This window comes from Gymnoscopelus microlampas (genome assembly GCF_963454915.1).
Source record: "Gymnoscopelus microlampas genome assembly, chromosome: 20".
In the NCBI taxonomy this organism is placed as follows: domain Eukaryota; kingdom Metazoa; phylum Chordata; class Actinopteri; order Myctophiformes; family Myctophidae; genus Gymnoscopelus; species Gymnoscopelus microlampas.
In genome coordinates this window covers 439482-510579 of record NC_139957.1, presented here as the reverse complement: position 1 = coordinate 510579, position 71098 = coordinate 439482, and the positions used below count along the sequence as shown (strand labels likewise).

General features: G+C 42.4%; 2 protein-coding genes across 2 annotated transcripts; one reads left to right on the top strand and one right to left on the bottom strand.

Moving 5' to 3' along the window:
• Window positions 1-31345: 31345 nt before the first annotated feature.
• LOC311036474 (uncharacterized protein) lies at window positions 31346-50181 on the bottom strand. The gene is made up of 2 exons (XM_084045190.1): window positions 49960-50181; window positions 31346-33327 (listed from the first exon to the last, which is right to left on the bottom strand). The coding sequence occupies exons 1-2, from the start codon at window positions 50111-50113 to the stop codon at window positions 32615-32617; spliced, it is 867 nt and encodes a 288-aa protein (XP_083901316.1). The 5' UTR covers window positions 50114-50181; the 3' UTR covers window positions 31346-32614.
• A 3121-nt stretch (window positions 50182-53302) lies between these two features.
• Window positions 53303-68161, top strand: LOC311036665 (uncharacterized protein). The gene is made up of 14 exons (XM_084045506.1): window positions 53303-53366; window positions 54766-54827; window positions 55131-55201; window positions 55729-55867; window positions 56467-56528; window positions 56832-56902; window positions 57430-57568; window positions 58168-58229; window positions 58533-58603; window positions 58873-58962; window positions 62084-63161; window positions 63871-64023; window positions 65610-65711; window positions 66749-68161. Exons 11-14 carry the CDS (start codon window positions 62097-62099, stop codon window positions 67043-67045), a joined length of 1617 nt encoding a protein of 538 aa, XP_083901632.1. The 5' UTR covers window positions 53303-53366; window positions 54766-54827; window positions 55131-55201; window positions 55729-55867; window positions 56467-56528; window positions 56832-56902; window positions 57430-57568; window positions 58168-58229; window positions 58533-58603; window positions 58873-58962; window positions 62084-62096; the 3' UTR covers window positions 67046-68161.
• The last annotated feature ends 2937 nt before the right edge of the window (window positions 68162-71098 follow it).

Genomic DNA, 71098 nt, shown 5'->3' with positions numbered 1-71098 from the left:
CTCTACTACTTCAGCTTTGATTCCTGAAAAAAACTGCTCCACCACCAAATAGGCCACACCCACTTCATCAACTACTTTAATTGGACACAGGTTTGTTTAATTTATTAAAAAAAGGAGCAGTGTGATGTCCAAAAAGTGTGTTATATAACTTTTAATATGTTGTTGGCTATGAATGAAAATCCGCCTATAGAGAAAAATAACAACATGTCAAAAAATATAAAAAGCTGCTCCTATGGAAAGTCTATCATATTTTTATTTACTTATATTGGCCCAAAAAACAATTTAGTATAGGTAAGGTTTTGCCAACTTAGTGGTAGTGATATCTCGTCTGGCCCAAGGACTACCTGTTAATTCAGACATGTGCACTTTTTAAACAATACCATGAATTGCTTTTGAGAGTAGTTGTTTTTTATGTATGACATACTTTCTTGTGAAAATAGCTGATCTACAATCTCACACCTTTTTAGATAGCAACGCGTTGTGAGCTTGTAGATCGACTATTTTCACACAAAAAAAAACTTTATTGGTAAATGTTTTGTGAATCAGTGATCTACAGTAGTTAGCGAAACAGAGGCTTGGTCCATAACAGACGGAAAAACCTATAGATATCAACAGACACCATCAGGGAGGCCATATCTCTAGCTCAATGAGAAGAGAGGCAGCCTGTGAATCCATAGGTCGCTGGTTTGATCCCTGTCCCCAACAATGCATTGAGGTGATCATTATTTGGAATTCTTACTTCGTTACAAACATACTCCTGGTAGCCTGTCTGTCTGCCTCTCTCTCACTCTGTCACTGTCTGTCTGCCAATCTGCCACTCTGTCACTGTCTGCCAGTCTGCCACTGTCTGTCTGTCTGTCTGCCAGTCTGTCACAGTCTGCCACTCTGTCACTGTCTGTTTGTCTGTCTGTCTCACTGTCTGTCTGTCTGTCTGTCTGTCTGTCTGTCTGTCTGTCTGTCTGTCTGTCTGTCTGCCTCTCTCTCACTCTGTCTGTCTGTCTGTCTGTCTGCTTCTCTCTCTGTCTGTCTGTCTGTCTGTCTGTCTGTCTGTCTGTCTGTCTGTCTGTCTGTCTGTCTGTCTCTCTCTCACTCTGTCACTGTCTGTCTGTCTGTCTGTCTGTCTGTCTGTCTGTCTGCCAGTCTGCCACTCTGTCACTGTCTGTCTGTCTGCCAGTCTGCCACTCTGTCACAGTCTGTCTGTCTGCCAGTCTGCCACTCTGTCACTGTCTGTCTGTCTGCCAGTCTGCCAGTCTGCCACAGTCTGTCTGTCTGCCAGTTTGCCACTCTGTCACAGTCTGCCAGTCTGCCAGTCTGCCACTCTGTCACTGTCTGTCTGTCTGTCTGTCTGTCTGTCTGTCTGTCTGTCTGCCAGTCTGCCACTCTGTCACAGTCTGTCTGTCTGCCAGTCTGTCACAGTCTGCCAGTCTGCCAGTCTGCCACTCTGTCACAGTCTGCCAGTCTGCCACTCTGTCACAGTCTGCCAGTCTGCCACAGTCTGCCAGTCTGCCACTCTGTCACAGTCTGCCAGTCTGCCACTCTGTCACAGTCTGCCAGTCTGCCAGTCTGTCACAGTCTGACAGTCTGCCACTCTGTCACAGTCTGCCAGTCTGCCAGTCTGCCACTCTGTCACAGTCTGCCACTCTGTCACAGTCTGCCAGTCTGCCAGTCTGTCACAGTCTGCCAGTATGCCACTCTGTCACTGTCTGTCTGTCTGTCTGTCTGCCAGTCTGCCAGTCTGCCACTCTGTCACAGTCTGCCAGTCTGCCAGTCTGCCACTCTGCCAATCTGCCAGTCTGTCACAGTCTGCCAGTCTGTCACAGTCTGTCCGCCAGTCTGTCAGTGTCTGTCTGCCACTCTGTCACTGTCTGTCTGTCACTCTGTCACTGTCCAGTCTGCCACTCTGCCAGTCTGCCAGTCTGCCACTCTGCCAGTTTTCTCGAAACCGCTCATTGCTGCTTGCAGCTATATTTATTATTATTATTATTCTTACAGGGAATAAAGACAAAACAAGAGCATGTTATTATTATTTTTTTTTTTGGCGTGTGAGAGCGCGTGACCCGCTCACCCGCAGCCCGCATAATTGCCTCCGAAATTCTGACTCGACCCACCCGCGCCGCGGGTTGACCGGCGGGGCCCGCAGGTATATATGCATATATACTGTATACACATAATTATGGACTGAGTTATATGCAGTGTGTAGCGCGTGCACAGAGTTTGCTAGCCCTTTTTTTGTTCATTAAATTTTGTATAATTATTTCATGCATGTCTTTGAATGTTTGAAAAAAATAACTATCTATCATGCATGAAATAATTATACAAAATATAATGAACAAACAATGTGCTAGCAAACTCTGCTTTACCATCTTAAAAAAAGATGGAATGCTCGCTGGTTGGTTGCAAAAAACAAATCAGGTGTCTCCAAATTTTTCATCTCCAGCTCCATCTTTTCCCCACCTAATTAGAATCGAGCATTTCCATTAAATGGAAATGAGGAGGCGTGACACAGCAGTCAAATGAGAGTAGCTTTCCCATCTAATGGGGGAATTAGGAAATGCTGAAACGTGATTGCACATTAGATAACCAGACTATCCCTCTCCCGGCACCGCTACTGCCGCCACATGGAGTCTGCAGACAATTTGGTGTTCTGTGGCAGGTGTATGACTAAATATATGAATGAATATACTTTCTCCAATCATTAAATAAATGAACGACAACAGTTTGAATATACGTACGTTGGCCCTCATTTATCAATGGAGCGTAAAAACCAAGGGCCCAGCTTCCTGCTTTGAAATTGACTCGAATCAAGGAAGTTTTTGAAAGGAAAGGACAGAGTCCGTCCGTTCTCTAGATATATGACGTGACACTCACGGGTGGCAAAATCGCACCGGAAGTTCGATGAATAACATTGCAGTGGATGGAGCCGGCTGGAGCAGCTCATGAACAAACATTATTTGTGAATGATTGAGACCATTGTGAAATAATCGCTTCAGGAAAATAAAAGAAAACATATCACACATTTCTTCCTGCTGTCTTGTTTTTCCATTTACACTCTACATCATTTTATGTAGGTATCCAAAGAGCAGAGAGAGAGTAATCTCTCATAGAACAAACAGCAGAGGTCGCTGTTTTTCATTTTCAGTTGGGTCTGGCTACGCGAGACTACAGAGAGAGTAAAATTCTCACTGGGCAGCTCCCAACTCCCAGGTGTTCATAGATTGATTGACAGGCATTGATTGACAGATGTCTGCCAATCAATCAGTCAACACCTAATCACAGCTAATACATTTTCAGTAGGAGTTTATGTAATTTCAGTAGGAGAGTAGGAGTTTCACAAGCAACAAAGTAAGTTGTCCTATTGGTAATTGTGTTATGGAAATGTTTGTAAATACATATGAAATTAATTTAAAGGACTGACCTGCAGTGGCAACTATAAGCACATTTACTAAGGTCAATTCATTTAAATGAACAATTAGCTGTGATTAGGTGTTGACTGATTGATTGGCAGACAGCTGTCAATCAATGCCTGTCAATCAATCTATGAACACCTGGGAGTTGGGAGCTGCCCAGTGAGAATTTTACTCTCTCTGTAGTCTCGCGTAGCCAGACCCAACTGAAAATGAAAAACAGCGACCTCTGCTGTTTGTTCTATGAGAGATTACTCTCTCTCTGCCCTTTGGATACCTACATAAAATGATGTAGAGTGTAAATGGAAAAACAAGACAGCAGGAAGAAATGTGTGATATGTTTTCTTTTATTTTCCTGAAGCGATTATTTCACAATGGTCTCAATCATTCACAAATAATGTTTGTTCATGAGCTGCTCCAGCCGGCTCCATCCACTGCAATGTTATTCATCGAACTTCCGGTGCGATTTTGCCACCCGTGAGTGTCACGTCATATATCTAGAGAACGGACGGACTCTGTCCTTTCCTTTCAAAAACTTCCTTGACTCGAATAAGGAAGAGAGTTCACGTGACAGTTCATATGAATGGCCTGTAGTTTCGCTGTTTTACCCCTGCTGGTGTCAGAAAGAATTTATTCAATGCAAGTGGATGAATTTTGACAAACTTTACACTTTTCTTACCTTAATAAACATTGTCATAAATACTATATGCTTCCAGTCACTAGTTTAAAGTCTCATTTCAATCATCATGATAGGTTTTGGTAAATTATAGTCCCATATATTTTAAAATTGGAAAAACAAAACCTTTTCCTGAGTGCCTTTGAACAGGGAAGCTGGTAGGGGTGTGCCGTCATTTATTTTGTTCCCCCTTTTGTCCCTGTTTTTCTTAGTTAGGGAGTTATGGAGTACTTTCTGTTTTGGTGTAGATTAGGCTGTTTTCTTTTCAGGTAGAGTTATCTGGCTTTGGCCACCCTGACATTTGCGCTTTCCCTGTTTGTTTATCCCTTGTGAATTTAAGTTGATCCTATTAATAAATTGTACCCTTTTTGTTGACCCTGGTTTGGTTTGAAATATGTTACTCCTTTATAACCTCTAGACCTTATAAGGTCGTAACAACGATAAAATAGGCTATGCTCTAGGAGGGGAGGGATGATTTGATTGACAAGCTACACAACCAATAGCATTCATTCCCCGCCATACTGGTCTGGTTGCATTCTGCAGGATAGTTCAAGTTCAAGTATTTATTTGCCATTTCAAAACAAGTTTGATAGGAAATTGTCTTGGTAATTCCTCTCGCATACAAGACAGCACAAAAAAAAAAAAAACAGAACCAAACAACCATACAAACAAAACAACAGAACAGCAGGAACAATGTAAGCTGCAGCTTTGGCACGTGTATACAGTACAGACAGTAGAAAGTGCTTAGTGCAATTCAAGTATGTAGCATTTTAAAGTGCATATTTAAAGTGCATACCGTCTAGTTTGTAGTGCAAGAGCGTCGTTAAGGTGCCTGATTGCTTGGAGGTATGTGCTGTCTCTAAAACGGGAGGTTCTACTCCCAATGCTGCCATATCTCCTACCTGATGGGAGGAGATTGATAAGGTGATGGGCTGGATGGGAATGGTCGGCTATGATTTTTTTAGCCCTCTTCATCAGTCTAGTGGGATAGAGTGATGACAGCGATGGAAGACTCGAACCGATTATTCTAGCTGCCTGACGTGTAACCCTCTCCAAACGTGTCCTGTCCTGTGCGGTTGTGTTACCTTACCAGACAAGTATAGAAAAGGTAAGCACGCTCTCAATGACAGACCTATAGAAGTGTATCATGGCTGTTTTACTGACCTTGAACTTACTAAGCTGCCGCAAGAAGTAGAGACGCTGGTGGGATTTGCTGACCTTGAGGCTGGTGTTGAGTTCCCATGATAGGGATTCGTGGATGGTGGTTCCGAGGAACCGGAACGAGGAGACCCTCTCAACCTCTACTCCATTTATGGAGAGAGGAGGAAGGGAGGGTTTGTTCTTCCTCCTAAAGTCAACAACCATCTCTTTGGTTTTTGAGATGTTAAGTATGAGATTGTGGTTCTCACACCACCTCACCAGGTCATCTATCTCATTACGATTACCAGATCAGAATCAGAATCAGAATCAGGTTTATTGTCACATCACAGGTTTACAAGGTAAAAAAGTGGGTGAAATTCGTTTTTGTACAACACTCCCATCGCAACGTTAAATTCCGTAGAAAGAAGAGTGGGGAGAGAGAAAAAGAAGAGGGGTAGGGGGTTAAGTGGGAAGGAGATCAACAGAGAACAAGAAGGCCAAAAACAAGTTATCTACATATTTACAAAGTACCTGAGATAAGAGACAAACTAAGGTGCCTGAGCATAGCAGCAATGTATGTATACTGTGCATGATATACTTATAGACGCTAAGGTGCTTAGAGAGAAAAAAGAGCGCAATAATAAAAAATCAAAAAAAGTTTGTGCGTTATACATGGGGATTAAGGTGCAGAGGGTCAGTGCGTGTTCACCTAAGGGTGGACTGACCCTGGTATAATCCGCAAGTAGCTCCATGAAGGAGAGCAACAAAAAGTAATCTTTAGCATTTTGACTAAAGCTTTTGCCACAAAGAGTACAATTAAGCCCTTTCTCCTGTGTGTATCAACATGTGTTTCTTAAGATTAGCATTTTGACTAAAGCTTTTGTCACAAACTGTACGTACACCTGAAGGGTCTTTTTTCCTGGTATGATTCCTCATAAGTCCAAGTCATTTTTCCTGGTATAATAATCCACAGGTGTGTTCAGGAAGAGCCAGAAAAAGTCTGCAACAAGCTGGGCAGTACCGCCTGTTGTCAGGCTGCTGAAAAAAAGGGCTCATGCTCCATTCAGCATTCTGACAGCAGCCGGGTTAAAACTATTCCAGAACCTGGTGGTGGAACTCTTGATACTGTGGTAGGTCCCCTTGCCCGGTCGTGGTCGTTGTAGGGTTCTGAACAGTCTGTGACTTGGGTGGTACTTGTCCTTGATGATGCGCTTGGCTTTGACCACGCACCGCTTCTTGTACAGATCCTGAAGCGCTGGGAGCTCGCTTCACATTATTCGCTCTGCCGATCGCACTACTCGCTGTAGGTTGGTCTTCTCTCGGGCAGTGCAGTTCCCGTACCAGGCCGTGATGCAGCCTGTTAGGACGCCTTCAACCGAACTGTTGTAGTACAGCTTGAGGATGCGCTGTCCTACTCCAAGCTTATTCAGGCGGCGGAGCCAGTACAGTCTCTGCTGAGCCTTTTTCTTCACGTGTGTGGTGTGCGTCTCCCATTTAAGGTCCTCCTCGATGTGTACTCCGAGGAACTTGAACTCGCTGACCCTTTCCACTGCAGCACCGTCGATGAGGATGGGCGCATGGTCTCTCCGCGGCCTCCTGAAGTCCACGATCAGTTCTTTGGTCTTGTCGACGTTGAGAGCGAGGTGGTTCTCCCGGCACCAGAGCGCCAGTGAGTTGCTCTCATCTCTGTAGTCAGACTCGTCGTTGTTTACGATTCGGCCTATCACTGTCGTGTCGTCCACGTACTTTATGATGGTGTTGGAGACATGTGTGGCTATGCAGTCATACGTGTAAAGGGAGTAGAGGAGAGGGCTCAGCACGCATCCCTGGGGTGCTCCGGTGTTGAGGGTCAGGGGGTCAGATGTGATGCTGCCCATTCTCACCACCTGATGTCGGTTGGACAGGAAGTCCTGTATCCAGTCGCACATGCTTGGGTGTAGCCCTAGGTCTCTGAGCTTTTTGTCAAGTATTGCTGGGACAATGGTGTTGAATGCTGAGCTGTAGTCCACGAACAGCATACGTACATATTTGTCCTTCAGCAGCTTGTTGTCCATGTGCGAGAGGACGGTGTGGAGAGCCATGGCAATAGCGTCGTCGGTGGATCTGTTTTTGCGGTATGCATACTGCCACGGATCCAGCGAGGCAGGTAGCGTGGAGCTGATGTATTCCCTCACCAGTTTCTCGAAGCACTTGCTGACGATCGGGGTGAGAGCGACAGGTCTCCAGTCATTCAGGCATGTCACTCTGGCCTTTTTGGGAATGGGCACAATGGTTGACATTTTGAACCCTGCAGGGACCACAGCCTGGGAGAGGGAGAGGTTAAAGATGTCAGCGAAGACACCCGCCAGCTGGTCTGCACATGCCTTAAGGACCCGGCCTGGGATTCCATCAGGTCCGGCTGTCTTGTGGATGTTGACCCGTGCAAAGGCTGTACGCACTTCTCTCTCCGAGATGATTAGAGGGTTCTCCTCTGCTGGTGTTGCTGATGCCCCTGCTTGGCTGCCGCGGTTGGAGCTGATTGGGGAGGGAGGCAGGCGGGTTCACCTCGCTTCTGGTTCTTGTTTTGCAGTCTGTCAAGGTGTGTACCGCCTGCCACGTGCTCCTGATGTTGCCATTGCTGAGTTGGTCTTGTATCTTTTCAGTGTAGGCCTTTTTCGCTTTCCTGATGGCGCTGTTTAGGGCCGCGCGCGTCGTGTTACGCGTTTCCACGTCGCCAGATTTGAAACCAGCATCCCGTGTGTGCATGTGTACACGTACTTCGCTGTTCATCCATGGTTTCTGATTGGGATAGCTCCGAACTGTCTTTTTAGGGACTATGTCGTCTATGCACTTAATGATAAAGCCAGTGACTGAGTCTGAGAGTTCGTTGATGTTATTCCCAGCGGCGTTCTTAAACATCCCCCAGTCAGTCTGGTAGAAACAGGATTGTAGCATAGCGTCTGTGTCCTCGGACCAGATTCGGATTTCCTTCTCAGCGACCGGCTCCCTTTTTAGCCTCTGTTTGTAGGCAGGTAGCAGCTGGATGGCGTGGTGGTCAGAGCTTCCTAGCGGTGGTCCACACAGAGAGCTAACGTTCGCTAGCAGGATTGAAGGCAGTGCAGGTTTATATCCACGTTTTGTTGTTTTAACGAGGACGCCTGCTCTCCGTCCGCGACGGCCGGGTCGCCGTTTTCGTTTGCGTCGCTTCTGCGTTGTTGTTCCAACAAAGGGATCCCCTCCCCCCACCCAGCCGGGTGGAGGTTTTTCGGTAAAAAAGTCCGAAATTCTATGTGCAATCGCTTTTCTGATGTCCATAAGTGCTTGTCTATCATAACTCCTTAGGCACCCGACGGTGTAGGAGATAAAGAAAAGGCTAAAAAATACTAAAAAGAGGGAAAAACGTTGCGGTGTTACGGAGCTCGTACATCACTCGTACATCACTCGTACATCAGATTCATCACTGTTTGTAATTAGGCCTACCACAGAGGTGTCATCTGCAAATTTAAACAACAGGACTGAATTAGTGTGTGATTGACAGAAATAGTGTAGACAGAATATAGAAAAGGAGATAGAACACAGCCCTGGGGGGCACCTGTGTTCAAGACCTTGAATTGTGAGATTCATTTGCCGACTTTGACAGCTTGTTTTCTGTCACTTAAAAAGTCATAAATCCATTTGCAAATGGATTGTTTAAAGGAGACACACCATGAATTTCACTTTTTTGTATTTTTTTTTGTATTTTTTGGGCTCCCCAGTGTCTCTTGTACCCCAAAAAATATTTTTTTTTAACATTCAGTCATTCATTCTCATTTCAGAGATTTTCAGAATGGGCGTGTCTGAACAGGCCATCTCAGAATGGCAAGTTAGCTTACCTCACGAAACTTTCTGCCCATGTATTTTTACAGAAAGAATTGCTCAGTACCGCAGTACAGCACCCCTCTGCCCAACAGGACGTTTTGGTATTGCAGTTGAAAGTGCTTTATAAGCCTGAGAGAATTGACTTGGGATGAGTATATCTGAGTGTTGAATTAGGCTCAAACCTTTTGAAAATGGTTTGAGGGACATACACCATATGATATTAAATATCAAATATTTTTTTTAAATTCATGGTGTGTCTCCTTTAACACCCAGTTCCTGTAGGGTTTGGATCAACTTAACAGGAACGATGGTGTTAAACGCAGAACTGTAGTCGACAAATAAAATACGTGCATATACAGGCACAACCCTGGTCCAGATGTTGAAGGATAGAGTGCAAACACAAGGACACTGCATCGTCAACACTTCTATTTGCCCTATAGGCAAACTGATGGGAATCCAGTGAGATGCTGGACATCTGCACACCAGCCGCTCAAAGACCTTTATAATGACCGATGTTAAGGCAACAGGCCTATAATCATTAAGACAGGTGATGTTGTTAGTCTTCTTTGGGACTGGGATGATCACTGCTGACTTAAAACAAGCAGGCACGATAGAGAGTAGCAAGGACTGATTAAAAATGGAAGTGAGGACTGGTGCCAGCTGGTCGGCACAGTGTTTGAGGGTGGCAGGCGACACGCCGTCACGCCGTCAGGCCCTGCTGCCTTTCTGGTGTTTTGCTGGCGGAGCAGAACTCTCTGATATGACAAGATATAAATCTTACGGCTGAATCCGAGAGTCAATTAAATACTGTTACGTCTCGCTCCTCCTCGCCTCCACATCCTGGTGCTGTGGTCTCTCTGTACCCGGCAGCACCACCTGAGGGCTCCATAGCACACCACAGCATACCTCAGCACACCTGTGTCCCGTTCCCAATCTCCTCACCTGGTCGTCATCTGCAATCAGCTCCAGAGGCTACAAAAGCCTGGCTTGCATGCAGCTCGGCGCCAGATCTTCACCAGTCTATGGTTGGTAAAGTATAGCCAGTCAGACTTAGATTCCAGTGTGTTAGAGCTATAGCCAGTTTAACTTTACGCAGTTACTGTGCACTTTCCCTCCTCGTGAATCTATTACTGACCCTGCTTCTCCTCTCTTCTCCAGTGTCCGGGATTCTCTGCTGAGTCGTGCCAACCTACGGAGCCCACACCCCTCTTCCCCCCACCTTGCTCTTTAACCTCCTGTTAATAAACTCGCCCGGGTGGGCTTTAACCCTTTATTGCCTCCTCCTTGCTGTGCGTTTGGGTCACACACACACACGGGTCATAACAGTAAGATCTGGCCATCTGGACCCAGCCAGCATGGAAGGAGAACCATCGCCTCTCAATCCGCTTCAGGCCCAGGGGCAGATTTTAGCGCAGCACTCCCGCCTGCTACAGGAAGCATCTGCTGTCGTTTCTAATGTGCAACAGGAGCTCCGGGGGGTTTCAACTCAGCAGCAGTCCCAGGCCACTCAGCAGCAAGCCCAGATTAACCAACTCACTACTTTGGTCCAGGATCTCTCTGACCAGGTCGCCACGCTCTGCGCTCGACTCACTCCACCTCCGGGCCCTCCGGCCCCCGCTCCTGCCCAGCCTGTCCCAGCGCCTGATGCGGTCCCTGGGCAGGTCATGTCACCCAGCCGGGAACCACACCTTGCTGCCCCAGCCCCCTATGACGGTACCTTCTCCCTCTGCCGGGAGTTTCTCATGCAGTGTGAGTACGTGTTTGATCTCCAGCCCAGCATGTACTCCACCTCCCCTGCCCGCATAGCTTACATAACTAACCTGACCACCGGAAGGGCGCGCCGGTGGATTTTGGCTAGCCGTGAGGGGTCTGCAGCCTATATGCAGATCTACAAGGATTTTGTGATGGAGTTCAAGAATGTGTTCGACCACGACGTCCAGGGGCAGGACGCAGACACAGCTCTCTCCACTCTCCAGCAGGGCTCTTTCTCTGTAGCAGATTATGCCGCTGAGTTCCGCATCCTCGCCGCCCGTTGTGATTGGAACGAGCCTGCGCTTCACAGCGCGTTCCTCCATGGCTTGGGTGAGGCTACGAACGACGCCTTAGCTGAGAGGGTGAGACCCTCCACTCTGAACCAGCTCATCTCACTCTCCGTTTCCATTGATGAGCGCCGCCGCGAACGCAAGCGTGAGAAGACGTCCCAGCATCATGTTGCTGCCAAGCCATCTTCCTCCACCCTGTCCAGTCTCACTCGGCCTGTGCCAGTTCCTTCTGCCTTCCCTGGTTCCTCAGGAGAGGACTCCATGCAACTGGGCCGAATCCGTGTGACTCCCAGGGGCCGCTTATCTCCAGCTGAGCGCGAGCACCGCAGACTACATAGACTCTGTAGGTATTGCGCCAGCCCAGCGCACAGTGTTCACTCCTGTCCAATTTTGCTCTCCAGAGTGTCCTCTTCTCGGGCACCAGGGGGAGTAGTTTTGCCCACTCTGGGTTTTCGGGTGAGTCGTCTCGTCACTTCCCAGCCCCTCACCAGTGTTACCAGATTCCCTGTCACTCTCGCCTGGCAGGGGCAGACACTCACCATTGCAGCTCTTATCGACTCTGGGGCCGATGAGAGCTTTGTTGACCTCCAGTACGCCCAGAGGGTGGGACTCCCAGTCTATGCTCTAAAGAGGCCTCTCTCTGCCTTCGCTCTGAATGGTCACACCATGGGTCCCATCACACACCGGACCCAGTCCCTCACCCTCACTGTCTCGGGAGATCACGTGGAGAACATCCGCCCCTACGTCATTCACTCCCCGGACGCCCCGTTCATCCTGGGCAGACCCTGGTTGGAGCTTCACACCCCCCACGTCTGCTGGAGTTCGGGGCGCATTCTCAGCTGGAGCACCGCCTGCCAGGTCTGTTGCCTTCAGTCTGCCCCGACCTCCGCCCAAGCTGAATCTCCTCCTGCCCGGGTTGCTCCTCGGCCGAGGGGTCGTCAGCGGCGGGCTCGCCCCGACCCTGCCCGCCATTCGCCCGGGTGTGAACCTTGGAGGGGGGGTCCTGTTACGTCTCGCTCCTCCTCGCCTCCACATCCTGGTGCTGTGGTCTCTCTGTACCCGGCAGCACCACAGGCTCCATAGCACACCACAGCATACCTCAGCACACCTGTGTCCCGTTCCCAATCTCCTCACCTGGTCGTCATCTGCAATCACCTCCAGAGGCTACAAAAGCCTGGCTTGCATGCAGTTCGGCGCCAGATCTTCACCAGTCTATGGTTGGTAAAGTATAGCCAGTCAGACTTAGATTCCAGTGTGTTAGAGCTATAGCCAGTTTAACTTTACACAGTTACTGTGCACTTTCCCTCCTCGTGAATCTATTACTGACCCTGCTTCTCCTCTCTTCTCCAGTGTCCGGGATTCTCTGCCGAGTCGTGCCAACCTACGGAGCCCACACCCCTCTTCCCCCCACCTTGTTCTTTAACCTCCTGTTAATAAACTCGCCCGGGTGGGCTTTAACCCTTTATTGCCTCCTCCTTGCTGTGCGTTTGGGTCACACACACACACGGGTCATAACAAATACAAGCCCTTAAATATTCTCGTTCACGCACCCAGGCCAGTGTTGCCAGATAATGACAGATTGCGATAGAAATAAGCAGCCAGGTCTATGAAAAGTAAAACAATACCAAAACAAGCGACTAATAGGCCACATGACCAACATATGTATCTATATACATATATGTATATTGAAAATAGCCGATCAACAAGCTCACAATGCATCTTCATAGAAAGAATTCATAGAAAAACAAGCCCAAAGTCGCTTATAATAAGCAGACATGGCAACACTTGATTGAATATTTTATTTAGAAAGACATGGAAACAGTAAATTGAAGTACAATTCACAATACAAGGTCCTCTAAACTGGATCGATCATAAAAGCTCTTGGCTTATTTGAAATGAGATCCCTGTGCACTCAAATCATGATGACATTTAAGAAGACACACAAATACACACTACTATGCAGAACGCAATACAGTCAGCTTAAAAAAACAAGAAATATGTACAATAGACAGTTTTAGGAGGAGGGGATGGGGTGGGGGGTAGGTTAAGACTTTGACTTGAGACGACATACGTCCCTGATGACCACACGGCGGATGTCTTAAAAGAAGAACTCGAAGAATGCTGTAAAGCGTGGGGGATCACGAAGGAGAAAGTCTCATGTGTTACCACGGATAATGGCTCCAACATTGTTAGTGCCATGAAGAAATTGGGATGGCCATGGCTTAATTGTTTTGGCCATAATCTCAATGTGGCCATGAATAACGCTATCAAGATAGCCATGTAGACCACATATATGTGGTCAGCGCGACAAAGTCCGCTGCCTCCAGCTCTTTATTTATTTCAGCCCTGACTAAATCGGGTATAGTGGTTTTGGTAAAATATTTCCTCGCAGGTAGATCATCCTGCTTGTCAAATGTGGCCAGTAGCTCCTTAAATGACTCCTTCTCAACAGTATGGAAAGACCTCATGTCCTTGGCGATATTGATTTTATCCATCTCGGGCTCTCCTTTTTGTATTTAATACTTTTGGCAAAGGCTCCAAGGATATGCGCCTGGTGAAGCGGAGGTGTTGTTGTTGCAGTTGCACTCGCGGTTGATGGGACCGTTTCTTTCGGTGTAAGTTTTGCATACTTTGCGTTTCTGCAGATGTTCATGCAAATTGGTGGTGTTTGCATCTTTACTCTGCACAAGCTTCTTGCAAAGGCGGCAAATGGCCCTTGTTGTGTCTTTCGGCTTGCCTGCTGCATCTGGCTCGAATCCGAAACAAGCTCTTCGACTTCCATATTTACATCCAGTGAAAATGGCGACGTTCTCTCCCACCTTGCTTCAGTCACAGTGCGCTTCACCGTGGGGGCGGGGCCATTAGCTGCGCATGTGTGTGTGTGTGTGTGTGTGTGTGTGTGTGTGTGTGTGTGTGTGTGTGTGTGTGCGCTGCATAACCATTAACCACACATTCATTTCTCGCGAATATATTGGCGATATTTTAGCCGACGATGGTCGGTGGGGAAATTTCATCATATTGCCCAACCTTAGCACGCACGCACTTACCTCCTTGCAAACCCAACTGTGTCTTTTGTGTATTCCGTAACAGTACAATCTTTGTCAAGTAGGCTAGTAGTAGCCTACATGATTGACAGATTATGACATCTCATCGCCATCAATGGAATACGTTTGTATATTCAATTATTTAACCCATACCGAGTGAGCAGAGTTACACTAAGATAAAGCAGTCTCGGGTCGGGCTGCAGTCCCGTGCTGCCACATTAATGAGAGATAGCCTGGAGACTGGAGAGGCAAAGGTTTGGAGTGTCGGGTTTATATCCTCAACCCAGGTTCCATAGGACACGCTGGAAGACCTCACTGTCCATGAAAAGATTACAGCGACTCTCGCATTAGCGCTCGTACAACGTGTCACGATGCGACGCGTTGTGAGCTTGTAGATCTGCTATTTTCAAACAGCCAATGCAGCCAGATCTGCAATCTTATCTGAATGACTGTTAAAGCAGTTTGTTTAAATTAGTTTATAAAATGTTATATTTTCACAGGGATTATTAATTAGTGTAGATATATATTTTAGAGTGGATACATATGTTCACCGTTGTTGGTACTTTGATGTAACCATTTTTCAAGCCTTTACAAATTATGAAAGTGCAGAATGTAAGGTTTACATTTTTTATATATATCCAAAGAATATATACATGTTTACAAATTACTACAAATAATGTCATTATGTGTTCGATTATTCAAAAATGTATATATGAGAAGGTTCTTAATCCGTCAAACTTTGTTCATTTGAAGACCAAAAGGAAACTGACCAATTTTGCTAATTTGCGTGATTTCAAAAGTCTCTACATCAGGAATATTTTACTGGACCTGATACATATCTGTAAAGAATTAGCTTTGGAACTGGAGCACTATCAAATTTAAGCTCTGCTGGTTGGCTGAAATTGGCAAAACACCTGCTTATTAAAAAGAGCTGGAGATATGGCTAGACCCCTGTTACTGAACAAACACACTATGGCAATGATTACTGAATTATAAGTATATAATATAGCTGCAAGCAGCGATAATACGGGGCCAGTGAATAGAGAGAGATAGAGACATGGAAACGGAATAGATTGAAGAGAGAGAGAGTGACATGGAAACAATAGATTGATGAGAGAGAGAGATGGAAACATAATGGTTTGGTTGGACATCTCAACCTACTGCCATTAACAGGATTCGAACTCTCAACCTTCAGACCAATAGGCTGCAACACTACCTATAGTGCTATAACTTTGTCCAGGCTGATATTGTCTGTTGAAGATAATAAACTCTTGCCTTCTTTCATGAACCAAGCCCCTGTTTCACTAACACTAAGATCACTCGTTCACAAACCATTTACCAATGAAGAAATTGTACATCTCCTCCCCAAAACTAGTGAAAGTAGCCGATCTACATGCTCACAAACCATGAAAAGTTGTGAGATTGTAGATCGGCTATTTTCAGAATGAAGTATGTCATACGTTGAAAAAACGTACTCTCAAATAAGCATTTCAGGTTATCTTTACCATTTGCACATGTATTCATTAATACAGTCATGTTGTTTGCAATTCAACTTAAATTAAGTCTGCATCAAGTGAGGCTTGAACTGGCGACCTTGAGATTGTGAGGCATTCATTTAAGGGAGACGCCATTGGCCCAACAGACAAGTAACTGTGAAAAAGGAGATCACACAGATGATACAGTTTCACGCAAATAGCTGGAAAATCCTGGGTTTAAGTGTTTTTCAAACTGCTCAAAATTGCGGACAATCTAAGGGCGGAGCTTACTGGTCAAAGCGATAGATGTGTTCCTCATGAGTCAAGGCACATGTGTAAGCAAGTTTCACGACTTTCGGCCAAACGAGGCATGACTTATGCCTGTTTAAAGTCTGCCTTTTCAAAAAATTGCTATAGCACCCCCTTTTGGCCAATTGGAGTGAGATTGGTTTCAGTGATATTTGGAATGACCCTGTACATTTCTGCCAAGTTTCAAAGAAATGTGAGTCTGCATGTATGTTTTAGGCACAGATGAATAATTTTCATAAAACTGTAATAGTTAAAATCTATCTCCTCCTGGGATTTTTGAGCAATCTGCACGAAACATTTTACACATGAACTTTGGACCACTGCCTACACAAATTTCCAACAGATTTTCCATAAGTGAAAAAATGCAGAAGTTAGGAGCCAATGACTGTTTTTCATATAATTCAAAATGGTGGGCGATCTAAAGGTCAGAGGTCAAAAGTCAGACCACGAAAGTTGTCGGGCATGAAGAGACGCATGTGTGTATCGAAGTTCCATGGTTGTAGGTCAAACAGGGCATGAGTTGTACCTGTTCAAAGTTGGCACTTTCAATTGAGTGCTATAGCGCCACCCTTTGACGAATGAGTGTGAGAATTATTTCTTGGTAGTTTTTCATGAGCATCTACCATATGGCCGAGTTTCGTAAAAAGCGTATGCACGGTTAAGCCAGAACTGGCAAAAACAAGTATTTTTCAAACTGCTCAAAATTGCGGAAAATCTAAGGGCGGAGCTTAATGGTCAAATCGATACGTGTGTTCCTCATGAGTCAAGGCACATGTGTAAGCAAGTTTCATGACTTTCGGCCAAACGAGGCATGACTTATGCCTGTTTAAAGTCTGCCTTTTCAAAAAATTGCTATAGCGCCCCCTTTTGGCCAATTGGAGTAAGATTGGTTTCAGTGATATTTGGAATGACCCTGTACATTTCTGCAAAGTTTCAAAGAAATGTGAGTCTGCATGTATGTTTTAGGCACAGATGAATAATTTTCTTTAAACTGTAATAGTTAAAATCTATCTCCTCCTGGGATTTTTGAGCAATCTGCACGAAACGTTTAGCACTTGAACCTTGGACCACTGCCTACAAAAATTTCCAACGGATTTTCCATAAGTGGAAAAAATGCAGAAGTTAGGAGCCAATGACTGTTTTTCATATAATTCAAAATGGTGGGAGATCTAAAGGTCAGAGGTCAAAAGTCAGAGGGTGAAAGTTGTTCAGCATGAGGAGACGCATATGTGTATCCAAGTTTCATGGCTGTAGGTCAAACAGGGCATGAGTTGTACCTGGTCAAAGTTGGCATTTTCAATTGAGTGCTATAGCGCCACCTTTGGACGAAAGATTGTGAGAATTATTTTTTGATCGTTTTTCATGACCATCTACCATATGGCCGAGTTTCGTAAAAAGCGAGAGCGCGGTTCAGCCAGAACTGCGAAAAGTGGCAGAAGTGACAGAATACTGTGAATATTACGGGGCCAGAGCAGAGCTCTGGCCCCGTAAAATTAAGTCTGCATCAAGTGAGGCTTGAATTGGCAACCCTGAGATTGTGAGGCCTTCATTTAAGGGAGACGCCATTGGCCCAACAGATAAGTAACTGTGAAAAAGGAGATCACACAGATGATACAGTTTCACGCAAATAGCTGAAAAATCCTGGGTTTAAGTGTTTTTCAAACTGCTCAAAATTGCGGACAATCTAAGGGCGGAGCTTACTGGTCAAAGCGATAGATGTGTTCCTCATGAGTCAAGGCACATGTGTAAGCAAGTTTCACGACTTTCGGCCAAACGAGGCATGACTTATGCCTGTTTAAAGTCTGCCTTTTCAAAAAATTGCTATAGCGCCCCCTTTTGGCCAATTGGAGTGAGATTGGTTTCAGTGATATTTGGAATGACCCTGTACATTTCTGCCAAGTTTCAAAGAAATGTGAGTCTGCATGTATGTTTTAGGCACAGATGAATAATTTTCATAAAACTGTAATAGTTAAAATCTATCTCCTCCTGGGATTTTTGAGCAATCTGCACGAAACATTTTACACATGAACTTTGGACCACTGCCTACAAAAATTTCCAACGGATTTTCCATAAGTGAAAAAATGCAGAAGTTAGGAGCCAATGACTGTTTTTCATGTAATTCAAAATGGTGGGCGATCTAAAGGTCAGAGGTCAAAAGTCAGACCACGAAAGTTGTCGGGCATGAAGAGACGCATGTGCGTATCGAAGTTTCATGGTTGTAGGTCAAACAGGGCATGAGTTGTACCTGTTCAAAGTTGGCACTTTCAATTGAGTGCTATAGCGCCACCCTTTGACGAATGAGTGTGAGAATTATTTCTTGGTAGTTTTTCATGAGCATCTACCATATGGCCGAGTTTCGTAAAAAGCGTATGCACGGTTAAGCCAGAACTGGCAAAAACAAGTATTTTTCAAACTGCTCAAAATTGCGGAAAATCTAAGGGCGGAGCTTAATGGTCAAATCGATACGTGTGTTCCTCATGAGTCAAGGCACATGTGTAAGCAAGTTTCACGACTTTCGGCCAAACGAGGCATGACTTATGCCTGTTTAAAGTCTGCCTTTTCAAAAAATTGCTATAGCGCCCCCTTTTGGCCAATTGGAGTAAGATTGGTTTCAGTGATATTTGGAATGACCCTGTACATTTCTGCAAAGTTTCAAAGAAATGTGAGTCTGCATGTATGTTTTAGGCACAGATGAATAATTTTCTTTAAACTGTAATAGTTAAAATCTATCTCCTCCTGGGATTTTTGAGCAATCTGCACGAAACGTTTAGCACTTGAACCTTGGACCACTGCCTACAAAAATTTCCAACGGATTTTCCATAAGTGAAAAAATGCAGAAGTTAGGAGCCAATGACTGTTTTTCATATAAATCAAAATGGTGGGAGATCTAAAGGTCAGAGGTCAAAAGTCAGAGTGTGAAAGTTGTTCAGCATGAGGAGACGCATGTGTATCCAAGTTTCATGGCTGTAGGTCAAACAGGGCATGAGTTGTACCTGGTCAAAGTTGGCATTTTCAATTGAGTGCTATAGCGCCACCTTTGGACGAAAGATTGTGAGAATTATTTTTTGATCGTTTTTCATGACCATCTACCATATGGCCGAGTTTCGTAAAAAGCGACAGCGCGGTTCAGCCAGAACTGCGAAAAGTGGCAGAAGTGACAGAATACTGCCAATAACAATACGGTTACAGAGCAGAGCTCTGTCCCCGTAATAACTTTACCGTTTCACTAAAATATAAACCATGGGTTGACCTCAGACTGAATGAGCTAAGCCATAGAGAAATGGTGGAACTTTAAATTTAGGGAAACACTTAACAGAATAATGGCCAGTTATGAAACATTTATAATGAAGAGCCGCCACAGTGATGGCTAAATGTCAAAAAGAGTATGGTCAAACAACCATCTAACTGTGCGCACAAAACTCCAGGTCTACAAGCCTGTGTCGTCAGCACCCTGATGTATGGCAGCGAGGCCTGGACCACCTACACCAGACATGAGAAACAGCTAAAGAAGCTTCCACCTGCGTTGCCTACGCCGCATCCTGGAAATCTCTTGGCAGGATAAAGTTCCCAACACAGAAGTTCTGGAACATGCTCACTCAACCAGCATGATCACCATGCTGAGCCAGTGCCGCCTTAGGTGGCTTGGCCATGTCCACAGGATGGACCCCAGTCGGCTCTCCAGAGTTGTCCTGTATGGTGAGCTGTCAACAGGCTCCAGACCTCTTGGCCGCCCACGTTTGCGCTTCAAGGACGTCTGTAAACGTGACATGAAGCAGGCAGGCATTGACCACAACAACTGAAGCTGCAAAAGACTGTGGCGTTTGGAGGCGGAGACTGTTGCTTCAGGAACTCACCGTGCCGAGGAGAGGCACATCTCCTTGCTGCAGGCGAAGAGGCAGAAGAGGAAACTGCTTGAAGCAGCCCCCACTCCAGTACCAGACCTTTCCCCATTGGTCTGCGCCAACTGCAATAGAGACTGTCACTCCAGAGTGGGGCTGTACAGCCGCAGTCGCTGCCGCAAGAAAAAATGATGTGCTACAACAAAAGTTGTTGTGTACAACTCAACCCCCAGTATATATGTTAAGCAGCTTTGCAATACCAATACAAATTTGCTACAGAAATTTGTTGAGCCATATGCCTTTTAATGTTGGAGATGAGAGTGATGGCCACATTTTGTGGGGCAGTCCTGGAAACTGAACGTTTGTCCAAGGTACAAATGTAATATATGTGCTGAATGCTTAGTATGTGTAGGGTTAATACTAGTGCAGGAACAAACCCTCAAAAAGAGCCTTAGTTTTGGGGATACACCTACCCGGGGGAGAACAACATGTGACATTGTTTTGTTTTATCTTTAAGATGTCCCCTTCATAGAGGGCACGGTGGCGCATAGAGGCTGCCGTCCGTTTACCTCGTACGGTCCTTTTTGGGCCAATCGCAGCGCTCCCCCGTGTCCACATGTTGCCAATAAAAATCCACCCGATCCACTTGTTGCCAGTGAAATCTCTTCACCCCCGTCGATTTGTTTCCAATCAAAACGCTCCCGTCACCCGTCCATTTGCTGCCAATAAAATAGCTACCCTCCTGTCCATTTCTCCCCCCACCCCTCTTCCTCCCCCGTTCAAAACAAACCGTCGCGGCACCAGTGTTGCCATGTCGGCTTATTATAAGCGACTTTCGGCTTGCTTGTAAAGTGCAGCTGCTTATTTGGGCTTGTTTCCTAATGTTGTTGAAACCAGTGGTTCAAAAACATTTTCAAGTCAAAGACCCCCAAATTAATGTATTTGTCTGCGGACCCCCATCTGAAAACATTCTGTATTGCCAGGGACCCCCATACAAGATTTATGTTGTTAAAATGTTTTAAAAATAATCCACATTTTTAAAAAAAAATGTTGTTGAGAATAGCAGACCTACAAGCTCACAACGCGTAGTGAGCTTGTAGATCGGCTATTTTAGTTAACTTTAAAAGGCAAAGGGCTCGCTTCTTTTGGCCTTTTCATAGACCTGGTTGCTTGTTTCTCTCGCGAAACCTGGCAACGCTGACCGGCACTTTCTGATCCGGTCTGGGTCTAAAGCGGATACGGAAACGGTACGGTAGGCGGGCTTTAGACAGGATCAGAGCACAGTGCAGCAAATATAAACCACGCAGTGTAAAACACCGCGGTGATCTGAGAATGAACCACCTTTATCTGGATGCGGCTTTCCGACGTGAAAAACAAACAATTGCCACTTATTTGAGATCTTTGATGAATGGACACTTGCTGACACGGATATTGCCATCCTCTGATGATGTTTTGTTGCACAAAAGTAGTGAAAATAGCAGATCTACAAGCCAACAACGCGTGACATGCTGTCAGCTTGTAGATTTGCTATTTTCACTATTGTAGCAGATCTACAAGCCCACAACATTTTCACTGTTTTTAAATGGGCTTAGTAATAAAAAAGAAACGGTTTTGGACATCCACTCAACTTCCACCCAACAGTATGTATATATTTGTTGTCACAATGTTGTGTAAATTTATAGATTAAAAGTATATTTACTTTTCATGCCGTTGAATACCTTTTTTTATTTAGTGAATTTTATACTTTTACCTCAAGGATCCAGATTACTTCAATGTGTAACATAACATGCATTCCTCTATTTCCCTGCTCCACTACATTACTGTTCAATTAGTTATTTGCTGTAAATTATCCTCTGGAACAGTGTTCTGAGACTTCAGATAAATCTTGTTTGATCCCCATTGGAGGGGAGATAAGTTCAGCTGTCATAATATTCAAGATGTTTATTTATTACATCTCATACATTACATTACAGTAATATAAAATATAAATAATTTATCATAATGGCAGCAGCATTAGTTAGAATGAAATACAAGGTAGGCCTACATTTAAGTAAATTTGTTCCAAACCAAGATGAAATAATAGATTAGATCAATCTAGATATCTAGATATATCTAGATATAGCTAATAAGAGGTGGATCTCTGAATAAGTGAAAATAATTATGTACAGTCTAACAATAAATATAAAATGTACAGGGAATATATACATGTGTATATATACTGTAGTGAGTACGTCACCAGTGCAGTGAATATATGAATAGATCTACAATATAATAAGTCATGAATGAAGTACAGACTAGTCTCTGAAGGGTTATGCTTAACAGGCATCTGTCAAAGTTTGCCAATATAGGCCTACATATTGTAATAATACAATTGTACAAATAGGTGATGGTGAGAAAGGCGATTTCTTGGTCTATTTAGATGGTTAAAACAATAAGGATTTTCTTTTTTTTAAATCATTGCAGTTTTTTTTTTCACGGCGTAGGTGGGGATCGAACCCACGACCAGCCCCGACCTTTGGATCCACACCAAGCATACCTAAAATTGACAAAGTCCCAATTTTCATTAATCTATCATGTACACTCATAAAGAACTTGGATGAATCACTGGGAAGAAGCACAAAAAGACGGGCCTGTTGCATTTTTCATCTTTTCCATGTTTGTTTTCTTTTTCTTTCTCTCTTTCTTCTCTTTTTTCTCCTTCCCCCTTCTCCCCCTCTCCCCTTCCATTTTTTTCCTTCTTCCCCCCCTTGGTAGGCGTATGTTCCCCAGCCCTGGCGCAGTCGGTAGCGCTGTCGCCTCACAGCTAGAAGGTCCTGGGTTCAATTCCCGCCGGGGACGCTGTGGGCACTGGGGGCGTGTCTCCTCCTCCGCGTCATCAGCGCCCATACCCCAGGTGGGGTTGGCGAAAGGGCCCACTCTGTGTGGAGTTTGCATGTTCTCCCCGTGTCTCTCAGGGTAGTTAATACCCTCACAAAAACATGTAGTAATCCTGGTCACTAAACTCCTCCCCCATGACAGCCGGGGCGCCTGATGGAGGGGAAGGGAACTGGTTGGAATAACGTGTTCCTTCCACGCGCTACGTCCAACCAGGGAAACTCCCTCCTGTCAGGTGACAAGAAGGTCAGTTGGCTCTCATGCATTGAAGGAGGCATGAGCTCAGCCCTGGCCTCCCTAGGCTGGTGAGGGAAGTGTAGTGCCCAGGATCACTTAGAAAATTGGCAACGGGTGAAAAATAAGGGTTACAAAATCGTGGGATAAAAATTATAAAAAAAAGATGTCCCCTTCATGAAATGTATTGAAAGAAGTTTTACTTTTATTGCAAAAGTCCTGAAATGTATCCATGAATTGACTCATCCCAATAAACCCGCCTTCCCCGAAAGAGGGAGATCCAAGTCAAAAGTCTTTGTCATGTTCTACCTGCTGGTTGTTTTTACGTCAAACTTGCAAATATGGTCTTAAAAAAATTGTGCATTTATATAGCGTTTTTTTCCAAAGCGCTTTACCTATATTGTGCATTACATTCACCCATTCTCACACACATTCATACACCGATGGCGGAGGACACCATGCAAGGCACCAACCTGCTCATCGGGAGCAATTATCCTTATCAGCATCTTGCTCAAGGACACTTCGACGCTAACTCTGGGGGAGCCCCCCAGCCTGGGATCGACCTGGGAACCTTGCGGTTTCCAGTTCATTCTACCCAGCCACTCTACCCCTGAGCCACCCCGATACAGGTCTACAGGTAGTGTCCCAAAAACAATCAGAATGCCAATATTTGGTTCTATTGTGAATCAGCAGCCTTTTATATAAGGCCTTATTATAGGCGGAAGTAGCCAAAAGTTGACTTTTCTGAGCATTATTCACTTTAATTTTGGTCCTACTCTACAGGGGTAGAACTATATGTGACATTGTTTAAAATGTCCTCTTCATGAAATGGATGTTCATAAGTTTTACTTTTACTGCAAAAGTCATGAAATACATCTATGAAGTGAAGAGGTGTTCATAAACATGTTTATAAACATGAACATGTTCTTTGTAAACATATTTATAAACGTGGATGTGTTGATTATAAGTATGACCATGTTGGATATGATGTTTATACAACATGAACATGTTTATAACATGTTCGTTAACATGTTATAAACATGAACATGTCGTTTGTAAACACGTTTATAAACGCAGATAATAAACATGGACATGAGCGATGTTTATAAACATGATCATGTTGTTTATAAACATGGTTATAAACATGGACATTTGACTTCTGTTGAATTTCGTGCCTACTACCAGTAAAACAAGGAACATGGACTTATTGTCTTACATGTGGCATATCGCTTCAATATTGTGCATCAGTTGAAGCCAACATGCTTTACCTTTGACTGTCTGCGGAAATTAAATGAAAGTGATAGTAGTGGAGTCACAAATGGAGGTTCCGTGACCATCCTTTGGCAAGGATGGTTTGACGATTGATTTGACCTCTATGGACCCTTTAAAAAAGATTTAGCCCCCAGGTCCCTCCCAAAAATCCCGGCATTTTTTACTAGACAGCCAAATTCAAAATGGCGCCCGGCGCCATCTCTAAAAAATAACTTTTGATCTGGATGACCTAGAATCATGTATGAAGGCACTTTTCCATACAAGTCAACCACGAGGATTCCAAATCTGACACAATTTTAATTGTAAGACCTTGTTTTGACTCCGAAATTCAAGATGGCCGACATCCAGTAGAGTAAAAACTTATACCCAGGGGGCAAAGGGGGGTATGCTGCATTTGCCCTGCCATAAAAGGTTGGCCACCAGAAATAATATCTATGACCCAGTAGGATCACAACCTATATGGACAACAAGGTCACCTTGCTGCTGGAAATCCAATATGGCCACCTCAATATTATCAGAAAATAGCTTTGGCAATAACTTTTGAACCAGATGGGCTAGAAATAAAAACTTGGTGTCTATTTCATGGTTTCAGAGCATGAGAAACTCAATGGAATACTTATCTTTATGATTGGGTGTGTCTGGACCTTTCATTTGCATATTTCCAAGATGGACGCCACGCGAAAATGAGTTTTACTATGACTTTTACAGTGACAGCTGACTGTTATGGCAAAAAGTCTGCTTTTTAAGCAATATGAACACATTTGGTAAGTTTGAGCTTTAATTTATATGTTGTCAATATGGCTGCAGTCATAAATAATGTATGGTATTACATTTTCCCTCAGATTGATTTATAGATCTATAGTTGTGGGGATGATTGCAGAGAAAAATCGGAGAAAAAGCCCACAATGTATCTTGTATCACAATGTATCTTGTAACTCTGCTTCTAAAGCCAATGATACTATGGTACAATGCTATTCACTGTCACTGTTGTCATGTGTTGCACTGATCCTGCTGCATCATGTCTCTAGTCCCTGGCAACGGCATCCTAAGTAGCATGGAATTGCCTTCTTTGCACGGGAACAGTTTTTCTGGCAGCCTTTGATACAGCTGCATGATATTGCCTTGTTCATTGACACAGGCCAGGCTGGCTCGGTAGATGCAAGGGGGACTGCATTGCTAGCACTGAGAGACCATCCATACTCTGTGAAAGAAGGAATATCCGGCTTGGCGATATGTGCACATTTATCTATTATGGTTGCTAGAACAGCTCTTCTCAGGTGCAGGTCAAAGGCATTCTCTGTCGGGGGCAGCAGCTTTAAGAGGGTTGATCTATTATTGAGGAACTTGTACACTCTAAGCTTACTCAGGTCAAAATCCTCCTGGTGGTCCGCTTTGGATGTATATACAGCAATTGTGAGGTCTCGTGCCTGATTGATGGACGTCATCTGAGAGGGAATCATAAGAGTTTTCACCAAACTCCTCAAGTGCAGAGATCCAGACGCATTATGGCCTTGAACCATGCCTTCTTCCCAGTGAAGAAGGGATAGCTGGTGGTACAGTATCTCTGCCACTTAAACTATGGATAAAGGGCAGGGCACGACACTGTGCAAGCCCCAGTGCTGATACTATTTGATGGATAGGAAGGTATGAATTTTGCTCTGTTCTCACCCACAGCTCTGGGAGGCATCTGAGATGGGTTGCTGCATAGTAAAGGCACATGATGATGATGTCTGTGTCATTGGCATGGATGACAACTCTGTCAACTTTGTCATTCTGGACACTGTACAGGGTGTGGAGTATTATTCTTGTATCAGCCTCCTGTTGTGTGGATTCTAGTGCAGGGACATCTTCAATAGACCCCTCCTTGATCACCACACTCCTTGTCTCTTCTTTAAACCCCCCACCCAGGTAAAGATGTGTTGGACCAAGGGCCGACTTAAGTTTTTCATTTTCACACCATTCGTCACAGAGGAAACTCAATAGGTTTGCCTTGTTAGCTGACACAGCAAAAAACTCCTGAGGATCTGGAGCTGTGTAATTCATACTGACTTCATATTCTTTGGTAGGTTTTGGTCAAGCATATCTGTGTTCAGCTGTCTTAAGACTAGGTCCACTGTACCGGTCAAAACAGAAGTGAATGATCTCTGTGCCAGCAGGCACATCATTCAACAGCAGACGTTGGTATCGTTCAGCGATTGTTCCAAATGCTTCACCTTTCAGGAACGACCAATGGCGCATGGCATACATGGCATCAATAACTACTGCTGTTTTTATGTCTTCTGTAGGCAGGTCAGGGATGCATGCAACTTTGGTCTCCTCTTTCAGGACCATAACAAGGCTTGCCTTGGTACCTGTTCTCATCCTGCCATCTTCCTGGAAGAGGGAAGGGGGGAAGTCACTGCACTCGTGGTTGCCTATAAAGTCAACAAGGTTGAGTTCTCCACCACTGGCTATGATTTGTGTTGGAGGGCAGGAGGGCAGTAATTTCATTGCTCTTGCCAGGTGCTGAGGTTTTCCCCTTAGATTTTTTAGATTTTGTGTTTTGAGTGTAGAAAGTGTTAAGCTTCATTATGCTTGTCTTCTTCTGTTCACTGGACAGTGACTCACACAGTGTCTTCAGACCCAGTTCTTTCACACTCATCAAGTCGTCCTTGACTGTGGAATCAGCACACTGTCCTGTAGATATGTTGATCATGGATGATGTGCTCACTGTAAATGGGTTAGTCTCCACTGCTGCCTTGACTACCATCTCTGCATCCCGGATTACACGACTCTGACCAGACTCATGGTGTGGGTCTGCCATATTGACAACATATAAATTAAAGCTCAAACTGACCAAATGTGTTCATATTACTTAAAAAGCAGACTTTTTGCCATAACAGTCAGCTGTCACTGTAAAAGTCATAGTAAAACTCATTTTCGTGTAGCGTCCATCTTGGAAATATGCAAATGAAAGGTCCAGACACACCCAATCATAAAGATAAGTATTCCATTGAGTTTCTCATGCTCTGAAACCATGAAATAGACACCACGTTTTTATTTCTAGCCCATCTAGTTCAAAAGTTATTGCCAAAGCTATTTTCTGACAATATTGAGGCAGCCATATTGGATTTCCAGCAGCAAGGTGACCTTGTTGTCCATATAGGTTGTGATCCTACTGGGTCATAGATATTATTTCTGGTGGCCAACCTTTTATGGCAGGGCAAATGCAGCATACCCCCCTTTGCCCCCTGGGTATAAGTTTTTACTCTACTGGATGTCGGCCATCTTGAATTTCGGAGTCAAAACAAGGTCTTACAATTAAAATTGTGTCAGATTTGGAATCCTCATGGTTGACTTGTATGGAAAAGTGCCTTCATACATGATTCTAGGTCATCCAGATCAAAAGTTATTTTTTAGAGATGGCGCCGGGCGCCATTTTGAATTTGGCTGTCTAGCAAAAAATGCCGGGATTTTTGGGAGGGACCTGGGGGCTAAATCTTTTTTAAAGGGTCCATAGAGGTCAAATCAATCGTCAAACCATCCTTGCCAAAGGATGGTCACGGAACCTCCATTTGTGACTCCACTATAGAGTGCCCCAGATTAGCATTAGTTTCCCAACAGCTACCAATAATAGAACAGGATCAATAGTGGGATCGATAAGGAATCGGAATCCATAGCCGGATCTACAAAGGAATCACATGTTTTACAAATTAACCATCCCCATTTCTAATCTCTTGATTTACATGATTTTGACACTTTCAGACAGATACTAGTAATATTCAACCTGATCTTTCTGAGGTGCAGGTAGCAGGTATACAATACATGGCTCTTAATTACAGATTCTCTCAAGCTTATGGCAAATAGTTGTTTGTTGTTTTGTTTGTTTGTTTGTTTGTTGGTTGTTCATTGATTTGATGTAACAGGTTCATGAAAGGTGCTTTGAAAATTCAAGCTTTTATTATTATTATTAATGGCTCTGGACATGTGACCATTTACACCACCCATATGAAAACATTTGTATGAAATCAACACAACCTATAATTAAAATATTTAATCAGTGAAAAAAACACTGATAAAAAACTCTGTGCACAGTTGTGTTTATTTATAGAATTTCTGAAGTCAAAGATTGCATTGGTTATCAGAGCTGCGCCTGACTCACAAACTGTTTTCATTATGTGGTCTTTGTCGGTCTCCTGTGGACAAGGTGAATATGGCAAGTGAGATGTGTCACTATTAAAAAGCATTGTTCCATAGTAGATCGACTAGAATCATCATTTGTTCCTTCAACTGTTCATCTCTTTGAGAAATGTGTGTGTGTGTGTGTGTGTGTGTGTGTGTGTGTGTGTGTGTGTGTGTGTGTGTGTGTGTGTGTGTGTGTGTGTGTGTGTGTGTGTGTGTGTGTGTGTGTGTGTGTGTGTGTGTGTGTGTGTAACACAATTATTAATAAACAGTAGTAATACATCATTAGTTATAGCATTATTGTAGACTTTTACCTTACAAGTTGTTGTATTTCCATGGGTCTCTAAGTATGTATTTTATTTCCATGTGGAATCACCAGGAAAGTAACTATTTAACCATTCTAACGCCAATGCTCCCTATTGTGGGGGAATATCTGTCAGATATACACGCTGAGCGTGTAGATTTCTGGCAAAGAGAATTAGTGTAGAAGAAAACAAGAGCAGACCAAGTACAGAGCCAACTCAGGACCATTTCACTATAGTATAGAGGGTTCAAGTGGTTAATCAGGCTTACCAACACTTCTATGGGACTTCAGACACTGAGGGGACACATTTGAAGTGGGGGGACAAAAGTTGTCTATTATTTTCAAACATTTAAGTACTTTTACTTTTGGTATTTTAAGTACATTTTGATACCAATACTTTTGTACTTTTACTCAAGTACATTTTTTATTCCAGACTTTTACTTGTAAGGGCACGCTCCCACTGCACTTTTATTTTACCTCTGGAGCGGAATCTGCCAATGCTTTGTCAATGCAAATGCGTGGATTCCTGGTCTTGCGGATTTTTTCCAAGAATCCACGCATTTGCATTGACAAAGCATTGGCAGATTCTGCCCCAGAGGTAAAATAAAAGTGCGGTGGGAGCGCGCCCTTACAGAGTATTTCTATATTGCAGTATTGATACTTTTGGTAAGTAAAATATCTGAGCACTTTTTAGCAGTGCCAACCGCTCTAAGCTTGACTTTGTCGTCCGTATGTCCGTCTGTCCGTTTGAGCACGGGCTTTAAACAGCTATAACTCCAGTTCGCAGCATACCAGCAAGTCCAAATGTGGTATGTGGACTTAGACCACCAATAGGGACGAGCATTGACTGCTGAAGCCCCACCCCGCCCTATTATAGCGCCACCAGGAGGCCACTGGCTTTAAACGGCTATAACTCCAGTTTGCAGCATGCCACCAAGTCCAAATTTGGTATGTGGACTTACACCACCAATAGGGACGAGCATTAATTGCTGAAGCCCCGCCCCGCCCTATTATAGCGCCACCAGGAGACCGCCCCAAAGGCACCGCTTCCTTCACACAGGGTGTGATTTTTTCACCACTGTGTTGGACAACTGAAATCACATTATGTGCAATTTCAAAACAAGGTGAATTATTCTGTGCACCACTGCCAACTCAGACAGCACAGGGTTATATAAAAAAGGAAGACAAAAAGGTGTATATTTTCTTTAACCACTTGAGCCCTATATACGTCGGACTCGGCATATAAGTGGAAATAGACGCATTTTGAGCTCATAAAGCAGCTATTTTCACAATAAAAAAAAACACATTTTGAAAAATAATTGGCAGAAAATAGGGATCCCACGGTTAATGTGGTTAACATTATAGTTTAATTAAATAGTTAAATAGTGATATTATCAAAAATATATTAAAGGAAATGCAAGTCTAACCAGCAGCAGGGATGAAACATATCCCCATCGAACATAACAATGAATGACCAGTAGGGGGATAGCAAAAGCAGAGGCACTCAAGTACTGTACTTAAGTACAATTTTTAGGTATTTTTTACTTTACTGGAGTATTTCCAATTTTCAGTACTTTTACTTCTACTCCATCTCAGACAAAACATACATTAACCACTTAAGCTATATACATTTTGGCAATTTTCAAAAGATGTGTATACATTTAAAAACTTGTGAAATGGGCATTCGGCATAATGAGTACTTTTACTTTTGTACTTTAAGTATATTTTGATACCAATACCTTTGTACTTCTACTCAAGTAGATTTTGAATTCTGGACTTATACTTGTAACAGAGTATTTCTACATTGCAGTATTGATACTTTTACTTAAGGAAAGGCAGTACTTTTCCCACCACTTGTCAACGTGCGAGGACATCACTGGCCTTGTCAGGGCAAGTAACTTGAAGTAGTCTTGCCGGCCGCACACATAATACTATTGAATGCTGCAGGATATCGTCACAGGAAACGTTCTATGTCCAAAACCGTAACTTCCTGTGTTCTAATGTAGTTATTATTTAGTCACAAGCTCTTGTTAATATTTTCATTGGTTCAATATTTATATGGAGAAAAAAAAACACACTTAACCACTTCAACTTTAAAACATTTTCTAAAACAGCAGAAATAGCAAATCTACAAGCTGACGTGTCGCACCACGATGCATTGTGAGCTTGCATATCTGCTATTTTTACTACTTTTGCATGACAATTTTGTAAGAAGTAGGGCATTAATTTATCAAACAAACTGATATGGAGATACAAGGTTTCTGCCCGACAGCAACGATGCGTTCAGAGCAGACCCTCACTCATCCAAACTTAACACTTGAACACTTTACGAGTCAACTGAAGTTGGCTCGTAAAGTGTTCAAGCAAATGCACTCTGAAAACTTTACGGATTCCTGTGTAAAGGGCAGTTCACATAAGCACTGTAAATATAACTATACGTATAAAGATATGGTTTTAAAAATCATTCAGACTCAAGTGGATGGAGAGTCCACACCACAACTTTAACACAATGGTGAACGATATATAGCACTGGTTCTCAAAGTGTGGTCCCTTCATTCAGATACGCTGACAACTCCATTATCAACGCTAAGGTGTTGAAAATGATCATTGATCATTATTATTATATAACATGTATGGATCCGATTTTATTTATAGATACTTATCGGATCGGCTTTAGTACTTATACATATGAAAATATATCAGTTGGTCACTTAAAATGCTTTGTCTACACAAGTGTTTATTTTGTTTATTCATAATGTAGGTGAAAGCAACATAACACAAAAAACATATACTAGGGCTGCAACTACCAGTTATCTCCTTTAGGATTATTCTATGGTGCGTTGCGAGCTTATTAAAAAGGGGGAAAAAAACGTATTACATTAATTTGTTCGATTAACTGTTGCACCCTTAGCATACTTCACAATTCATTCATTTTCTTTCCAAAATAGTGAAAACAGCAGATCTACAAGCTCACGGAGCTTGTAGTTGGGTATTTTATCTATGAATGTGCCTTAGAAACAAAACGTTTGAAAAGCACTAGGTTAGGACATAGTCTTCATTTCATAGAGAAGGAGCACATGTGTATCAAGGGTTGGCAGGGCAATTATGTTGTTATGCTGGGGTGAACATTCAGCAGTAATAGCATATCTACAACCTCACAATGTGTTGCAATTTGCTGTCTGAGGAGATTTGGTATAGAGTGGGGGAAAAGATGCAGACCAAATATAGAGAGCCCTGGGGGACCCAGGGAAACTAAGTATTAGTTTATTAAAGGACCACTTCACCTATTTTCAACCTATCTTCATATACTGTAATTGGTACTCACTAATGCTCATTATAAGATGACACCATTTCTGTCTACTCACTCAAGTGTCTCAGATGAGGGCTGTGGACAGTTCAGACTACCAAATACATCATTAGTGGGCAGGTTTGATAATATAATATACAAATATTTCCAAGTTGTTTTATTTATTAATGCAATAACAATGGTTTCTATTTCAGCAGGCTAACTTTCCAGGAAGACAAAGGCTGTGTTTTCTATTCGCTTGGAAGCCCCATCAAAGACGTCATTGGTGGGCAGGTTTCTGAACTGTCCATAGCCCACCAATGAGGTAGAGTAGATATCGTGCCATCTTATAATGAACATGAGCGGGGACCGATTATATAAATATAAGGTTGAAAATGGGTGCTTTAAGTATATAGGGTTTAAGTGGTCAACAGTGATAGGAACAGCAGTCCACAGAATTGGTAAAAATTAAAAAGAAAATTCGTTTTTTGTTTGAACATCAGGGGCTGTTTGGTATTCCTGTAAAACAGAGCTTGAATACGTTTGGCTTCAAAAGGCGTGGAGTCAGGAATCGAGTCATTTTATAACCCCCCTTTCTGAATATCTAAGAACACATCATTTTGTTGACAAAGGGCATGAGGGTGAATATAATGACATAATGTTATTTAATTTATTTCCAATCTCTTTTTTGGCCCAAACTATAAAACTAAAGGGTTTCTATCCTCTATGTATTCTCATGTGTATCTTCAGATATTCATTTCGATTAAAAATCTTGCCACAAACCGAACACCCAAAGGGTTTCTCCCCTGTATGTATTCTCATGTGCATCTTCAGACTTCCATTCTGATTAAAGCTTTTGCCACAAACTGCACACGTAAAGGGCTTCTCTCCCGTGTGTATCATAATGTGCCTCTTCAGGTGTCCCTTTTGATTAAACTTTTTGCCACAAACCGTACAACTAAAAGGTTTTTCCCCTGTGTGACTCATGGATGGCGTTTGGGTTGATGACGTCAGGTCGTGGAACAGTGCGCTGCTGAAAGACAGTCCTTGTCCTTCCACATAGTGTGTCTGTGGTGATATCAGTGTGTTTACCCTGGTCTCCTCCCACTCATCACTGTCTTCAGTGCCAGATTCAGAACAGTGTGAAGAGAGGAGCTGGACATCACTGTTTGGTTGTGATGTTCCACAGTCCTCTCCATCAGCTAATGTTTTCATGTGTTCAGTTGAGGTGCTGGCTACAGGCTCTGTCTCTCTGTTTTCATCGCCATCTTCACTTTTCACCGCTAGTAATGTCAACCCCTCCTCTGGTCTTCGAAGTAGCTCCTCATGTTCCTCTTTAACGTGTTGAGGTTCTGGTTCCTCCTGGACCAGACTGGAGCTCCTCTTCTGCTGTTCAATAGAATCCTCCTCTTCACACGCAGGGAGGAAGTCTAGCAGAATGCAGATTGAGAGAAACAGTGGTCAATTTGATGCTTGATATTCACATACATTTTATCATGCCATTCTACATTTTACGCCGCGGCTCTGAAAGAGGCTAAGCCATCTGTAAGACGGTCTGTGTGTCTGTCTGCCCAGAGCTATTCTTGCAAGGTGCAGGACCATTCAACACCAAACTTATACTGAAGATAGGTTCTTGGTTTACCTATGATCTTGGATTATTATTGTGTTGTCCTTGCTTACTGTAAACAGGCGCGGACTGGCCATTTGGCATACCGGGCAAATGCCCGGTGAGCAGTTTTTTATTTTTTATACTATATTTTCGCTCCCGTTTTAGGATTATTACGGTCATTTCCGGGTCGCACGGCCCAATTATTAGTTACGTTAATGTTTGGGTTGGGATGTTTTCCAGCAGGGGCCTCAGTGCGGCTGCAGAGTTCATGTGCAGGGTTGGGCTGAAACAGTGATCCCCCCCCCCCCCACCCCGTTGACAAAACGGCCCGGGGGGTGGTGGGCCGGTTCGGACCAAAATGCCAGGGCTGAATTTTGGTCCCAGTCCGGCCCTGACTGTAAATCACAGTGGATGTCTGCTAAATGCCTAAATTTTAAATTGTAACTGTTGTGTACGTTGTCATCAGGCTAATGTAGAATCACACAAATGTTTGATGACATTGTGACATGTCAGGGATGTTGCTACAGTAGGTTTCCAATGTAATGAGTCCCGAGACTCATGGGTAGTCTTTTATGCATCCCAGGGGAATGGTCATTTTTGACAAATTGCAGTGTTTAGAGCAGTACTGTGCAGCAATCACCCAGTGGTTTTATTTTGCCGACATCTGCTGGTACCTCCATGTCATTACAGTGTAAGGTTGGGCGATATGATGAAATTTCCCCACCGCCCATCGTCAGCTAAAATATCGCCGATTGCCGATATATTCGCCAGAAACGAATGGGTTAATGGTTATGCAGCGCGCGCGCACACGCACCCTCCCCCCCACACACACACACACGCAGCGAACGGCGCCGCCCCCACGGTGTTGAAGCGCACGCCGCACATGTGACTGAAGCCAGGTGGGAGAGGACATCGCCATTTTCACTGGATGTAAACATGATGGAAGTCGAAGAGGTCGTTCTTGTTGCCAAGAAAAAGACGAAATCCCCTATATGGGAACATTTCGGATTCGAGCCAGATGAAGCAGGCAAGCCCAAAGACACAACGAGGGCCATTTGCCGCCTTTGCAAGAAGCTTGTGCCGAGTAAAGATGCAAACACCACCAATTTGCATGAACATCTGCAGAAACGCCATCCCGCGGAGTATGCAAAACTTCCACCGAAAGAAACGGCCCCATCAACCGCAAGTGCAACAACAACACCCCCGCTTCACCAGCCCCAAATCCTTGGAGCCTTTTCCAAAAGTATTAAATACAAAAAGGAGAGCCCGAGATGGATAAAATGCACAAATGCTGTATCGAGATATATCGCCAAGGACATGAGGTCTTTCCATACTGTTGAGAAGGAGTCATTTAAGGAGCTACTGGCCACATTTGACAAACAGTATGAGCTACCTGCGAGGAAATATTTTACCAAAACTGCTATACCCGATTTATATAACAGAGTCAGGGCTGAAATAAATAAAGAGCTGGAGGCAGCGGACTTTGTCGCGCTGACCACAGATATGTGGTCAGCTCTCAACATGGTCCCTTACATGGGACTCACAGCCCACTACATCACGCCAAGTTGGGGATTGGAGGCCAAATGTCTTGAGACAACATACGTCCCCGATGACCACACGGCGGATGTCTTAAAAGAAGAACTAGAAGAATGCTGTAAAGCGTGGGGGATCACGAAGGAGAAAGTCTCATGTGTTACCACGGATAATGGCTCCAACATTGTTAGTGCCATGAACAAATTGGGATGGCCATGGCTTAATTGTTTTGGCCATAATCTCAATGTGGCCGTGAATAACGCCATCAAGAAGGAGAAGAAAGGCACAGACCATGCCTTTCAGACGTGCAGAGCTGTGAATGGTGCTTTTGCTCACAGCTGGCACAGGCGACGGGAACTTCGTGCAGCCCAAGAGGACCTCAAGCTGCCAGACCATTCTATGATAGCGGTAAGTAAAGCCCATGACATAGAGTTAAGAAATTGCCAAAGCGGAACAATACAATCAAAACAATGTTTGTACAATTAAATGCTAATAAAGAAAGCTGTTGCAACTTAGACTCTCTTTCTCTCCCCCTCCCCTCTCTCTCCCGAGTCTCCCCCTCCCCTCACCCAGTAGCCCCCCCCCCCCTCTCTCTCACACACACAAACAAAACATGCATATTTGTCACACGTATCTTTATAACGTTACTTACGATAGCCTATTATTTATTAAGCTGTGTTATAAAATTTAAATATTAGCCCAATTAACACATTTATTGTATGTGTTTGTTCGTTTGTTTTAAGGAGTGTGCAACTCGCTGGGGAACAAAACAAAAAATGGTGGAGAGAGTCATCGAACAAGAAGATGCCATAAAAAGGGTATTTGCTGCTGATAAGGGCAGACGCACTCCTCTCCCATCTTTAAATTGGCAAGATATGAGTGTCCTTAGGGCAGTGAATGCAGGCTTAAAACCAGTGGCAGATTTCACAGACATTTTGTCTGCGGAAAATTATGTGACGGTGTCCTCTCTGATACCAATGCTCCAACATCTCACTGACAAAGCTCTTAAAATAGGAGACGACGATCTCCCAATGACAAAGAGCATCAAACAGGAGGTTTTATCACAGCTGGAGAACAAATACGATAATGCCAAAACCATACTACTTCTGCGCACAGCCACTTTGCTCGATCCGCGGTACAAGGGAGACCATTTAATACCCGCTCATTTGGATCTAATCAAAACTCATCTCCAGAACGAGATGGTGGCGTTCTGGTCCAAAAAAAATGAGCCTGTTGCCCCAGCGGTGCGTGTTCGAGTGGAAGAAGATGATGAGGGGGGGGCGGAGGAGAGGGAGACTGTACGTCAACAGCCAATGAAGAAGGCCAAATCACTGGGTGGCCTCTTGGGGAGAGCAAGGCCCGTGGTGAGCCGTACCCCGCAGCAGAGGGCTGAGACAGAAATTGACACCTATCTCGGTGAAGAAGCAATTGATGGTGACGATGACCCACTACAATGGTGGAAACTGCACGGCGAAAAGCGCTTTCCTTTAATGGCCTACATGGCACGCAAATACCTCTGTATCCCAGCAACAAGCACACCCTCAGAAAGAGTTTTTAGCACCGCTGGAAATGTTGTCACCAACCTGCGCACATTGCTTAAGCCACACAAGGTCAATATGCTTGTTTTCCTGGCTAAGAATCTTTAAGCATGCAGCAAACCCACTGTTTGGTTTATATTTTGCTGCAATTTATTCAGATTTTTTCTTTTTCATTTGCACTGCATATTCATAAGGCTACATTGTCCTTGTTTATCTGTAAGCCTTAACTGTAGGACCAAGGCTTAACCTACAAATAAACCATACGTTGGTTTATATTTTGATCAGGGGATAACCTGCACTTTATTTGCATTTGTTTTTGCACTACTTTATTGTATTGATTACATTGTTCATATTTGTAAGGCTTAACTATTGGCCCAAGCACAATAAACCACATGGTGGTTTATCAGGGATAACCTGAAATGTATTTAGGTTTATTTTTATTTGCACTAGGCCAGTATGCCTATATTTTTCATTTATTTATTTGTCTTAACTTGAATATAAATAAACGGGTTTATATTTTGCACAGAACAGCTATAGGCCTACTGTTTTACATTTTATTTTTCAATTATTATTTTTTAATTGTGTTAATGTTTACTTTTACAATAGAGGGTCTCAGAGGGAGACAGCTCAGGAACGTTTTAGCCATTGGTGAAACAGTTATGTCGCACTGTATTTGTTCATAGCCCTGCCTTTTGCTGTTGTTATTATAGGCTAGTATTATTGTGAGGCTCTTGTGTTGACCAAATATTTATTTGTGTTTGAATAAAATTGCCTTCACTGATCCTCTGACATCTGTCCTTGTCCTTAATATGAAAATCGAATTGTACTGAAAAACTATTCTGCAGCAGCGGGCGATATAATGGTGTTTTGATTCCACTACTTTACTGACTGTTTACAATCCATGCGTAATGTGCGTCATGGCCATAATATGAAATAGGAATATTTGGGACAAATGTGTGATTGTCGAAATTAATTGATTTAACATGCATTAATACAATAGCCCCGAGAGGATAAGAACTCAAGATAACAGTTTCAAAGTCAAATGCATTTATTCAATTCAAAGCAGTGCTGCTTGAACCGGAGTGTCGTGTCCTTGGAAAGTTGAATTGAGGCTATGTCTACAGAATTCATGGGTGAAAAAGATTAGGTATCACATTTAATTATGATGTGTCGGTCCTTTTTCTTGTTCCGCAAGGCACCTCTCGTCTCGTCAGGTAAGGCTTTGATCACGGCAATGAATGAACTTATGTAGGCCTGGCCTACTAGGCTACAGGACCAGAGTTTTTTTTAATGGTTTGTCTTTTTAAAATAAAACATTATTTGCTCTCAACCGCTGGTAAAGCTGGTTAAACCTCCGCTTAATTCACTGTCACTCATTCTATGAAATGGTCGGACCATAGACTGTAGGTCAGTGTTGCCATGTCTGCTTATTATAAGCGACTTTGTGCTTGTTTTTCTATGAATTCTTTATATGTAGACACGTTGTGAGCTTGTAGATCAGCTATTTTCAATATATTTTATGTATAGATAGATAGGTCGGTCGGTCATGTGGCCTATTAGTCGCTTGTTTTGGTATTGTTTTACTTTTCATAGACCTGGCTGCTTATTTCTATCGCAATGAATCTGGCAACACTGGCCTGGGCGCTCCCCCCGCTGCTCACAGCAGCAGCAGCTGCTCGCTGGCCCAAACTGATTCGCATTTTGAGCACACTTTATTGCGCTGTACAGGCTAATTGGGCTACAATTGAAGAGTTAGATTTTCGAGAAGGCTGAGTAGGAATAAAATGTGCAAAAAAACAATAAAAAAACTAAAAAATTAAAAAATTAAATATCGCGGGGAAAATCGCCTAATAAAAATATTCGACGATAGGACTCATCCAATCGTCGAATAACGATATATTCGTCCAATCGCCCAACCTTATTACAGTGTTTGTCAATAGGGAAGGATTGATGGGGGGAGCAGGGTCCTAGCACCCGTGAATATCTAGGTATTTTCTCACAGTCAGGCACATTGTGGCAAAAGCTTTACCAGATCTAGTTAAAGAAATTTGATGTGGCAAAAAAAGAAAAGGAAAAAGTGCAGCGTTCCCTGCAGCCAGATCAATGGATTATGTTACTATTAGGTATCAACTCTTTGACTTCCAATAACAAGATTTCTCTTCTTACTTTGCTATGGCCCACACCGCCAATGACGAGACTGACGAGATTTTGTGTTTTCCGTGGTTTTCCACTAGATGGCGCTGTTTGCTCGCCTATAGGTCACCGTTTGGCTCCCTGTGAAGGGGAGAAGCAGCCCGCCAGAAGCAGCTCACCAGAAGCAGCCCGCAGCCCGCAAAAATGACAGATCTGATGTCACAACGTGTCAGCTATTTTCGACACACGACCCGCTGTATGCCGAAGTATATCTCGAGCTTAAATCTTTGCTTGCCAACGATGACATTTCACATCAAACTCTGTCAAGGCTCAGCCCGCCGTCAACGAGAAAGACTAACTTTCCAGGAAAGACATTTTGTTTTCAGTGGTTGTCCACCAGTTGGCGCTGTTATCTACCGTATGAATGATGCTTTCACTGCCTGATGACGACAGACCCGGAATTGGCGTCATTTAAAAAAAAATAAAAGCTCATTTACATCCAGTTTATTTCCTATGGGGAAATCGCTATTTCTCCGTTCCTTGCTTTACATCAAAAACAAGCTGCATTCAAACGGCCACAGCTGTGCAATGGATTACCCTGTGCGGATATATATATTTTTCCTCTACTACGACAACTAGGTCTGTGAATCGTCTGCTATCTCACGATTCGATTCCGATTATTGGAGTCCAGATTCCGATTTTTTCAAAACAAACGGGTCTAGATTCAAAAACGTTTTTTTTCCGATTTGAAATTGTTTTTTTTTTCCCCGATGGAAAACGATTCTGAATTTAAAACGATTCTCGTTTCAAAAATTAGGATTTCAGGATCTACTTAACTCCAGTCTGCTGCCATGAAAGCAGCAGCTTTTATAATTATAAATACAAATTTGTGTAATACAAATACACAATACACACACACATACAGATACAGTTAGCTTGCTCACGCTCTCCAAATTTACACGACTAGAAAGACTAAACACTAAAGCTCTACTCGCTTCTCATTTTCAGTGCTTCCGTTACACAGACTGTTTAGGCAGAAGCATTTGAAATTGTGAGCCAACAGTCTGTCTCGAGACTACGCTCAACCAGACCTGTTGAAAGGAAGCAGTTTCTGTGCAAACAAATGCAGCTGAAACAACGAGACAGACAAGTACTGCCTGCCCTCAGCCCAGCTGCTCCCACGGCCAAAGATAAACACACGACTCCAATGAGACATGCTGAGACTGATGTGCTGCACACATGTCAGAGAGAGAATAATAACAGCAAGATGACTGGTTCTGGATTTTCCTGAGAAGGCAAGAGAGTGGTGGATAAAACGACAATGGTATTACACAGTTAGGGTTAACCCAAACATCACACCAGTGGGCTCAGTGTGTGTGTGTGTGTGTGTGTGTGTGTGTGTGTGTGTGTGTGTGCGTGTACGAGCACGCCTAACACACATGAAGCAACACACACTACAACACACACCACATCATTTAGGCAGTCATTCACGCCTGATTCAAACAGGGCAAAATTAATATCCATGGTGATTGGTAATGTATTACCCCAGATAATGACACTATCCTGTTTGTATTGCAAAACTACGGCTTTACGAACCCACTTAATCTAATTGAGCCCTGTAATTCCTTCACAAGCACATAAACAGAACTATTTATTTCATTGAACTATCTGTTTAACAGTTTATATCCTACTTATTGGCAAATGGAGAGTGACAGCGTCCATGCAGCTGTTGAGACAGCACAAAAGAAAGTGCCTGTGTACTACTCTCCACATGGATACTACACTCTCATTAGGGCTGCCACACGCAAACGATGTTACTGAGTTAATAGACTTAAAAACTAGCATCAACAAATAACATAGGAAAGACAAAATAAAATAAAATGAAAGACCAACCATAACAAACCAGAAGCTGATCAGTCTGATTGCTCGAGTCCGCGTGACATAAACGTCCCAGGCCCACACTGGGCACAAGTCACTGCGGGCGGCACTCACATCACTCTCACCCAAGGGAGGGATGTAAGCCAACAAGTGCAAAGGCCGGTGCTCGGAACACAGCACCTTAGGCAGAAAAGAGGGGTTAGGTCGGTCCGGACACTCATCGTGTCAGGACCCATCCAGAAAAACTCTGCTCTCACAGAGAGTGCATGGAGCTCACTGACCCGCTTAGTGGAGGTGAACGCCACCTTCCACAAGTGGTGCCTAAGGGAAATAGTGTCCAGGGGCTCAAAGGTCGGCTGAGCAAGCGCTGACAGCACCAAGCCGAGGTCCCAAGTGGGAACCGGGGGAGCTCGCACCGGACGAAGGCACCTAACGCCCCTCATGTAGAGGGAAAGCAATGGGTGTCTGTCTACCCATTGGTCCCTCCAGGCCGTCATCATGACCCGCAGAGATGGCGGCAAGGTACACCTTCAGTGTAGACGCCGCCCTGCCTGCATCCAACAACGACTGCAAAAACTGCAGCACAGTCTGGACAGTACAGGTCTCTGGAATGGCATCATGGCCGACGCACCACTAAACACACGCCATCTTTGCTGATAAGCCGTGTTAGTGGCAGGGGCCCTGGAACTCTGCAATGTATGCACAACACTGTCCAGGAGCCCCAAATAAGACTGATGCCTCTCAGAGGCCAGGCCCACAACTGAAGGCGGCGCAGGTCTGGAAGCCACAGGGTCCCCTGGGTTTGTGAAACCAGAATGGGTCACAGTGGCAGCCGCAACAGCGAGCCCAAGATGCGAGACAGCAACAACCTGACTCAGGGGGGCCTCGGTCATCACAGAGCTATCAAGAGCCACCGATGGCTCCACATCTCGACCCTGTCCACCCTCAAGTGGAACAGGGGGCGCCAACAGGACCGCGCTAACCAACTTCCGTCACGCCGTCGCTAACATGCGCCCGTCACCATGAGGTGATGTGTCTGTGTAGCCGCGGAAGCCACCCGAGGCACAGGCCCGGGACAGGACAGCAGCCGCCGTCTCCTGTCAGGAGGAGGAAAACGATGGAGGAGAACCCACTGAGCCGCTATGCCGGCCCTAGTCTCCTTACAGCACCACAGGTAAGAAGGAAGGTCGCCTCCAGCCGGAGGACCTGACCTTCGGGACAGTTGGACACAGTAGCCTGAATGCCCTATTGTAAACCTTGTAATAATGTACAAGGCAGTGATACTGATAGGCCTGCGTTCTGCGTCTCTGACGCATCTGATTAAGAAAAGACGGAGCCAACTCACCGTCCGACGTCCCTGCGTCCAGGGGACGCACATGCACTGTTGTCAACAACAAATTCCATGTTAAGAAAAAAGTCGCAGTAATAAATACCCGAAGCAACGTCTCTGCTCTGTACCGTGTATGCCGTGAGCTGACCTGATTTTATGGGTCAAACTTTTAAATATGACACACGTCACCGGAGCTGAACTCTATGGAGCTAAAACATGAACGTTTGCGACATGGGCAGTCGCCAAAATCGATATTTCTTGTAAATGAAAAACATAAGTGATTGTTCATTGTTGTTATAGTGGTGTAAAATGCAACCATATTTAAATGCCAAAGTATTTAATTTGCAATGTTTTTATTTTCATTTTACTTTACTATATTTTGGTGCTATTTACTTTATATAGCCTACTGTTCTATGTTTGCATACTTATATTATGCAAACATTAAAGTTGTCAGCTTTAGAATATTGTTTATTTCTTCCAGATACATTTTCTACATTAATATAACCATATAAGATGAAACACAAATTAAACGGAGCACTTTGTTAAAAATTACACATTTTATTATAGTAGGGTCCGAAAGTGAGGTTCTGTGACCATCCTTTGGCAAGTATGTTTTGACGATTGATTTGACCTCTATGGACCCTTTAGAAAAGATTTAGCCCCCAGGTCCCTCCCAAAAATCCCGGCATTTTTTGCTAGACAGCCAAATTCAAAATGGCGCCCGGCGCCATCTCTAAAAATTAACTTTTGATCTGAATGACCTAGAATCATGTATGAAGGCACTTTTCCATACAAGTCAACCATGAGGATTCCAAATCTGACACAATTTTAATTGTAAGACCTCGTTTTGACTCCGAAATTCAAGATGGCCGACATCCAGTAGAGTAAAAACTTATACCCAGGGGGCAAAGGGGGGTATGCTGCATTTGCCCTGCCATAAAAGGTTGGCCACCAGAAATAATATCTATGACCCAGTAGGATCACAACCTATATGGACAACCCGGTCACCTTGCTGCTGGAAATCCAATATGGCCGCCTCAATATTATCAGAAAATAGCTTTGGCAATAACTTTTGAACCAGATGGGCTAGAAATAAAAACTTGGTGTCTATTTCATGGTTTCAGAGCATGAGAAACTCAATGGAATACTTATCTTTATGATTTGGTGTGTCTGGACCTTTCATTTGCATATTTCCAAGATGGACGCCACGCGAAAATGAGTTTTACTATGACTTTTACAGTGACAGCTGACTGTTATGGCAAAAAGTCTGCTTTTTAAGTAATATGAACACATTTGGTCAGTTTGAGCTTTAATTTATATGTTGTCAATATGGCAGACCCACACCATGAGTCTGGTCAGAGTCGTGTAATCCGGGATGCAGAGATGGTAGTCAAGGCAGCAGTGGAGACTAACCCATTTACAGTGAGCACATCATCCATGATCAACATATCTACAGGACAGTGTGCTGATTCCACAGTCAAGGACGACTTGATGAGTGTGAAAGAACTGGGTCTGAAGGCACTGTGTGAGTCACTGTCCAGTGAACAGAAGAAGACAAGCATAATGAAGCTTAACACTTTCTACACTCAAAACACAAAATCTAAAATATCTAAGGGGAAAACCTCAGCACCTGGCAAGAGCAATGAAATTACTGCCCTCCTGCGCATGACCCAAATCATAGCCAGTGGTGGAGAACTCAACCTTGTTGACTTTATAGGCAACCACGAGTGCAGTGACTTCCCCCCTTCCCTCTTCCAGGAAGATGGCAGGATGAGAACAGGTACCAAGGCAAGCCTTGTTAAGGTCCTGAAAGAGGAGACCAAAGTTGCATGCATCCCTGACCTGCCTACAGAAGACATAAAAACAGCAGTAGTTATTGATGCCATGTATGCCATGCGCCATTGGTCGTTCCTGAAAGGTGAAGCATTTGGAACAATCGCTGAACGATACCAACGTCTGCTGTTGAATGATGTGCCTGCTGGCACAGAGATCATTCACTTCTGTTTTGACCGGTACAGTGGACCTAGTCTTAAGACAGCTGAGCAAGAACACAAACTGTATGCTTGACCAAAACCTACCAAAGAATATAGCTGCAAGCAGCGATAATACGGGGCCAGTGAGAGAGAGACAGACAGACATGGAAACTGGAGAGAGAGAGAGAGAGAGAGAGAGAGAGAGAGAGAGAGAGAGAGAGAGAGAGAGAGATGGAAACTGGAGAGAGAGAGAGAGAGAGAGAGAGAGAGAGAGAGAGAGAGAGAGAGAGAGAGAGAGAGAGAGAGAGAGAGAGAGCCATGGAAACGGAATAGATTGAAGAGAGACATGGAAACGGAATAGATTGATGAGAGAGAGAGATGGAAACAGAATGGATAGATTGGACATCTCAACCTATTGCCATTAACAGGAATCGAACTCTCAACCTTCGGACTAGGATAAGGATAATTCCTTTTAACAGGTCGTTCATGAAAGTCCTTGTGGTCTTGTTTCCAATGAGAACCTGTGAGCAATTAGGGGTTAAGAGTCTTGCTCAGGGACAAATTTCATTTCATCGACGCATATGCTGGGATGGCCTGGAATCGAACCTGGGGCAACCAGGGCCTCTGGTTCCCTAGGCGTGCTCACTAACCACCCAGCTATGGCCGCCCCATGATAGGCTAATAGGCTGCAACACTACCTATAGTGCTATAGCTTTGTCCAGGCTGATGTTGTCTGTTGAAGATCATAAACTCTTGCCTTCTGTCATGAACCAAGCCAACACTAAGATCACTCGTTCACAAACCATTTACCAATAGAGAAATTGTATGTCTCCTCGCTACCGAAAACAGTGAAAGCAGCCGATCTACAAGCTCAGAAACACGTTGCTATCTGAAAAGTTTTGAGATTGTAGATCGGCTATTTTCAGAATGAAGTATGTCATACATTGAGAAATCGTACTCTCAAATAAGCATTTCAGGTTATCTTTACCATTTGCACATGTATTCATTGATACAGTCATGTTGTTTGCAATTCAACTTAAATTAAGTCTGCATCAAGTGAGGCTTGAACTGGCGACCTTGAGATTGTGAGGCACTCATTTAAGGGAGACGCCATTGGACCAACAGACAAGGAACTATGAAAAAGGAGATTACACAGACGATACAGTTTCACGCAAATAGCTGAAAAATCCTGGGTTTAAGTGTTTTTCAAACTGCTCAAAATTGCGGACAATCTACGGGCGGAGCTTACTGGTCAAAGCGATAGATGTGTTCCTCATGAGTCAAGGCACATGTGTAAGCAGGTTTCACGACTTTCGGCCAAACGAGGCATGACTTATGCCTGTTTAAAGTCTGCCTTTTCAAAAAATTGCTATAGCGCCCCCTTTTGGCCAATTGGAGTAAGATTGGTTTCAGTGATATTTGGAATGACCCTGTACATTTCTGCAAAGTTTCAAAGAAATGTGAGTCTGCATGTATGTTTTAGGTACAGATGAATAATTTTCATAAAACTGTAATAGTTAAAATCTATCTCCTCCTGGGATTTTTGAGCAATCTGCACGAAACGTTTCACACTTGAACTTTGGACCTCTGCCTACAAAAATTTCCAACGGATTTTCCATAAGTGAAAAAATGCAGAAGTTAGGAGCCAATGACTGTTTTTCATATAATTCAAAATGGTGGGAGATCTAAAGGTCAGAGGTCAAAAGTCAGAGGGTGAAAGTTGTTCAGCATGAGGAGACGCATATGTGTATCCAAGTTTCATGGCTCTAGGTCAAACAGGGCATGAGTTGTACCTGTTCAAAGTTGGCATTTTCAATTGAGTGCTATAGCGCCACCTTTTGACGAAAGATTGTGAGAATTATTTTTTGATCGTTTTTCATGAGCATCTACCATATGGCCGAGTTTCGTAAAAAGCGACTGCACGGTTCAGCCAGAACTGCGAAAAGTGGCAGAAGAAGAAGAGACAGAATACTGCCAATAACAATACGGTTCCGAGCAAAGCTCTGGCCCCGTAAATATGAAGTCAGTATGCATTACACAGCTCCAGATCCTCAGGAGTTTTTTGCTGTGTCAGCTAACAAGGCAAACCTATTGAGTTTCCTCTGTGACGAATGGTGTGAAAATGTGAAACTTAAGTCAGCCCTTGGTCCAACACATCTTTACCTGGGTGGGGGGTTTAAAGAAGAGACAAGGAGTGTGGTGATCAAGGAGGGGTCTATTGAAGATGTCCGTGCACTAGAATCCACACAACAGGAGGCTGATACAAGAATAATACTCCACACCCTGTACAGTGTCCAGAATGACAAAGTTGACAGAGTTGTCATCCATGCCAATGACACAGACATCATCATCATGTGCCTTTACTATGCAGCAACCCATCTCAGATGCCTTCCAGAGCTGTGGTTGAGAACAGAGCAAAATTCATACCTTCCTATCCATCAAATGGTATCAGCACTGGGGCTCGCACAGTGTCGTGCCCTGCCCTTTATCCATAGTTTAAGTGGCAGAGATACTGTACCACCAGCTATCCCTTCTTCACTGGGAAGAAGGCATGGTTCAAGTCTGGATCTGGATCTCTGCACTTGAGGAGTTTGGTGAAAACTCTTATGATTCCCTCTCAGATGACGTCCATCAATCAGGCACGAGACCTCACAATTGCTGTATATACCAAAGCGGACCACCAGGAGGATTTTGACCTGAGTAAGCTTAGAGTGTACAAGTTCCTCAATAATAGATCAACCCTCTTAAAGCTGCTGCCCCCGACAGAGAATGCCTTTGACCTGCACCTGAGAAGAGCTGTTCTAGCAACCATAATAGATAAATGTGCACATATCGCCAAGCCGGATATTCCTTCTTTCACAGAGTATGGATGGTCTCTCAGTGCTAGCAATGCAGTCCCCCTTGCATCTACCGAGCCAGCCTGGCCTGTATCAATGAACAAGGCAATATCATGCAGCTGTATCAAAGGCTGCCAGAAAAACTGTTCCCGTGCAAAGAAGGCAATTCCATGCTACTTAGGATGCCGTTGCCAGGGACTGGAGACACGATGCAGCAGGATCAGTGCAACACATGACAACAGTGACAGTGAATAGCATTGTACCATAGTATCATTGGCTTTAGAAGCAGGCAAGACAGCACCATAGAGGTCAAAATGAACCTTTTGTAGGCAACCTCAACTCCGCCTTTACTCTATTTGTCACTAAGTAGTCTATCTTTTGTTATGTTACTTGAATGCATACCACTATGTTAATTTGTATAGCCCTAAAGTTGAAGTTTTTGGCAAGTCTTGGAGTGTGCATGTGTCTGTTTATATTGTATTTAGTTTATTAAAATGATACATAAGATACATTGTGGGCTTTTTCTCCGATTTTTCTCTGCAATCATCCCCACAACTATAGATCTATAAATCAATAAATCTGAGGGAAAATGTAATACCATACATTATTTATGACTGCAGCCATATTGACAACATATAAATTAAAGCTCAAACTGACCAAATGTGTTCATATTGCTTAAAAAGCAGACTTTTTGCCATAACAGTCAGCTGTCACTGTAAAAGTCATAGTAAAACTCATTTTCGCGTGGCTTCCATCTTGGAAATATGCAAATGAAAGGTCCAGACACACCCAATCATAAAGATAAGTATTCCATTGAGTTTCTCATGCTCTGAAACCATGAAATAGACACCAAGTTTTTATTTCTAGCCCATCTGGTTCAAAAGTTATTGCCAAAGCTATTTTCTGATAATATTGAGGCGGCCATATTGGATTTCCAGCAGCAAGGTGACCGGGTTGTCCATATAGGTTGTGATCCTACTGGGTCATAGATATTATTTCTGGTGGCCAACCTTTTATGGCAGGGCAAATGCAGCATACCCCCCTTTGCCCCCTGGGTATAAGTTTTTACTCTACTGGATGTCGGCCATCTTGAATTTCGGAGTCAAAACGAGGTCTTACAATTAAAATTGTGTCAGATTTGGAATCCTCATGGTTGACTTGTATGGAAAAGTGCCTTCATACATGATTCTAGGTCATTCAGATCAAAAGTTAATTTTTAGAGATGGCGCCGGGCGCCATTTTGAATTTGGCTGTCTAGCAAAAAATGCCGGGATTTTTGGGAGGGACCTGGGGGCTAAATCTTTTCTAAAGGGTCCATAGAGGTCAAATCAATCGTCAAAACGTACTTGCCAAAGGATGGTCACAGAACCTCACTTTCGGACCCTACTATTAGGAACCTTTTATTTCCCTGGGACTCATAAAATGTCCCTGGGACCCATCTAAAAGACCACCCTTGGGTCCCGGGACCCATTACATTGAAAACCTAGCAACATCACTGACATGGTTAATAACGTAATTTAAAAAAATTGTAAACCTATAATAATGACACACTTGAATCATGATGATCCTTTATTATGCCAGAAAGAGATGATATAATGAGGTCCATTCTGACCTGGTGGAGACCTGTGCTCCGAGGACTTTTTCTAGTTATTTTTCATTTTCAAAATAATTTATAAAAAAACAAATTAAAATAAAAAAAAGTAACTGAAACACACACTAAAAAACACAGTTTCCTCATGCATTAGAAGGACAATATCAGTCACCAAAACCAGGGACAGGTGTTTTCAATGAATCTAACATGGTAAAGATGTAGTTTGGAACGGGGCGTGTTTAATAAAATTAATAGCAAGTATCTAAATACTGAATCAAGCAACCTAAAAACTCTGGGGTGCACACAAAAGCCTGAGTAGACCCCAGAAGTGTTCTAAAGTGAAATACTTAAGGGATAATTAAGGGAATGGTCTTTTCATAAATGTATTAAAAGTGCCTACCTGGTAGGGGTAACGTAGCCGCAAGCAACTTAGGTGCTATAAATGCTATCTGCATCTAAGTTGCAATACCCTCCATTGACAGCCCATTCATGAAACAGAAATGTCCTATCTGATTGTATTAAACGACCATAAACTCTATAATATTGCACCTGTACGGAAAGCTTGGGTTATCCTCTCTAGTCTCTGTCAAGTCTTTCTTAAAAATCCCCCTTTGTCACGTAATGAGCAACTTTCGGTCAATAAAGTCTGTGCACTGTGTGCAGTGATTATTTTTCTATTGTTTTCAATAACTCGACTTCCTGCTGCCTCCTGCATATGTGCATATGCTGTTTGGAAATTGCAATTTTTTTGTGTGCAAAATTGCACTTTCCAAACAGGTGGCCAGTGACAAGCGCTTCGTAACTCTAATAAATAGAAAGAAGAAGTCGCTCATATCAACACGTCTTGGGTGGGTTTCTATGAAACAAAAGCATAAGACTTAAGATAATATGTCATAAACATAAGAGGATAACCCAAGCTTTCCATACAGGTGCAATATCGATGAGTTTATCGTTGTTTAATACAATCAGAGAAAAAATTAGAAAAAAACAGTGGTTGAAAAAGTTCTCGCATGTTTTACTTAAGTAAAAGTGTCAATACTCTGTTACAAGTAAAAGTCCAGATTTCAAAATGTACTTGAGTAAAAGTGCAAAAAGTATTGGTATCAAAAAGTACCAAAAGTAGAAAGTACTCATTATGCAGAATGACCCATTTCACACGTCTTCAAATCTTTTGAAAATAGCAGATCTACAAGCTCACAATGCGTCGCATCGCGAGTCGCGACACATTGTGAGCTTGTAGATCGGCTATTTTCAGTTGGCCAAAATGTATACAGGGCTGAATGCCGCACTATGAGCTTGTAGATCTGCATTTTTTTAAATCTTGAACATTAGTGTTTTTTTTTAAATATATATAGTATGTTACAAGTTACTTTGTAGATTTTGATTATTATTACAAAACATACATTACCCACTTCAGCCCTATATACATTTCGGCACATTTTCAACACTTTCAAACGACGTTTACATTCGAAAACTTTAAATGGGACATTCTTCATAATGGGTACTTTTACTTTTGGTACTTTAAGTACATTTTGATACCAATACTTTTGTACTTTTATTCAAGTAAATGTAGAATTCCAGACTTACAGATACTTTTACTCAAGTCAGGAGTACTCTTTCCACCTCTGTTTGGTACCAACCTGGCGTAGTGTTGGTGATGGTGCTCTGCAGTATGTCTATGTGCTGTTGGTATTGGACTATAGTTGTAACAAACACGGCTAAAATGTCCTCCGCCACGGCCGTTAGCCGCTCGTTGACGAACAGTCTCAGCGTCTCCATGTCGCACAAAGTCATTTCTTTCTATAAATGACAACAAAAGCTTATATTTACTGATAAGTATTCACTGTCTCGTTGTTGTTTTTTTTCCCACCGTTCTTCTCTGTAACACCGGAGCTGCAATGTGTAAACAATGCAAACTACTTCCGGGTTGACTACGCAACCACGCATGTCAGGTACCGCGTGAGTTGGTTCCTACCTCTATGGTTGGTTCCGAAATCTCGCGTCATAGGTCAGGGCGTAACTTTTGTGGTGGTGATTTGATGCTCACCGCCACCTGCTGGTGGAGGTCTGTAATAGCGCCACTTGTAGCTTGATGTGTCTGAGGACATTATTTGATTTTATGTGTGCAGTGGTGGACGGTAATGAAGTACATCAGGGGTCTTCGACAGGGGGTCCGGGACCCCTAGGGGGTCCTCAGAGCTAATACAGGGGGTCCGCCAAATCTTTGTGTGATAGGATTTAGTTTTTTTTACATTAACCACTTGAACCCTAGAATTCCTTTTCTGAGGGGAACATTAGCCAAAAATAGCCGATCTACAAGCTCTCAACGCATCGCTCTGCGAGGCGTTGAGAGCTTGTAGATCGGCTATTTTTGGCAAAGAGGCTATAGGTGTAGAGGGAAAAAAGAGCAGACTAAGTAAAAAAAAAAAAACGTTTTAATCTGAAACACAATTTTATACAATATTGAGTAGGGGGTCCCTGCTTCATCTCTCTCTCAGCTAGGGGGTCCTTGGCCTGAAAACGTTGAAGACCCCTGAAGTACATTAACTTCAGTAGGGGAGACTGGGTACAAAAGTAACACTTTTTGTATTTGCCTTCATAATTCACAGACTACTTGAAATATCCTAGTCATCTGTGCCCTAATTAATAATACCATTTTTAAGCTTTCACTAATAAGGACAATGTTAATTTGAATGCAATGAGTCACAGTGTTACAATTGCCCCCGTGACGGAGGCAGTTGTAACAGTGGTTGGGGGCAATTGTAACACTGTAAAAAATAAGTCATATTAACATACTTTATCTCAAATAAAAGCACATCACCAAGTAATATGTATTTTTCATAATTTAACATTTTTACTTACAAATGTTTCATATACATAATTACAATTATTTTGTATTTTTATTCGAATAATTTTATTTTTCAATTTTGTTTTTTCAAATGTATATCTATTTTTTATTTTAATGTATTTTTACTTTGAAATGTAGTGACATTTAGTGAAATATGTTCATTTACTAACATAAAAGTATGTAATCCTAGACAAAAAATCTGCTTGGATTGAAAACACATCGTTAAAAAAACGATGACTACTATCACAATAGAGCTATATTCAGTGGGGGACAAGTAGGCCTACTCACATGTTTTACTTAAAGGTAGCTAAGTGGTTTTCTTTGGTTAAAATAAGTGTTAAAAAGCTCTATATTCTGATAGTACTCATTACAATTGAGTGTTTGTGACGCATTAGCGTGTGACGCATTGTGAGCTTGTAGATCTGCTATTTTCAAAACTAAAGGTTTCAAATAATTGTAATGGAGTAAAAGTACAATATTTCCCTCTGAGATGTAGTGGAGTAGAAGTAAAAGTAGGCTACTGAAAATTGGAAATACTCCGATAAAGTAAAAAAACATATCTCAAAATTGTACTTAAATACAGTACTTGAGTAATTTACTTAGTTACTTTACACCAGTGGTTCTCAACCAGTGGTCCGGGGACCACCAGTGGTCCTTGAGGGAGTTCCAGGGGGTCCCCAGCCAAATTAATAATTAGGAACCAAATTGACCCTTATATGTCTGTAACTCTGAGAGTGTAACGGGTCCATTTGGTTCCATTTGTACACTCTCAGAGTTAAATGAACACGGATAATGATGATACAACACGGATAATGATGATACAGTGTAGACGGGGACCCCCAAGAAATCAAAATGGTTGAGTCCCTGGCATATCATTTCAAATGAGGGTCCGTGGGCTAATATGTGTCAGTGGGGGTCCTTGACGCGAAAAAGGTTGAAAACCACTGCTTTACACAGGCTACTGCAGCTTTAAGAGCGAGCCGCCCATGTCACTGTGGTCCACAATACACCAACACGCCCGTTATGTGCGCTCATGTCTCTCGATCTCCAAGCCCACACAACACAACGCTGGCTTGTAGATCGGGGGGGGGGGGGTGATGTTCCGTGCAAGAAACACCTTCTTAAGGTGAACCCTCTCTGGGGTGAGGTGTTCTCTGTTCAATGCGTTCATTCAAGGTTTTTCTTTTTTTTTGTTCGTAGCGTGTGAAGGATGCGAACATCTGCGCGGCTTTCTGTGCGTGCAGGCGCGTGTGTGTGAGAGAGAGAGTGCGTGTGTGTGAGAGGGAGAGAGAGAGAGAGAGAGAGAGAGAGAGAGAGAGAGAGAGAGAGAGAGAGAGAGAGAGAGAGAGAGAGAGAGAGAGAGAGATTGACAGCTATGCACACGCACGCATAGCGGCACTTCTTTGCGACGCGAGGTTTCTGCACAGCATCTGAGAGAGAAGCGGAGCTTTGATATTTTTTTTTTGTTTAGTTTTTTTAACACGTGTTTTTTTTTGGAAACTGCTTTTCAGTGGGAAACCTGCAGGAAAACACCAAGGTAGACCGTCTCATTTTATATAACATATTCTATGCAACCTATAGCCTACCTTCTATACACTGTTAGAAAGGACTTTTTTGTGTATTATTATTTACACAATATATGAAGTAAAATATACTCAATATAATTGTGTCCTTGATTTTGTGGCTATTATTTGAGTTAACATTACATAAAAATATATATCATTGAAATGCACTCATTCTAGTTAAATAAAATATAATGATTCTGAGAATGATGTTTAAATCTAACTCAATTTTATCTGTTAGTTTTAAGGCTGAAATCATTTTGAGAATATTGTGTGAATCCAACTTAATTTTATGAAGTACTTCTTACAGAGCAGTAGTTGACTCCACCCCTTTCCCTTGATTGGTCAAATAACTTGATCACCAGAAGACATTAATTTCACTTATTAATCGCTCTGTCTGAGGATATCTTCCATTTTAAGGTCTACCCGGCAACATATTCATGATGCAAAATCAACAATACACACTCTACTGTTTTTAAATACAAAAAAACGTTCCTTTATCGAATTTTGAGCAAGATAACTCCAAGCCCCAGAATTCATAGTGCTCACTTCCTGTCAAAAACGCGCCATTCTGCGCAATGCCTTCTGGAGAGTTTGGTGGACAAACAGATGCCCCAGCTTCCAACAGAAAAGAAAGGTATGTGCTCTGCTTTTCTGACTTTTTTGTTGTAAATGTGAATTTAACACATGTAAAATAAGTGTGTTAACGTTGTTAGATTTGAGAGTTGTACTGTGGGATAATATGATATGGCGCAAGCTTCATGAAGCAACATTATGCTAATGTTGTGCTAACAACTAGCCGATCCACTATTCAGCATTGTCGAGGCCTGGTGTTAGCATAAAGCTAGCTTAAATAATGTTGGCCTCAGTCTAGTGTAATGTTTAATGTGGCTGGGCACTTCACGCTGTTAAACATATTAAATGCACGGTTATGTTTGCGTTTCATACATTTTTAGACCGGACAATGGCCGACCTACTAGCTCACTGTGAGCTTGTTGATCTGCTATTTTTGGTCTTTGTGAATGTCGGACTTAAGCGTTGATTGTAGCGTCAGTTTTGCAGTTATCTTGTAATGGTTTGCATCATTTTAATCACAAGGCCCGTACCTTTTTAAAATGGTATATAGGTTGACTAGGTAGGTGATACACACGCTAGTGTACACGTGTTTGTGTGAAAAAAAAAATGCAAAAAAACGCTTGGTCTTGGTGACCTGGTTGCTTATTTCTGACACAACCTGGCAACCCCAACCATCAACATAAAAACATTTACACGACAGTTTTAACAGAATATGATTGTTCTTTGAGATTCACATTAGACAAAAGCCAACAGACGAGTGATGCCTATCAAAACGATCGGGTAGAAATAGCGGATTTTACCGCGATTTATTCGCGATGTTTGGATTGAAACAGGATTTAGTTAAAGCAATGCTAGCTCTAACCTACATGTTTATGCATTTATTTCATGTTGATTTTAGCGCTGACATTTATGTCAGACATAGTCTAGTACAAGGGTCTTCAACAGGGGGTCCAGGACCCCTAGGGGGTCCTTAGAGTTACTACAGGGGGTCCGCCAAATCTGTGTGTGAAATGATTATTTTTTTTATCTTAATCACTTGAACCCTAGCACCCCTTTCTCTGAGGAAAACTTTAGCCAAAAAATAGCAGATCTACAAGCTCACAACGCCTCGCAGCACGAGGTGTTGTGAGCTTGTAGATCTGCTATTTTTTGTTGAAAAGGCTTGGTGTAGAGCGAAAAAAGAGCAGACCAAGTAAACCAAAAAAGTGTAATCTGAAACACAATTTTATACAATATAGAGTAGGGGGTCCCTGCTTCATCTCTCTCTCAGCTAGGGGTTCCTTGGCCTGAAAACGTTGAAGAGCCCTGGTCTAGTATGTGAAGAGTCTAACTTGGCTATTGACTCATTTTGGATTAAAACAAAATTCTTCCTGACTTTTTCTGCTTTTATGAACAATGGCTTTTTGAGAAATGGTCACACATGTCCACCTGTTTCTCACCTGCCTTTTTTTTTCCTTCAGGAGACAGAAGAAATTCTGCCAAGTCATTCTGCCTCATTCCTTCTGAAGGAAATTGTGTCTAGGTGTGTATATTGATCTTCACATTTACAGATTTGTTAAAATGTATGTACAATTAGTTTATAGCCTTCCTTTTTTCCCCTTTAGTGCAGAAGCACCACTGCTGTTGTCTAGGCATGTATATGGCTCCATGGTCAGACCATTGATGTCATGACAAAGGTGTCATGCATTCAAACTAGCCGATCTACAAGCTCACAACACGTCGCATCTGCAACTTGTTGTGAGCTTGTAGATTGGCTGTTTTGGGTGCATGGCACCACTGTAAAATTGTTTCTAACCACTACTGCCTTTGTTTTTCTCTCTCTCAGGAGACGGAAGGACTTCTGCCGTACTCCTCCAGGAGAAGATATTGTAGAGACGCACCACTGCTGTTGTCTAGGTGTGTATATGGCTCCATGGTCAGACCTTTGATGTCATGACAAACGTGTCACGCATTCAAACTAGCCGATCTACAAGCTCACAACACGTCGCATCTGCGACGTGTTGTGAGCTTGTAGAGTGGCTGTTTTGGGTGCATGGCACCACTGTAAAATTGTTTCTAACCTCTACTCTATATCAATGATTACTATCAGAATATAGTGCTTTAACTTTTTAACAAAAACAAATCCTTTCACGCATTGGATTTTATACACTTAATTTGCTTTTTTTTAATGGACCAAAAAGTTTGTCTATTTTTATTTATTAGTTTGCTTATAAGTTAAAGTTTTTCAAATTGATTTAGTAAATATTGGACAAAACATGGGTAATCAGCGGTCTAGGTCAGGACTCTCCAAAATCGTGATCAGCGTCGATATCCAAACATGTGGCATCAGTCAGGAATCGGGCTCCATGTATGAGTGGCTGAGTGTTAACCAGTGTGTGAATAAAGAGATAATGATTTCTGTGTCCTATACGTTAACCACGCAGCTCCATCGTCTGGTGTTCAGTCTACGCCACTCCAAGGAGGAGAGGGAAGACCTAGACTGGAAGGACCAGGAGAGAGGGAGGAGAGCACGCCGACAGGTGGCGGAGAAGAAGACCAAAGAGAGGACTGAGCACGAGACAGGTGAGAGAAAGAGGGGATGTTGTTAAAGACACACACACTGTGTGGTGCAGGGGTAAAGTACCTGCCCACCACCTTGGAGTCTAGGGCAGGGGTCTTCAACAGGGGGTCCTCACAGTTACTACAGGGGGTCCGCCAAATCTGTGTGTGAAATGATTATTTTTTTTATCTTAATCACTTGAACCCTAGCACCCCTTTCTCTGAGGAAAACTTTAGCCAAAAAATAGCAGATCTACAAGCTCACAACGCCTCGCAGCACGAGGTGTTGTGAGCTTGTAGATCTGCTATTTTTTGTTGAAAAGGCTTGGTGTAGAGCGAAAAAAGAGCAGACCAAGTAAACCAAAAAAGTGTAATCTGAAACACAATTTTATACAATATAGAGTAGGGGGTCCCTGCTTCATCTCTCTCTCAGCTAGGGGTTCCTTGGCCTGAAAATGTTGAAGAGCCCTGGTCTAGTATGTGAAGAGTCTAACTTGGCTATTGACTCATTTTGGATTAAAACAAAATTCTTCCTGACTTTTTCTGCTTTTATGAACAATGGCTTTTTGAGAAATGGTCACACATGTCCACCTGTTTCTCACCTGCCTTTTTTTTCCCTTCAGGAGACAGAAGAAATTCTGCCAAGTCATTCTGCCTCATTCCTTCTGAAGGAAATTGTGTCTAGGTGTGTATATTGATCTTCACATTTACAGATTTGTTAAAATGTATGTACAATTAGTTTATAGCCTTCCTTTTTTCCCCTTTAGTGCGGAAGCACCACTGCTGTTGTCTAGGCATGTATATGGCTCCATGGTCAGACCATTGATGTCATGACAAAGGTGTCATGCATTCAAACTAGCCGATCTACAAGCTCACAACACGTCGCATCTGCAACTGGTTGTGAGCTTGTAGATTGGCTGTTTTGGGTGCATGGCACCACTGTAAAATTGTTTCTAACCACTACTGCCTTTGTTTTTCTCTCTCTCAGGAGACGGAAGGACTTCTGCCGTACTCCTCCAGGAGAAGATATTGTAGAGACGCACCACTGCTGTTGTCTAGGTGTGTATATGGCTCCATGGTCAGACCTTTGATGTCATGACAAACGTGTCACGCATTCAAACTAGCCGATCTACAAGCTCACAACACGTCGCATCTGCGACGTGTTGTGAGCTTGTAGAGTGGCTGTTTTGGGTGCATGGCACCACTGTAAAATTGTTTCTAACCTCTACTCTATATCAATGATTACTATCAGAATATAGTGCTTTAACTTTTTAACAAAAACAAATCCTTTCACGCATTGGATTTTATACACTTAATTTGCTTTTTTTTAATGGACCAAAAAGTTTGTCTATTTTTATTTATTAGTTTGCTTATAAGTTAAAGTTTTTCAAATTGATTTAGTAAATATTGGACAAAACATGGGTAATCAGCGGTCTAGGTCAGGACTCTCCAAAATCGTGATCAGCGTCGATATCCAAACATGTGGCATCAGTCAGGAATCGGGCTCCATGTATGAGTGGCTGAGTGTTAACCAGTGTGTGAATAAAGAGATAATGATTTCTGTGTCCTATACGTTAACCACGCAGCTCCATCGTCTGGTGTTCAGTCTACGCCACTCCAAGGAGGAGAGGGAAGACCTAGACTGGAAGGACCAGGAGAGAGGGAGGAGAGCACGCCGACAGGTGGCGGAGAAGAAGACCAAAGAGAGGACTGAGCACGAGACAGGTGAGAGAAAGAGGGGATGTTGTTAAAGACACACACACTGTGTGGTGCAGGGGTAAAGTACCTGCCCACCACCTTGGAGTCTAGGGCAGGGGTCTTCAACAGGGGGTCCTCACAGTTACTACAGGGGGTCCGCCAAATCTGTGTGTGAAATGATTTTTTTTTAAATCTTAATCACTTGAACCCTAGCACCCCTTTCTCTGAGGAAAACTTTAGCCAAAAAATAGCAGATCTACAAGCTCACAACGCCTCGCAGCACGAGGTGTTGTGAGCTTGTAGATCTGCTATTTTTTGTTGAAAAGGCTTGGTGTAGAGCGAAAAAAGAGCAGACCAAGTAAACCAAAAAAGTGTAATCTGAAACACAATTTTATACAATATAGAGTAGGGGGTCCCTGCTTCATCTCTCTCTCAGCTAGGGGTTCCTTGGCCTGAAAACGTTGAAGAGCCCTGGTCTAGTATGTGAAGAGTCTAACTTGGCTATTGACTCATTTTGGATTAAAACAAAATTCTTCCTGACTTTTTCTGCTTTTATGAACAATGGCTTTTTGAGAAATGGTCACACATGTCCACCTGTTTCTCACCTGCCTTTTTTTTTCCTTCAGGAGACAGAAGAAATTCTGCCAAGTCATTCTGCCTCATTCCTTCTGAAGGAAATTGTGTCTAGGTGTGTATATTGATCTTCACATTTACAGATTTGTTAAAATATATGTACAATTAGTTTATAGCCTTCCTTTTTTCCCCTTTAGTGCAGAAGCACCACTGCTGTTGTCTAGGCATGTATATGGCTCCATGGTCAGACCATTGATGTCATGACAAAGGTGTCATGCATTCAAACTAGCCGATCTACAAGCGCACAACACGTCGCATCTGCAACTTGTTGTGAGCTTGTAGATTGGCTGTTTTGGGTGCATGGCACCACTGTAAAATTGTTTCTAACCACTACTGCCTTTGTTTTTCTCTCTCTCAGGAGACGGAAGGACTTCTGCCGTACTCCTCCAGGAGAAGATATTGTAGAGACGCACCACTGCTGTTGTGTAGGTGTGTATATTGCTCAGTGGGCAGACCTTTGATGTCATGACAAACGTGTCACGCATTCAAACTAGTCGATCTACAAGCTCACAACGCATTGTGGTGTTCGATCCATTTCTATCATCTATTGGTAGTGTTTACACTGTAAACACTACCGATAGATTACAGCATGGACATGCAGCCTAGACATTTGATTGACACAAAGATGGTTTTCATCTGAAAATAAATATTGTGAAGGCATTTGTTATAGCTACGTTGTTTTCTTTATGTGCCTCCAGATGCCGTGGCAGTGTAAAAAGTGCGGATTCAGAGGGACAACCAGGGGTAACCTTCTCCAGCATTACCGCTTACAGCACAGGACATTTGAGGTTAGACATGTGCCATGTCTACATTACAGTTGCCCCTGTTCTTTTAAGACACTGAGTGCTCTCCGGACACATTTGTCCAGATATCATCAGGATGAAGCAGAAGCTAACAGGCCAGAAACTGTACAATGTTTCACATGCGCAAATTGTTCAAGTAAGATATCTACTGAGAAAGTGTTTTTCCAACATCTTGGCAGTCACTTAAGGAATCATGAGACAGTAGAGTGTCCTTTTGCTGGATGTACACAACAGTATAACATACTTGGGACATTTGCCACGCATAGAAGCAGAAAGCACAACCCTCATGGGCTGGAGGACTTTAAGCCACATATCTTTGCTGCACACCAACCATTAAATGAACATGCTCCTTTAGTCTTGGGTGATGATGATGATGATGAGGATATTGGTGTAAATCCTCCAATTCTGGATATAGCAGATGAAATTCAAGATAGGATTGGCTCAATTCTCTTGAAGTTGGAAAGTGTACACAACGTTTCTGGTCAATGTATTGACGACTTAGTTGAAGAGCTTCATTTCATACACACAGCTTCTGCCCCAACAATCCGTCAGCTAGTTGATGCACATTTGAAAGGGTCTGTGGAAGAGGACATTTTAATTGAATTGGTAGAGGAACTTTGCAAGTCACACCCTATAAGCAAAGCAATGGGAGTAGATGGGCCATTTCGTTCTGTGTATAGGAGAAGACAGTATTTCAAGGAACACTTTGAATTTATCCAGCCAGTGGAGTACATTCTTCATAGAAAGGATAATCGCTCCTTTCAGTATGTCCCCCTTCTTAAGACCTTGCAACATTTATTGAGCAATAAGGATATTGCACGTGAAGTTTTAAACCAAAAAACAAGCGCTTCTGGTCGGTACGAATCCTATCAAGATGGGGAATATTTCAAACAAAATCAATTCTTTGATGTAGAAGAACCAAGAATTGCATTGATTCTTTATTGTGATGATTTTGAGGTTTGCAACCCACTAGGCACATCACGCAAAAAACACAAGATCACCGCTGTTTATTGGGTCCTGGCAAATGTACCACCTGAACAGCGCTCTACACTTGATGCAATAAACCTGGCCATTCTCTGCAAGGCTGATGATGCCAAGGATTTTACTTATGATGCAGTTCTAGAGCCTCTTTTGAAAGATCTGTCTGTCTTAGAACAAGAAGGAGTTTTTGTTCCTAGTGCTGGAAAGAACATTAAAGGGACAGTATATTGTGTGGCAGCAGACAATCTCGGTGCACACTCGCTTGGTGGACTTGTGGAAGGCTTTACAGGTTACAGTTGCAGATTTTGCTTAGGACATCGCTCTGAATACTGTCAAAAGGAGGTACGCAGTGGAGAGTTTCCACCTCGAACAGAGGAAGCCCATAATTTGCATCTTGAAACACTGGCAGAAATGCAGGCAGAAGACCCCACTTTGAAACATTACTATGGGGTCAGGAGAGCTTGCCCGCTGACTAAGAAGCTGAGCCACTTCAGTTTTGTCAGAGGTTACCCCCCTGACATACTCCACGACCTTTTTGAAGGCATTGTTCCTAAAGAGCTGGCACACTGTCTGAGTTATTTCATTAAGAAAAAATATTTCACCTTAGCTGAACTGAATGATTTAATCAAGACTTTTCCATTTAAGTTTACAGACAATCTTGACCGTCCTCAGTCAATCCCAAAAACCTTTGCAAAAAGAGGCAATATAGGAGGAAATGCACATGAGAATTGGGCACTCATAAGGTCACTGCCACTAATCATTGGTTCGAGGATACCCCCTGATGATCCAGCATGGCTAGTTCTGATGACACTGAAGGACATTGTAGAGCTCTCTGTAGCCCCTTTTCACTCACTCAAAAGTCTTGGTTACCTTGACCTGCAAATAACTGAGCATCGTCACAGTTTGCAAGCACTTTTCCCTAACCTGAAATTGATACCCAAACACCATTTTGTAGAGCACTATCCTGGACTTGTAAAAGCCTTTGGGCCTCTTGTTGGATTGTGGACTATGAGATTTGAAGCTAAACATAAATTTTTTAAACGAGTTGTGCGGCACACAACCAATTTCATAAATGTCTTGTTGTCACTTGCAACAAAACATCAGCTGATGATAGCTTACAATTGGCAAATGAATGTGTCTAAGCCTGCACTGGTAGTTACTAAAGTGTCGTCTTTGCCTTTGGAAGTACTTCATGATGAAATCCAAGCATCCGTAATGAGACTGTTCCCTCAGCTAACAAGTGTTCAGCTGTCAAACACTGTAACGTACCATGGGACACGGTATTCAGCTGGGATGATCTTGCTATATGGTTCTACGGAAGGCTTCCCAGACTTTGTTGAGATCATCCAGATATTGATCCTGGAAGGTAGCCTTTACTTCATGGTCAAGAAACTCAATGCTTGGTACCTGGAGCACTTGCGATGTTTTCTGTTGGAAAACTGTACGGAAGTCGATCTCATTCATCAGCAGAGTCTTCGCGATGTCTATCCACTTACAGCGTACACACTTGAGGGAAAGCGCATTGTTACACTGAAACGTTACGTCTGTAGCACAGATTAGATTTTCCTCTCCATCAGGGTTTTAATTATTTTTTGAATAGAGGGCTATCTCGCCCTGCCCCCTTTCCCCCGGTGGCCATGTTGGTGGCGTAGAGCAGTGGTTCTCAACCTTTTCAGGCCATGACCCCCCCAATCATATTTGAACTGGGGACCCCCAAAATTATATTTGCACTTGGGACCCCCACCATGATAAGCACTTGAAATGTATGAGTTGAGGCATTCAATTTAGTTTGACTCGGTTCCACAGATAAATACTGTGAGGCATTGTGAGCTTGTAGATCGGCTATTTTCTTGCCTCTTATATTATTTGGCCAATGTTTTACAGTTTGATTACTTTTGATGCAATAATGGTCTTTTTCTTTATTAAAATGGTCATTTGACACTTCACTGTCATCTGAGGACCCCTCCCCCCCCCCCCCCCCCGCAAAAACAATGGGTAGAAAAAGGGAGTCTGACATTTTCCAGGCTCTACAGGTGCTCTAAGATGGCCCAAAAAAAAGTTTGATTAATAATGGAAGTGCAACCTTTTTGTGTCAACACTTTTAATTATCTGAATTGTTTTGCAGTAGACCACCTGCTATGGATGAAGACCCAGCAATGCTCAGGGTGATCTTTGGTCACTTGATAGAGTTGCTTATGCTTCCTTTTGGCATACCAAAAACACTAGAGGAGCTGAAGTTAGCCGTCAAGCAGCTGTGTGGTATCACTGAAGAATTCCACCTCCATTATTTACAACCTGTTTTCGACCAGTTTTTTTCTCTCAAATCCACTGATTTAATTCAACACAAATCCACAATTAAGGTAGAGATAGTTGAGCCAGTTGTCCTAAAGTTTTATCCAGTACCACTCAGTGAAAGCTGCACTGAAAGTACCACCACAGAGCAATCAGATCTTCCTGCCTCCTCAAGTGACACACAGGAGGACACACAAGAGGACACACAGGAGGACACACAGGACTCCCAGGACTCTGATTCACCACCGGCAGTGTCAATAAGTAGCAGCTTGCAAAAGAAGCCATGGCCAACTCCATTCATCATTCCAAAATTCTCTGTGGAAACTGAACTGGTCCTTGCAAGAGCCAATGAAGCTTACAGAAAACACGGCACACTGCTGAATGTCACAAAGGTCAGGTCAGATATAACTCTCAAGCTAGCTGAATCCATTTATACACACATTGCCTACCCATCTGGCCATCAGAGACACACTGTTGCTGAGGCGCTTATCAAAGCACACCCATGTCTGAAGGAAGTCGTGACCCCTACAGGAGCGGGTGGATGGGAGGACAAAATCGACCAAAAAATGCGTAACTACAGAAGAAAGCTGAGTGGTTTCGGGATGCCAGATGTTAGATGCAATGCTCTCAAACATAAAAGCCCTGATGATAGAAAGTCTGCAAAAAATGTTAAAAAGCCAAAAAGAGCAGAGGTCAATTATCTGCCACCCTACCCAGCCAATGAAGATGAGCACAGTTTGGAGAAAGAAAGGGAAGAGTTGGTCACTGAGTCAAAGAAGAAAAACAATGCAAAGATGGTTAAGGACAAAATGAACAAGACCTTTGCCCTCAGACGACATGAAGTCATCAATCTGTGTCCAAGTGTTCCAGCCATGATGGACCGTTGGCCTGCCCTGTTTGACCCTTCTCAGGTGAGTTGCCATTTTAATCCCTGTTAAGTGATATTCTTTTGGTTAAAATAATTACTATTGTGATCGCAATCATTGCTATAAGAGTTGTCAGTTTCTTGGATCCCTACAGCTTTTAAGTAAACAGGAAAATAATTGTCAGGTCAGAACACCAATGTATCCATTTAGGAGAGAACTCATTCAGGGTGCAGGACAAACGAGTGAAATATGAAGTGATGACAAAGAAAATCTGAACTGGTACACTATTACATTTATACTGCTAAATGGTGATAACCATTTAGCAGTATAAATGTAATAGTGTGGATGTGGATGAAATTGGCAACCCACCTGAAAATGTATTTTCTGTGTATTGAAGAGCTGGAGAGATGAGACTTCCTATTAATGAAGACAGTTACTGATTTGATTTAGCCAAAATCCCCCACCCTTCCTATATAAACTCATTGTAACTTCTAACTCCATTTTAACTGTTAATATAATTTAAAACGCATGTCCCAATCCTACGTGACTGATATTGGCCTTCTAATGCGTGAGGGGAATTATTTTTCAATTACCATTTCCACTAATTTCTTAAGTTCTTTTAAATAACAAATGAAAAAAGTAATTGAAAAAACAGTCCCTCATGCATTAGGACAATATCAGTCAACCGTAATGTCTTACTCGTGCTGACAACTAATGGTATGTCTCTTTGTTGCCTTGTCTTTTTGTATTTCAGACCAGTGCAGAATTCCAGAGAATAACAACTGTGCAACTGGAGCCTACATTTATGTCTGCGTTGGACAGTTACACTCCCAAGCTGCTGGAACTCTACCGTGCCAAAGGTGGAGCTATTGGAGAAAGGCTGAAGAACGTATTGAGATTGCTCGAGGTACAATATTTATAAATAAAATGAAAAATCACTTGTTCTGTAAAACAGGGAAATAAAATATGTGTAGTGCGGTTCATCACTATCAACAGGTGTGACTGGCAGGACATTTAAGCTGTATGTATCCAGTATATAACTGTATACAAAACATACATATCGTCGGTGTCCAGCCAGGACCAGCTAACTCCATTTTCAGTTTTTTTTTTTTTTTCATAAATCAAGGCTATTGAACACCCTTTAGGTCTGTGTAAAATATCAAAACATTTGAACCAATGAAAAGTATTAAAAAGCGCCTCTGACGAAAACTCCCAACTCCATTGGATCCTCAAACTGTCCGTCAAAAACAAACAAGTCCCCCCTCTCCTCTACAGCGCTGCTTTTCAACAGCATGAGTAGAGCGCGTTGCGCAGTGAACGAGGAGGAGGACCACGTAAACAAGCTCCCCGTAGTCTGTTAAAACTATGCAGTGTACCTGTTTATCAAACTTAGCACTGACGCTAATGTTATGAAAACAAGTAATTATATTTCTAAAATCTATTAAGTGTTTAATGAGGAGAGCAATGTGACAAGAAGAAAGGCGTTCATAGCATTTCTGTCGCGCTATACTACCTCTTTGCAGAAGTTATTGTAATATTTAAAGTCATGTTTATTATTGTAGGCCTATATAATAAGTGGCATGAAGCATCAGGGCATTAATTCACACGTTGTTGTGATGCATTGTGAGCTTGGAGATCCATTGTTAGCTTTTGAGAATTTGTACCCTTTTGAAACCTCTCCCTCAGCAGCGAGTGGAGCTACTGTTGTTTGGACACCTAACTCCACTTCAGCTTGATTTCTGCTCGTCTGAAACTGCTAACTCCACTTGCGCTGGGTAAAGTGTTGATTTACCCGCGATTTGGTTAAAGTGTTGATAATATAATGACACATGCAAGTATCTGACAATATATAAAGTCACTATACCAACTTTGATGAGGCAGTATTGCTTTGTTTTAAAAATATAAGGTTTTCTTCATTTCCTGAAAAACGTATATTTTGTTTTTGCGTTTCCTGAACAATGAGCGTTTTGGAGTTAGCAGTTTCTGGCTGGACAGCAGAGATATATTATAGTTCAATTTAGTGTTGAAAAATCGGATTTGAACTGCATTAAAAGTAGGGTGAGTGACATTATTGTGTTACAATACGTGTTATAGCACTGTATTCTGTAATCATTGCTAGGCCTATAGAGTGCTTGTTCAGTATCAGGAGTCTCCATCTCCAGGTTTTAGTAAACAAAAAGCATTTTCATGTCAGTTGGAGAGACTCCTGTTACTGAACACTAGTAATGATTGCTATCAGAATAAAGAGCTTTAACCATTTAACAAAATGTTTTTTGATTTAACCCAAAAATGGCACAAACCCTACCTTAACTAATTCAATGTAACTTTCCTGTTCTACCCCGGATTTGAACACCGGTCTCCTGTGCAAGTGCTGAAATGTTTACCACAGAGCTATAAATCCTGCCTGTTGCTCAGGGGAGAAATTTAGACTTGACCTTTAATCTTTCTCCTGCCTGTACAGTATAATTTATCAGTTGTTAAACTCCTCCCCAGGACACGGTGGGAGGATCTGTTGAACTGACCAGAGAGGTTGTCCTTCGGTGCCTTGTTGTATACCTTGGAGAACGTGGTGAAAATCTCATCAAAGAATTCAAGGTAGGTGAACGTAATTCATGGGACTATCATTTGTTGTTGATGCAGATGTTTGACAAATCTATTATCAGCCGCACCGGCAGTGCTCCGTGGTCAGAGAATCTACAAATCTCTGAACTGTACTGGAGGGATGAACACCATTCTTCCACAAGGATCAGTATATACAGAGTGATATTGTAATTGGGCAGCATAAAGCCTCACATGGTCAGACTAATCACCTTTCCCTTTCTAAGTGGGCGAGGGCATGTGTGGTGTAGATCAAGAGAATGGTACAGGCCTGAATGCTTGAACCTGACAGTGATGGTGCCATTATGCTGTGAGGGGTATTCTCCTAACATAGTCCATAGGTCCACTTATACTGTTCGAGAAATCAATAGACTATTATCTGTTATCCTGAGTGATCATCTTTGTCCTATGATGAAACAGATTATGAGGTGTTGCTGAATGGTATGAAAATGCTTCACTGTCACCAGATCAAAACCCAACTGCGATTTTGTAGACTGGTTAGATGTATCATGTTTCAAAAATAGCTGATCTACAAGCACACAACGCATCACTAAGTAAAACAAAAGTGTCTTAAGCCTTTTAACCAATTTAGACCCCAGGCCGATTCTAGAAACACCTTCTAAATCCTGACCTAAGTTTTCTGGAAAAACTTCAAACATTTATTCAAAAAACAAAAACAAATGTATGTTGCTATATACTGTACATAGCGACAAGAACCCTAAAAGGGGTTCCTGTCCTGAAAGGTATAGTTACAAATGGGGGACCCCTGCCCAAAATGGGTTAACTGTTCTTTGTGTGATGGCACCCCCTGTCACTTCCTCAAGAACCCCCTTTGAGAACCAGTGTCAAAGATGACTGATGTTACAGGCTGGCTTATGTCCCAGATCCACATTCATTATTAATTGTATGAGGGTTCAGTTCAGGGTGTGTAGTTTTTATTGTCCAGTGATATATATGCCTACATTGTATGTGTGTATGTGTATATATATATGAATGTTTTATACTATGACACTGATTACAATTTCATGTTGCAGGACACTGACGGCTTAGAGGAACGTGAGCAGCTCACAGTTGCAATTACTGTGACTTCATCATCTACCAGTGACAGCACAGAGATCGGGATTGTTCTTGAGGGCGTGGAAGTTGTGACAGGACTTGGAACAATTGCCAGGGCGTGCTGTGTCCTCCTCGGATTAACCTACAATCTCAATCTTAGTTATCCCAAGGACCTGAAGTATACCTTTGAAGTATTCCAGAAAGTCCTCTTGGAGCTCGATTCTACTAAACTGTCCGTCAGAGTCAAGGGCCTCAAGATCAAACTTCTGTCTTGAAAATGTGATGCCAATGTACCTTGAATTCTTTGATGAGATAGTTTTATTTTTTTCAATTTAAATATGTTTGCGTTCAGTTAAACAGTGTTAACAGAAGAAAATGCATCCAGTTGAATTACATTTAGAATGTAATGCACATATCCACTTGAATTACATTTAGAATGTAATGCACATATCCACTTGAATTACATTTAGAATGTAAGTGCTCTTTTTTTTGTTTTTTTTGTTGTCTTCAACAATCTTCTTCGACAATCAGAGATCTAATCAAATATTGCCCCATGCTGAGATCTCTGATCGTCTAGCTACGACACTAATCTGCTGCGGCTCTTAGTTGTTGAGTTTTTGTTCAAGAATTGCCTTAAAGGGAATATGGGCTCACTTCTCTTCTACCTCAAGCTCAAGTTTTGAAGGTTGAGTCCAGTATTTTTTGTTGTTGCACTGAATGTTTTAAAGGGAATGATGCACTTTTCTTTCACTTGTGACTTGCCCAGTTGTTGTGTTGAGCAAATGGAAATGCAATTGCAAACTTGTATTAACTGTTCTCAGAATCGTTCTATGGTGCTGTGGAAAGGCCCTACAGTATTGGTGGACTTGAGGTCTGTATTGTTTTGCATGTGAAACTAGCCGTGCACTTTTACTTACATGTTTACTTGGGAATCTCAGGGAGATGCGATTGCACAAGAAATCAATGCATTTACAGATACCACTGTAGACTCCAGTTACCCTGTGTGTAACATGCTGGAGTGTTACAGACTCCGAGGATGACCACGTTGTATACTCCACTTTAATGTGGTGCACTTTCTTTTACATTGGTATTGATATAAGCTGCATTTGCTGATGCGAACATAGAGCAGTAGGTCTAATTGTGCCATGGGGATTCATTTTATGTGTAGTGTTGTGAGAGATTGTTGAATTCTGACAGGCGAAATATTCATCTGTCGGCTTAATTTGTCTCAAAGTTATGTTGAAAATGACTGCATTATTTATACAGTATCTCATGGTGTTTGATGGTAGTTATTTAAGATTAACACTGTATTCCAAAGAGACTTCACTGTGTTTGCAATGCTTCCTTCAGTACCAGTAACCTGGTAGAGAGACCAGGTTTTCATGCTTGTAAAAAACCCTGATTCTTAAATAAAGAGTTCTGATTAACACTGATGTTATTCCTAAGAATTTAAATTTGCAATGCAGTAGTTAATGTAGAAACGAACACATTTTGAAATGTTAATATCAACTCAATATTTGTTCGATTGATTTTATTTAAATATACTTATATGAAATGGGTAAATATCAAGTGTCACAAGTTGTTTAATGTGTAGAACTAACTTAAATTGTATTAGTACTATTTACAGAGAAGTAGTATTAACTCAATATTTTCATTAGTATGAACTCAATTGTTTTGCTTAGGTTTTACTTATTTTAGAAGGAGAAGTAGCATTTACTCATTATTTTTGATTAGTATGAAGTCAATAGCTTTGCTTAGGTTTTACTTAATTTAGAAGGAGAAGTAGCATTTACTCATTATTTTTGATTAGTATGAAGTCAATAGCTCTGCTTAGGTTTTACTTAATTTAGAAGGAGAAGTAGCATTTACTCATTATTTTTGATTAGTATGAAGTCAATAGCTTTGCTTAGGTTTTACTTAATTTAGAAGGAGAAGTAGCATTTAATCATTATTTTTGATTAGTATGAAGTCAATAGCTTTGCTTAGGTTTTACTTAATTTAGAAGGAGAAGTAGCATTTACTCAATAATTTTGATTAGTATGAACTCAATAGTTTTGCTTAGGTTTTACTTAATTTAGTTGGTCTCTATTTGAATCTACTCATATTAAATGCATTGCATTAAATTATTGAATATGAGTTATATTTACTTAATTCCAAGCCTATTAGATTTACTTAATAATATTGATTGTAAATAGTTGCCACAATTTTATTGAGTAGATCTTGTATATTGTTTCTAACAGTGTACTATAATCTATAGCAGGGGTCTTCAACAGGGGGTCCGGGACCCCTAGGGGGTCCTCAGAGTTACTACAGGGGGTCCGCCAAATCGTTGTGTGATATGATTTTTTATTTTACCTTAACCACTTGAACCCTAGCACCCCTTTTCTGAGGAGAACTTTTAGCCAACAGCTCTCAACAGCAGATCTACAAGCATTTTTGGCAAAGAGGCTATAGGTGTAGAGGGAAAAAAGAGCAGACTAAGTAAAAAAAAAACTTTAATCTGAAACACAATTTTATACAATATCGAGTAAGGGGGTCCCTGCTTCATCTCTCTCTCAGCTAGGGGGTCCTTGACCTGGAAACATTGAAGACCCCTGATCTATAGTAAGTGGTTCTCAAACGTTTTCATGTCAAGCAGTGGTGTAAAAGTAACTAAGTAGCCTAAATTTACTCAAGTAGCTTTACTTAAGTGCATTTGTGAGGCATTTTTACTTCATGGAGTATTTCCATTTTTCTATATTTTTACTTCAACTGCACTACATCTCTGAGGCACATATTGTAATTTTGACTCCACTACATTTATTTGAAAACTTTATAGTTTCTAGTTACTTTGTATAGTTTTGATTATTTTTACAAAACATACATTAACCACTTCAGCCTTACAGTATATACATTTCAGCCATTTCAAAATAGCCGATCTACAAGCTCATAATGCCCCAATGTGATGCATTGTGAGCTTAGATCTGCTATTTTCAAAATAGTTTATGCACAATTATGACACCTTGTGAAATGGGACATTCAACACAATGAGTATTTCACTTTTGGTGCTTTAAGTAGGCTACATTTTAATGCTGTATTAACTAGTTTTATTTCCTTAACACGTTTTAAATAGTGTCTTCTCCGAATGTATAGAATAGACAGAGAGAATGTGTAGAATGCCTAAAAGATACGTCTTATCTATTCTATAGCCCCATACGAACCTCTCGGAGTGAGAGGTTCGTAATCGTAATGGGGCTATATTCTATAGGATAATAGACACAGGGTCGAGTGGGAACCTATACATCGCAATAAAATGCATTGGAAAATAGTGTCGGCTATATGATTTGAATGCATCGTCCATAAAAAAAAATATCCACAGGTTTTGTATCAATTCGTGGATTATTGTCCAACTCGTTTCATTTCCTTCTATAAACACGGTGTGTTGAGTGTGCTTCATATGATGATCATGAATAAGTGTGTGTTGTTAGTATAAGTGGCGCTGCTGTTTATGTTCTATAGGCTTCACTATGAGAGGACAATGGAGCCATCCATTCATCCTGGCGTTGCTCTGTCTCCATGCGCTGCACGCACGGTGAGTTACACGCACGCACACGCACGCACGCACACACACACACACACACACACACACACACACACAGGGGCGTCACGGCCATTCACTGTGTGTACGACGCAACACCCTCACTCTCACAGATCCGTGATTTCATACCCCCCACTTTTTGAAAAAAAAAAAAAAAATATATATATATATATATATATATATATATATATATATATATATATATATATTTATATATATTTTTTAATAAATCGGTAAAATCAGGCAAAAATAAGAATTAAATAACCTAACCCTAACACCGAAATAAAGTAACCAAAACACGAAAAAAAAACTAACAAAATCCGCCAAAAAAAACGCAACATTTTGAAAATGCAAAATTTGTTTACATTTGACAGTTACAAATGTTTTTCACGCTTTTTCAAAAATAGCAGATCTACAAGCTTGTATATCTGCTATTTTTGAATAGCCAAAGTGTAAAGTAAGGGGTATAGTCCACCGAAAGTCCACCCCCCCACCTTCTGAGAGCCTGTGACGTCCCTGATGCACACGCACATGCACACAAGCGCTGACTTATATTGGTGACTTTTATGTTATTTCAACAACCCGTGTTTGATACACATTTATTCAGGCCCGAGTAGGTGAGCCCCCCAGACAGTTTTTAAGTTGATTCAGTATTTAGATATTTGATATTCATTTTATCAGACACGCCCCGTTCCTATACAAACCCATTATAACTTCAAACTCCAGTTGTAACACGTCACGTCAAGATTCA

Bases quoted from the DNA above. Each gene is read 5' to 3' on its own strand.
- LOC311036474 (XM_084045190.1), bottom strand. From the start codon at position 50,113: ATGACTTTGTGCGACATGGAGACGCTGAGACTGTTCGTCAACGAGCGG. The intron at 33,328-49,959 runs GTTGGTACCAAA...GCATTCTGCTAG, and splicing joins CATCACCAACACTACGCCAG to ACTTCCTCCCTGCGTGTGAA.
- LOC311036665 (XM_084045506.1), top strand. From the start codon at position 62,097: ATGGATGAAGACCCAGCAATGCTCAGGGTGATCTTTGGTCACTTGATA. The intron at 63,162-63,870 runs GTGAGTTGCCAT...TTTGTATTTCAG, and splicing joins CCCTGTTTGACCCTTCTCAG to ACCAGTGCAGAATTCCAGAG. The intron at 64,024-65,609 runs GTACAATATTTA...ACTCCTCCCCAG, and splicing joins ACGTATTGAGATTGCTCGAG to GACACGGTGGGAGGATCTGT.